The sequence below is a fragment of the Astyanax mexicanus genome, chromosome 22 (genome assembly GCF_023375975.1).
Source record: "Astyanax mexicanus isolate ESR-SI-001 chromosome 22, AstMex3_surface, whole genome shotgun sequence".
In the NCBI taxonomy this organism is placed as follows: Eukaryota; Metazoa; Chordata; class Actinopteri; order Characiformes; family Acestrorhamphidae; genus Astyanax; species Astyanax mexicanus.
In genome coordinates this window covers 10370754-10442842 of record NC_064429.1, presented here as the reverse complement: position 1 = coordinate 10442842, position 72089 = coordinate 10370754, and positions in this window count along the sequence as shown.

Sequence of the window (72089 nt, the reverse complement as noted above, 5' to 3'; positions counted from 1 at the left end):
TGAAGCTACATGAAGTTTGGAGGTGTGTAGTGATGAACTCTGAAGCTACATGAAGTTTGGAGGTGTGTAGTGATGAACTCTGAAGCTACGTGAAGTTTAGAGGTGTGTAGTGATTAAATCTGAAGCTACATGAAGTTTGGAGGTGTGTAGTGATGAAATCTGAAGCCACGTGAAGTTTAGAGGTGTGTAGTGATTAAATCTGAAGCTACATGAAGTTTGGAGGTGTGTAGTGATGAAATCTGAATCTACGTGAAGTTTAGAGGTGTGTAGTGATTAAATCTGAAGCTACATGAAGTTTGGAGGTGTGTAGTGATGAAATCTGAAGCTACGTGAAGTTTGGAGGTGTGTAGTGATGAAATCTGAAGCTACATGAAGTTTGGAGGTGTGTAGTGATGAAATCTGAAGCTACATGAAGTTTAGAGGTGTGTAGTGATGAAATCTGAAGCTATGTGAAGTTTAGAGGTGTGTAGTGATGAACTCTGAAGCTACATGAAGTTTGGAGGTGTGTAGTGATGAAATCTGAAGCTACGTGAAGTTTGGAGGTGTGTAGTGATGAAATCTGAAGCTACATGAAGTTTGGAGGTGTGTAGTGATGAAATCTGAAGCTACATGAAGTTTAGAGGTGTGTAGTGATGAAATCTGAAGCTATGTGAAGTTTGGAGGTGTGTAGTGATGAAATCTGAAGCTACATGAAGTTTGGAGGTGAGTAGTGATGAAATCTGAAGCTACATGAAGTTTAGAGGTGTGTAGTGATGAAATCTGAAGCTATGTGAAGTTTAGAGGTGTGTAGTGATGAACTCTGAAGCTACATGAAGTTTAGAGGTGTGTAGTGATGAAATCTGAAGCTATGTGAAGTTTAGAGGTGTGTAGTGATGAAATCTGAAGCTACGTGAAGTTTGGAGGTGTGTAGTGATTAAATCTGAAGCTACGTGAAGTTTGGTAGAAAGTCTGTGGAAAGAATTCAGCAAGCCCACATTACGTGAGAGTAGACAAATAGTTAATAGTTTTATTCAAGGTCAAGAAGACGATGTACAATGTGCAACTGCAGTCTTGCAAATTGTAAAGAAGAGACAAATCACCTGGTGAGATTTAAGGGCATTTTGACATGACGATCCAAGCTATACGCTATCTGCAGAGAATGGAAAACTGAAACACATTCCAAAGTCTTCCAAAGTGTCACTAGCCACAGAGGCATAATCAGATACTTACTTCTGCATCTGATAAGAAGTGCTCAGAGAATAAAGCATGCCAAGAGGCAGTAGACAGCAAAAACTACTCTGAGGACAATGTGGACATTGTGATAAATTTAAAAAGCAAATACATTTTTTTAAATAGAGCTAACAAGACCCTTTGGGTATGAAGGTGATGAAAGTTTAAAAGGAAAACATTCAGAAATGCTGAAAAACATAGGTAAAGATAGGAGCTTTGTGACATTAATTGTAAAAAAAACTGAATGAACACATTTGATGACAGGATTCTGTCAACTTTTATGATTGTTACCTCTTAATTATTTCTCAGTGAGCGTATGTATATCCTTGTATCTCAGAAAGAAAAATTACCAGGAGAAGCAAAATGCATTCAGTGTTATATTTTATTTTAAATAAGGTTGGACCATTTCTGTTGGTGCAAGAAAAGGTATGATCACAGGCAGTTTTGCCAATTAGTGGCAAAAAATGTTTATGTAGTTTATTCTGACAGTGGTTGTGGATTTGTTATTGTCTTTGATATTTGACTGTGTAAACAATAATACAATAACAATAAAAAGTTCAACTGAAATCTGATTTCTTACCATATTACGCTGACCTCTCTGCATGGTGTAATTAATAGAACAGGAGACACAAATGCATGAATTAGGATGAACATACTTACAAAGAATTGCTTAGTTACATATAATTTGCTAAACAGACATTTTGGCTGATCATTTTAACTTGTTTTACTCATCATCCTATGTAAATACCATTACATTGATAGACATACTGTACAGTACAGTACATACAATAAACATACCTTCTAAATATAAAATTGCCCTTTTATTGTGTATGTGTTGTACTGACCTAGAAGACTTACCTTGGTGTGGCACAATATGTTAATCGCATCTTTAGCACAGTTCAACATGCATTCTTGCATTGGTGGGCATACACCAGGATTCTCACAGCAAAGCGCCACTTGGTTGTCTTTACTTTCCTGTTGACGACAGAATATAGTGCAAGAGTAATTGTAAGTGTAATAGTGTAAGCCTGTAGCAGTAGGACAGAAGAAATAAGATATATGAGTAGTATAAAAAAAATAACCTGCTCTCCTCTTCACAGGGACTTCACGTCTGGCTTCTTTGATTAGTTTGTTATTTTTTTATTTAGTTAGCAGTGTTTTTAGAACACTGTAATGACCTGTCATTGAAATCGTGAGAGACCCCACACATAAAAACATTGTTCGCAGATTGTTGTCTCTTAAAGGTGTCATCGTTCATTTTAAAATATCTAGTTGTGGCTCTAGTATAAATAAATGGCATGTGAGACGTTTTTTTGTGAAAAAAAAGAAAGGGCTCTGGAATAACACTTAATTTATAATTTCTGTATATCCCTGCTTAATTTACTGGATAAGTGGTCTCAACAGGATTTCGCCTCTTGCTCATGAATATTCATACAGGCAAACATATCACCTCTGATTGGCTAACAGCACTGCAGCAGAGAATGCCTACCTGCTGCCTCCCCCCACAGTCAAATTTACAGCTCTAAAACTCAAAGGACAAAATGTTTTCAGAGATACAGCCTTAGATATAAAGATACAGCACTGAGTTAACACTTCACTTAACGGCAGATTCTATAGCGCAGAGAGCAGAATCGTTCGACCACACCGAAAGCTTTAATAACGTTTCTTTCAGATAAACTAACGCTACTAAACTCTTACCTCAGACTTGGTGATTCAGTGTTTGGGCAGTTTCACCACGTCGAAGCCCCAGAGTTCACTCTATATCATAAAATCTGACATGAATGGTGCCTGCTTTGACTGGTGTTCTGTCGAGTTGAGCTATCTTGTCAACCCATGCTAGCCTAGTGTATATTTAGTCAAACACCCCACACTACATCATAAGACCGGAAAACAGGTAATTAGTTCTGATACGTACTGTGTATTTAGCATACACCTCACACATAAATATTAAACATGTTCCAGAGCAAGTTGGCCTCAAAATCAGCCTAATTATCCTGCAGTATGTGTCTAATGCAACTTACAGTTTTTAGTTTCTCTGTGAAGAGCTCCTTCAGTTTATTTTCCCATTCAGTCCCATGCCAAACATCTGGGAGCTGGAGATCAAACAAATCTGTCCAATCCTAAAGAGGAAGTCACAACATTCATTATTTATGGTAACTGTAGAACAATGTACCAATTTTAGCTGGATATGAACTTTATATATTATTAAAGCATTAGTGTTTAACATTATCAAAGAGTCATGTAAAAATTAAAGTTATAGACCTTAATCTGCATTTTTGTTCTGCCTGGTATCCAGATGTTTGGGAAACAGTTGCTTCTGATGGCTGCAGTCATATTTTCCTGTATTTGTGGCATGACGTTGCACAGCCTCTTAAAAACCTGCAGGTTAAAGAATTGTTGGTTAATTAACAAATGTGATAATTGCTTATTCTCCATTAATGGTAACATTACACCATTATAATACAGCCCAAAAATATATATAACACAGTCCACAAGGAGGGAGAGCTAATTATTATTTGACTGATTTGCATATTATGAATGGCCGCGTATTAAAAGTACACAGAAACATCATCCATGCCTATAGCTGAACCTGTGAGGGCGCTGGGTTTTTTAAAGGTTAGGACATGTTTATAAACTGGCTGGTATATTTTTTTACATCAGAGGAACACATTTCAGCTATTAATGACATTGGTCATGTGACCTACAGAGAGTGCTGCATTTTTGTCACCAACTTATCACTTAGCGTGATTCACAGGCCGCCTAGTCTTTACAAGGGCAAATGGTTACCAACAAATACTACTAAGTGTAACGCGGGACCAGACGGGAGGCGGACGTAAACGCGGGTAAGACAGACTTTATTAAATAACAAAGAAACAAATAAACAAACAGGGGAATAACGAAAATATCTATATACATAAACAAACAGGAAAAACCAACACAGAGCTAGACTAAACAGAAGATAACAAGACAAGGCTAGGGATATATATACAAAGGATAAATACGTAATTATATACAAAATAAACAAAGAAACAAACAGGAACTAATCGAGACTAGAAATAACGTGACCGAAAACCAAACAAGAAAACAAACTAGAAATAAACAGGAAATAAACGGAGATAAATACAAAACGAAGAACTAGAGAACGTGGAAATAGCTATGGCGAACGTGACAAGACAAACAACGGGGGAAGGTGCAAAGACCGACAGCAAACGAAGATTAACAGGTACTATTTATACTAAACAAGAAACAATGAACACCTGGGGAGACAGGTAACGAGGGGCGGAGCTACAAATTAGACACACATGTGGAAAAGTACTGAGACGGGAGACACAGGGGAGCACAAGTCACGTGGGGAATGCACACAGAGACACGAGACGAGGCCAGGACGCGACACTAAGTAGATGGCACCTCTTGCACAAAGCAAATACTTTGAGGAAAAATGCTTAGCTTACACTCAGCAACAGTAATTTATTTTTATAGAAAGTTTGTGTATACGCTGGGTATCAAAATTCAATATAAAAAGGCACTGTTCGCAATGTCTTGTTACAAGAGAGTACCAAAAGGTCTAAAAATATTTACTCCCTATTTTCAATACTTTGCATAAAATAAGCATGACAGCAAGGTAAAAAACCCTTATGCACAGAAGTGCTGATCGTTCAAATTGTCAGCACATGGTCGCTGTGCTGAAATCTCTCAGACGCTCGCTTTGTCTCTTTCTCTCTCGCTCTGTCTTTTTACCCTGAGACATTATAATACAGTAAAATGACTCTAGTCTGCCAGACCTAAACCACACTACATTATTATAACTGTCCTCTCACAATAATACAGGAAAACACCAGTATTAAAAAATGTATTCATTAATTTTTATGTGATTCACACCACTAATATGGATAAAATACATTTTTGCCAATCTAATGCTGAGATTTCTTAAAAATAAACTCTTAAAAACTAAGAGATGCTAAGTATAATATAAAAAATACTATATAAACTATAAAAGTTTTATAGTTTAAGCAGTTAAGTAATGGTGTTATTATAATGTGCCACAAACAAACATGCTCATTGTTTTTGTTCCAACAAGATCCAGAAAGTTGGAGTCTCTCATTGTGACAGTATGAGAACGAGAATACTCAAGTCGGCTGTTAAATAAATACATTGTGGGAGAATTATTATGGCCTTTTCTATTTTTTGGTTACAATTTACAAAAAGGTATCTAAAAAAAGTAAATGATACTCAGCCCTAATCTTATGGAACCATACTTTTAGGCATACATCTAAAACCAGTCGAGGATTTAATGGCCTATTTTCTACAAAGCACTTGAGGGGAAGTGTGTTAAAAAGGGTTACTCGCACTGAGTTCCCTTGCAATGCATCCCCTCACAGAAATGTCATAATTATTAAGTGTTATAAGTAATGATCAATACTATTTTAACAAAACGTACATGAATATGTGTAATATCCACATGTAGAGGTGTAACGGTAACTATATTCTGAATAGTTTGACAACTTTTAAATTAATCAAGTGGGTCAGATTAGTGTTGGATAATCTGCGGGAAGGTAGCCTTCCAGGAACAGGGTTAGATACTACTACTATTAAAGAGGCACTAAACCCTAATCCTATTTTTACAGCTGAAATGTGGGCCTCTGAAGAAATTAAACATACCAGCCCTGCTTTTTTTTTTTATAAACATTTCCTAGCCTTTTAAAAAATAATTTTAGTGTGGTAATTTCTGCTTCTGCAGCTCCCTCACATATTTAACTGTTCTATAGGAGAGGATGATGTTTCCGTGTACTTTGATACGTAGATACTCACAATATGCAAATTAATCAATCAATAATACCTCACCCCTGGTGACGTCTAACCATCTGTATCTCACTGCTATCAGAGGCACACTCAGCTCTCCCTCCTGCCCCACCCCTAAACCCATACATCACCCAGTGCCCCTCCTAAACGACTAAAATAAGTCAACTAAAATAAGGGGGTTTAGTTACCCTTTAAGTGTTTGATAGAATAGATTTACAGTGGTGTGAAAAGGTTTGGGCACCCCTAATAATGTTGATGATCTTCCTCTATAAATTTACAGTGGTGTGAAAAGGTTTGGGCACCCCTAATAATGTTGATGATCTTCCTCTATAAATCAATGGTTGTTCAGATCAGCAATTTCAGTTAAATATATCATATAGCAGATGAACACAGTGATATTTGAGAAGTGAAAAGTTTTCAGGATTTACAGTGGAATAAAGTGTGGAATTCTTTAAACAAAATTAGGCTGGTGTATAAATCTGAACACCCCAACAGAAAAAAAATCATCAATATTTAGTAGATCCTCCTTTTGCCGAAATAACAGCCTCTAAACGCTTATTACATCTTCCAATGAGAGTCTGGCTTCTGGTTGAAGGTATTTTGGATGATTCTTCTTTATAAAACATCTCCAGTTCAGTCAGGTTTGATGGTTTCTGAGCATGAACAGCTCGCTTTAAATCACACCACAGATTTATAATAATATTCAGGTCTGGGGACTGAGATGATCTGAGATGATCATTCCAGAACGTTGTACTTGTTCCTCTACATGAAGACTTTAGTAGATTTTGAGCAGTGTTTAGTGTTTAGGGTCGTTGTCTTGTTAAAGTATCCAGCCCCGGTGCTTTAACTTCAACTTTACTGATTCTTCAACACTGTTCTAAAGAATCTGCTGATATTGACTGGAATCCATAAGACCCTCAACTTTAACAAGATTCCCAGTACCTGCACTGGTCCCACAGCCCCACAGCATGATGAACCACCACCAGATTTTACTGTGGGGAGCAGTAAAGTTTTTGTGTCAGAATGCTGTTATTTTTCCTCCATGCATACCGTCCTCCAAATAACTAAATTTTAGTTTCATCAGTGTACAGCACCTTATTCCGAAATGAAGCAAATTGTCCAAATGTGCTTTAGCTCCTCAAGCAACTCTGTTTGTGGAGCAGAAAAGTCTTCTTCTGCATTACTGCATTGAATAGTGAACGATGCACAGTGACAGTGTTGTAGGTCTTTGGAGCTGGTCTGTGGTTGCCTATGACTGTCCTCACCATCCAATCCCCTTTTCAATTGGCCACCTTAAAGCCCCACTAGGTAGGATTTCCTTGATTATTGATTTTTTTAAAGAAGTAAAATTACAGCTTGAAACTCACTGCAGTGCTGCATTGAGGTGTAATAGGAGGAATAGCGGTGCTCTTGTCTCTGTGCCAGAGCTCCTCTGAGCTCAAACCAGACTCTGTAAGTTTTCCGAGGCGGCCGCAACCAACACTCGCGAGAACTGCGACCTGCTTTCCGACCTTTAGTTCTAACAGTTCTACAAGGACTACTGATACATTCTTTACAAACTAACATACAGACACTCTGGCAGAAGCTGGAAAGAGACCGAATATTTCTGTGAAAGCCAGAAAATGAGAAAGAGAAACTAATCCGCCTGAAACATTTATTACACTCTACAACTCAAGCCCACAGGCACAAAATCTCAATCCTACCTAGTGGAGCTTTAACCCTTTCTCATAATTGGATTCACCTGTGTTTGTAGGTCTAGTGTCAATGAGCTGTTGTGTTCCAATAATTAGTTTTAAATATATTAAAATCAATAAAACCACAAGGATGCCCAAATTTATGCACCTGCCTAATTTTGTTCAAATAATTATTGCACACTTTCTGTAAATCCTATAAACTTTATTCCTGTCTTCATCTGCTAAAAGTAAATTGCTGATCTGAACAACCAATATTATATTTATATATATTTATATATTAAAATCATTAAAATGATCAAGGGTGCCCAAAGTTTTTATACCATTGTATTTTGTTGCTAGCAATCTAGGTATTTCTTCTCTTTGGCTTTAACTTTTCTGATAATGAACATGTGTTTAAAAGTTACAATGCACCAGAAAAATTAACCAGTATTAGTAAATCAGGAACTTTTGTTTAATAGAATTATGTAAATTAAAATGAATATAAACCTTGTATGAGTTTGACCCAAATTGTGTCATATGTATATTGCATTTTCTTTACCACATTGTCCATTAGACAGTCCAGATGTCCAGTGAAGGAATATAAAAGTCGCAATGATGAGTAAGCATTCTCTGGGTGCTTTGTCCAGGTATCATCAATTTGTGTAGACTTCTGTAGTATTTCTAGTGTCGCCTTCACCCATGACAATATTTCCTTTTTCACAGCCTGGGAAGTTGCACTTTCTTCACATCTTAAAAAGAAAAATGTGCATTGAGAAACATAAATATTTAAATTGGCAATACTGAAATATATAAAAGCACAGTATAAAGACACATTACCTTGTGTTTAACCAGTTCTTGATTTCTAAGGCCACAAATGAGACAGCTACTCGCAGGTCCTGCAAAATAATAAAAAAAAAGACAAGCAGTCCTTTGCAGTTAGGACTAAAGAGACAATGCTATTATATTATTGATTTAATCAAATTGCCATATATCGGATTTTTCGCACTATAAGGCGCACTGTATTATAGCGCACTATATTAAGGTGCATTATCAATAAATGTCTATTTTCTGGTCAATTTTCATACATAAGTTGCACCAATTATAACACACATTAACCGAAAAAAGGCAGATAAGTCTTAATCTGCAAGCCAAATAATGCCTGCTCTTTAAAAAAATGAAAAATTATTTTAATAAGAACAACAATAACGTTAATCTAACACTCCAGCTAGAGCTTAGATTAGGCAAAAAATCCAGCCTGACTCTGCCCGCCCTTATAAACTGTAATTACGAGCGTGGACCTGATTTAAAATCCATATTTTTAGTAAGTAACATTACAGCAATAAGACAGAGCTTTTAAATAAATTCACAAACAGTTGGAAAGAATGAAATCTGTTTTAATGATGTTAATAAACAATACAGAACGGAAAAAAAGCTTATTTTCTTTTACAAAACTGTGACAGCGCTAGTAATCAGCTGATAGTCACAGTTTCACCGCAGCGAGGGACGAGGACGTGAATCACTTATCTAACCAGCCTTTACTGATTTCTGCCCTCAATAACCAATAGCCTTTCATAATCTTCAGTAGCCTTCAACAGTCTAACCACTAAACCGGGTAGTTATAATGCTGAGGTGAGCAGTGGGCTAAATTACCTGTTTATAATGTAATCCGAGCAGTGACTGCGTGATGGCTGCTCTAAGCTGCTGTTAGGTTGTGAGCTCACTGGTTGAGTTGAAAGATGAAGTGTAGAGAGCTGTATTATCCGGTTAGTGGGGTTAAAACCTTTATTTCCTACACAGATGAACTTAAGAAAACTGAAAAACGGTCCAGACTGGCTGAGCTCTGTAGCCCGTGGCTGTAGCTCTGTGACTGATTGAAGACAGCAGGGCTCCTGCTGCTGCTGCAGCTCCGGCTAATGGTTGGATGAGGAACTGCAGCTTTCTGTAAGCGAGCAGTTTCACCGGTAATCCCCTCACAGCTCTGATAAACTGCTTAACCCTAAACTCCTGAATCAGATCGACTAAAATAAAAAAAATATCGGCCGATCGTCGATACCATATTTTGGCTGAAAATTGGCAGATGCCGATACACTGCCGATCGATTGTCCCATCTCTACATATTACATATTAAATTACAAATAATGTGTTTATAAATACTGTGATTTATCAGAGACTCACAACTGTTGTCCCCATCAATGGTTTATTTCTCTGCTACATTGTTAATTCTTGATATGTTTTAATTAATGAATAATGCGATTAATCGTAACAACATTCTGTAATTAACTGCGATTAATCACATTTGTTTTTCTTCAGATGTACATTTTAGTGGATATTTAAATGTAAATAAAAGAATGAATTTAAGAAATGAAAAATGCAATTATATGTTATATTATATGTTATATTAGTGGTGTCAATTAAAATAACAGTATACAGGTGCTGGCCAGTAAATTAGAACATCATCAAAAAGTTTAATTATTTCAGTAATTCCATTCAAAAAGTGAAACTTGTATACTGTATACTTCCACACAAACTGATATATTTCAAGTGTTTATTCATTTTAGTTTTGATTATTATAACTAAAAGGTAATGAAAACACCAAATTCAGTATCTCAGAAAATTAGAATATTTTGAAATGGTTCAATATAGAAGACATCTGGTGCCACACTAATCAGCTGATTAACTCAAAACACCTACAAAGGACTTTAAATGGTCTCTCAGTCTTGTTCTGAAGGCTACACAATCATGGGGAAGACTTCTGACTTGACAGTTGTCCAAAAGACGACCATTGAGGGCCGGACACAAAAGTTAATTTCTAAAGAGGCTGGCTGTTCGCAGAGCTCTGTGTCCAAGCTATCTGACACGACTCAGAACTTAATATTTGTCTTTATTAATCGTCACAGGTATTTCCACCACAAACTGGCGTCACGAGACAGGATCCCAGAGTGATCGACGGACGGAGAAAGGTCCCTCTCATCGAGGACGCTCTCCGGTGAGACCGGACCCAAAACGAGGAAGACCCACAGACAAAGGGACAGTACCGTGGGGGTGAAGGGGGGCAGATCTCCATCCGCCGATCTGACGGGATTTAATAAGAACCTTGGTGGTAAGTGACAAAATCAGTTTTTGAGAAAACTGTAATATTAAATTCCCTCCACCGGTCCTCAAGCAGCTCCTTCTTGAGAATAAAATAGTACCTATATGGCAGTTAGCGGCCCTTTAAAGGGGTGGCAGTTAGCGGTATAGTATATGTGGCAGTTTTAACGGCATATAACTCGTGGCAGTTAACGGCGTCTAAAGACGCGGCAGTTAGCGGCGTGTGTACAAAACCCACCTGGTTGATAAGGTCTCTAAGTACAGACGTGTATTAGAGTAAAATAGGTCCGGACCGCTAGAAGGACTGCAAGAATAAGAGGAGGGTGAGAATAATTTTTGGGAACTAAATTTCTGAGTCAAAGTCAAGTGAGAGAACAACAAAATGGGATCCCACTTAGCTAAAGAACTAAAATATAACCCAAAAATACACACTGCTCCATTATTTCATGAGATGAGTAGAAATTATGGCACAGAGAGTGTAATGTATGTTCCAATTTGGATTAGATACTTTGGATTTCCAGTAAATGGCAGTCTTGGTGTTAGATATTTAGGGAGATTCAAGCAGAGGATACAGCAGCCGCCCATGGGGTGTCCACGGGCAGTAACTAATCATTGGAAAAAGCATAAGGAAAATATGTTAAGGGCAGCAGGGTTTTGGATAGAGGAGGCAGAAAAACGGGAGAAAGAAAGGGAGGGGGGTGCAATTAAACCCATGTCTCAGTGTCTCTCAGCAGTGCTCGATCCTGACCTGGACGCCGCCTGTCCCCGACGCCGAGATACCCCTCGCTGCAGAACCACAAGTCCAGGGGGTGGGGCTGGATCTGATCCAACTCTTCCTACGTCGTGTTTTCATTGGTCTGAAGCAGATCGGACTCTTCCCCATCTGGTTTTACTCACTCGCCTTTCGGAGTCCTAACCCTACCCCTAACCCTAACCCTAACCCTAACCTAAAAGAAGATATGGGTGGTCAGGAGGTCAGGCTCCACCCCTTGGATCAGATCCAGCCCCACCCCCTGGACTTGTGGTTCTGCAACGAGGGGTACTTGCCGACGCCCACCACCTAACAACAATCAAGTGGGCGCTCCAGCAGCTGAAGCACCACCACCACCAGCAGCTGAGATACCACCACCACCGCCACCACCACCAGCGTATGCAGGCCCATTTCAACCCGGTCCATATGCAGAACTGAGGGAGAGGCTGGATGAGATGATAGCCAACACAAGTTTGGGGACCAACGCCCCAGCAAGTTCCCCGGTGTCAAGCAACACAAGGCAAAAGAGGCCAGGAGGGGGGCAAACCAATCTCCCTCCTGCAAAGCCCCAGAACACAGGGCGTTTGGACCAGGCAAATGATCTGATTTTTGTAGGACCGATGGTTGAAGTAGCAGGGCATGAAGGGCCAATGCTAGTTCACAGATACTGGACTGAAAGGGACATTTTGGAAGTTTCTACTGGATTACCAGACCCACAACAAGTTGGAGGAAGGAAATTCGGAAATGAATTTGAGAACTTTTGTATTTCGTGCCGACCCACAGCCAATGAGATAAAGCGCATCCTGATGAGAAAACTTGGATCAAGTTACTGCAAGATTGACAGAGGCTGGCCGCAGCAGGACATCAGACTGGGTGATGTTCAGTGGAATCGAGATCCTGCAGCAAACCCAGATGTGAATTTGGAGTACAGGAACATGATAAGAGACTTAAAAGAGCGTCTTGTTGCAGCTTTTCCCCTTCACGTCAACATGGGAAAAATCGCTGAATGCAAACAGGAAGACGGAGAGACTGTGCAGGATTATATGGTTCGTCTAACCAGAGTCCACACTGATCATAGTGGACTTGACGCTCCTGCAGCCAGAGCAGAAAATGCTGATGCGGTTTCTTCCTGGGAAGCACACTTGCGCAATAGCTTCCTACTGGGACTGAAGCCAGAATTGGCCAATTCCATCAAACAACACTGTATTGGATATTATCGACAACCTCTCAGCGTTATTGAAGATCATGCCAGACACTATGAGATTCTCTTCAAAAATCAAGAAAAGAAAAAGGAGAAGAAAAAGTCTGAAACGATGGATCAAGCTATGTTAACGATGGTACAGCAGGTAACGGAGCTAACTGCAAGCTCCCAGAGGGGAAAAGGAAAAGCACGAGGAAAAGGAAGAGGTAGAGGGAGAGGTGGACGAGGTGGACGAAGTGGATTTGCTGGTAACGGGCCTGTATTCCGACCACCAGCTCCTCAACAACAGCAACAAAACAGTCAGGAGGACGAAACTGAAGTGGATTGGACAAACAGGTGTTACGCCTGCAGAAGGGAAGGACACTTTGCTAGAGACTGTCCTGGAGAAGTTGACAGCAGTGCGTCAAACAAGTGACGGGCGGCGGAGAGGCAGGACGGCACAGACGAGTCCACTGAGTCATCGGACAGGGAAGTAGATCTTTCTTTCTCTTACCTTAGTTTAGTGCAGCAATTAACCAATAATCCAACAGCAATGCCAATGTTAAATGTTGAAGTATGTGGAAAGACATTGAAATTAGCGGTGCTGGTTATTCTGTAATTAGGGCTGAGGATTTGAAATGTGAAACACAACCAGGAAAACATACAGCATTAATTGGGGTAGGAGGGCAAATAGTTAAAGAAAAGGTGTCTGTGCCTCTCCAATGTTCTTTAAATGATCGATCCTTCTCTCACTGCTTTTTGATCCCCTCAACGTGCCCAGTAAACTTGTTGGCTAGAGATTTGATGTGTAAATTAGGTTGTAACTTGATTAGCTCACCAACTGGTTTATCTATAGAATTTGAACAACCATGCATGGTCCAATTTGCACCTGGGGCTCCAGGATATGCATATATGTGGCGTTGTGTAGAAGAACAGAGTGAAACAATGAAACATTTTCTGTCAGAAACAAAGAAACTGGTGACAAAGCCTTTAGAGTGGAAGCAAACTGATTTGCATTGTACATCCCATATTAGCAGTGGGCCAGACCATGAATACGAACAGTTGTTTTACCACCAGACTTCAGAACCACTGTCTACAACATTTTTAATTTGGGACAGTGAAAAGGCAGCAGCTATGGTCTCTTTAACTAAACAGCAGGACACTTTGTTCACAGTAGAAAATTCCTCCCCTCACATCTCCCTGGCCAGAGTTAACCATACCGTGCCATGGAAAAATATTGGTCCATGGGCTTTACGGGTGGCCAGGGCTAAAGATTGGGTGAATATAGAACACCCCAATGTGCAGCACAGCGCCTCCACCCACACGTGGAGATGCCCTTATCAGTATCGTTTGAAAACAGAGCCTACAGTGGAGCTGTTTGGCAGCGCGCCACTGGTGCAGGCGGTTTCGCTCACAGAGGAAGAGGAACTGGAGCTCAGCTCTCTCCCTCCTCAGCTGTGGGCCAGCAGTAAGTATGATGTAGGGTTAATTAAATGCTGTGAGCCTGTGTCCATTACACCTAAGTCTTCATATAGGCCTAGACAAGCTCAATATCCTTTGAAACCTGAAGCAGTTGAAGGCATTAGGCCCGTGTTTCAAGCTCTTCTTGAAAAAGGGGTCATATTGCCATGCGCAGACTCACCAGTTAGAACTCCAATCTTTCCTGTTAAGAAGCCCGGCCGGGATGAGTGGAGATTTGTACAGGATCTGCAAGCAGTAAATGCAGCAGTCCAAGCACGAGCCCCTGAGGTTCCAAATCCCCACACTATTTTGTCTCAGATACCAACGGAACACACCCACTACAGTGTAGTGGATCTGGCTAATGCATTTTTCAGTGTTCCAATTCATCCAGACAGCAGATTCTGGTTTGCATTCTCCTTTGAAGGGAAAGCATATACTTTTACGAGGTTGTGTCAGGGTTATTGTGAGTCACCTACTATCTATAATGCTGCACTGAGAGATAGCCTGGCAAGCTTAGTTCTACCGCAAGGGGTCACTCTGGCGCAGTACATGGATGATCTTCTCATCTCTGCCCCCTCGCGGCAGCTTTGTAAACAAGCCACATTACAGTTGCTGAAACACTTGGCTGAGCAAGGCCACAAGGCCAGCAAAGCAAAATTACAGTACTGTAAGACTGAGGTTACTTTTGTGGGCCATGTCATAAGGGCAGGAGAGAGACGCATGGCAACTGACAGAATTGAGGCAATTTGGCAAATTCCTAAGCCCACAACAAAGAAACAACTGCTTTCCTTTTTAGGAATGTGTTCATACTGCCGCACTTTCATTTCCTCCTATGCAGAGCAGGAGGGTCCTCTTAGGGATATTATTCCTACAAAAGGGGTTAGCACTGCAAAACTGCAGTGGACACAAGAGGCAGAAGAAGCATTTATACAGCTTAAGGTGGCTTTGCAAAATATGCCAGCATTGGGCATACCTGATCCAACTAAACCTTTTGTTCAGATGGTAGATGCAAAAGGCATCTATATGACTTCAGTGCTTACTCAAAAACATGGAGATAAGCTTCGCCCTGTTGCATACTTCTCTTGTAAGCTGGACTCAGTGGCTCAGGGCCTGCTCACCTGCCTTAGAGCAGTGGCAGCAGCAGAAAAGGCACTAATAGCTTCAAGAGACATAGTGGCTTATGCTCCACTTACATTAAAGGTACCACATGCAGTGCACAACATTCTCCAAGATCAGGGAGTTGCACATCTATCAGCCCAGAGATGGCTGAGATATCACACTGCTTTACTTGACATGCCTAATGTTACAGTACAACGTTGTAGCACGCTCAATCCTGCTTCCCTCCTCCCAACTCCAGAGGATGGGGAGCCACACAACTGTCAGCTGTTGCTGCAGCACGCGTGCACACCACGAATAGATTTGCAAGAAGAGCCATTGCATAATGCGCAAATGGAGCTCTTTGTTGATGGCTCAGCAAGCAGAGATAAGACAGGAACGAACAGAGTAGCATACGCTGTAGTGTCAGCCACAGAGGTCTTGGACACTGGCGTTTTGCCCAGCTCTTACTCAGCACAGGCAGCTGAGCTAGTAGCCCTTACAAAAGCATGCGAATTGGCAAAAGGTCAATCATTGAATGCGTACACTGACAGCCGGTACGCATGGGGCGTGGCAAATGATTTTGGTTTCATGTGGAAGCAGCGTAATTTCCTGACAAGTTCAGGAACAAAGATCAAACACCATGAGCTGATTAACAACTTGCTTTCTGCTCTTTTGCTTCCCTCACAGATCGCAGTAATCAAGTGTGCCGCACACACATCCACAGGAGATCCAGTGAGCAAGAGAAATGCGTTTGCAGACAGCGTCGCTAAGCACACAGCTCATAATGCAAACATCACAGCTGCACAAATTTCTACACCAGAGCAGGAGAAACCTTCCTTAATTGACATTCAGTCAATGGCAACACCATTAGAGAAAAATTGTGGGCTAAAACTGATTGTTATAAAGACAATGGCATTTGGAGACAGAAATCCACCAACAGGCAGCTCCTGCCCAAACAATATGCTAAGGTTTTGATCAAAATTGTCCATGGGAGGAGTCACATGGCCAAGGGAGGGATAGTAGAGCAGATTTCCAGGTATTGGTATGCACCTGGACTCCATACACTTGCCCAAAATTTTTGTTCTTCATGTCTCATCTGTGCTCAACACACACACAGACATGCTGCACCACTCACACAGCAGCCAGCAGGTCATCCACCTGCCACAGAACCATTTCAACACTGGCAGATAGACTTTGTAGAGCTAACTCCAGCTGAAGGGAAAAAGTTTCTCCTGGTCTGTGTTTGCATGTTCAGTAAATGGATTGAAGCTTTCCCAACAGGTAAACAGGATGGAGAAGCAGTGGCTAAAGCATTTCTCAGAGAACTGATCCCAAGATTTGGTCTGCCAAAAAGGGTTTCTAGCGACAATGGCACACCATTTGTACACACAGGGCTCAAAAGTTTGACCAAATATTTGGGTATTGACATGCACAAGCATTGTAGTTACCACCCCGCCTCAGCAGGGGCAGTAGAGAGAGCAAACGGCACCATCAAAAATGGATTGGCAAAAATTACACAGCAAACAGGTCTAAATTGGGTCAAATGTCTCCCTCTGGTCCTGTGGCAAAGCAGAACCAGGGTGCAAGCAAAAACAGGCCTAAGTGCATTTGAGATTGTTTTTGGCAGACCTCCCAATGTAGGAGTGGGGCCCCCCCCCCACTGGAGGATCAACTGTTAGACCACACACTTGTTGAATACTGTATCTCATTGCATGATTCTCTTTTGTCTGCATCTCGACAGGTAAAAGCTGTGCTACCTCAACAAGCTGACCAACCCTTCCATAACCACAAGCCAGGAGACTGGGTGCTGATCAAGGATCTGCGGAGATGAAGGTGGAACCAGCAAAGGTGGACTGGACCTCATCTTGTGCTCCTGACGACCCACACGGCGCCGAAGATTGAAGGACGTGGAACCTGGGTTCACACACACTGCAAGAAGGCCCCCACCAAACCTGAAGAAGAGGAAGCTCTGGTTGATCAGTGAGTGGGTGTCTTAAGGTCTCACGGCTGGTGGGACGAGTGCGATTGGGTGTGCCCGCACTCTGAGCACTAAAGTGTCTACATAGGCTAGGGGCACCCACCCTGATAAACCAGTATCACCATGCTGTGGCTGTTAATGGTGGTGACCCTCCTACCTGGGTCCCATCAGTCCCTTCAGGACCGAGTGGAACAACAGTGCTTTGGAAACAAAGCATGCATGGCCACAGTAGCAGCAGCTGACGAGGTGTCTCCCAACAGAGAATGTATTGTCTGCCACAAGCTTGCTGTCCCCTGGATACCAACTCCTTTAAACAATATGACTGCTGCTACATTGCTGAAGGATCCAGCAGACTGCGCTCTAGACATGCAGATGGCATTTATGCTAAATGTATCAGCCCATTTCGCAGCCACGAAACAAAGCCCTCCATTCAATGGAAATGTGACTGCTATGTTTCAGATGATGCCCCAATGTAACATGACCCACCCCGGACCAAGATATGAGCCAAAATTTGCAAACATGTCTTTCACCATGGTGCCCCCTCTCAATGCATCCACCTGCATGTGCTCATCTGGAATAAGAGGAGGGCCTCGTTTAGGGTACACTGACTGTAAAGTTAACATCACCTTCTATGATAGCTTAGGCGTCAACTGTTCAATATCGGATGGCACTCACACCGTGAGACCCAACTCCACAGAATGTCACATCATGTCAGGGGCCCGAACTTCGGGACCTGTGAGCTGGGTGTGTGGCCAAACTGCCTACACCAACCTACCACAAAAGAAGAGCCGGAACGGGACTTGGGTCCACTCATTCCCTTGGAATGGGTGTTGCACTCCAGCTATGGTAGTCCCACACATGGCAGTTCTCCCTAAGAACTCTTTGACTAAGAAACGACGTGCCGTGGGTTCGAAATACCACGGGTATGTCCTGGCTGACCCTTGGACAACACCTGGAGCATCAGTCGGATGGTCCCTTTTCCTAGGAGGTGGAACAACTGCTACTTTGAATAAGATCAATGGACTTGCATGGCAAATGTTGGTTATGGCTAATAGTAGCACCGAAGCTTTTTTTCTAATAAATGCAGAGATGAGGGCCATACGTCAGGCTGTACTGCAGAATAGAATGGCTCTTGATCTTTTGCTGTCCCATGAAGGGGGAGTGTGTCAGGTTTTGAACACCTCTTGTTGTTTTTCAATTCCAGACTATTATGAGAACATCACTGACCTGGTAAGTCACATGAAACAAGCAATCTGTGAACCTCCACCAGTGAATGAGCCATGGCTAGCATGGCTGGAGTCTTTCTTTGGGCCATGGGGACGTTGGCTACTGCCTATGGTCCTCCCTATTATTTGTTTGGGACTCCTTATCCTATGTATCGTACCATGTGTTATGAATTGTATCTCAAAAATGATTACTCGCGCATTCAGTCACTACATGATGTTTCAGGTAATTCCAGGTGACGAAGACCCTGTTACAGGGCTATCCCTAATGCTTACTGAGGAACCTCGGTATGAGAATCCGAGCAATGTGTATGAAATTGCGTGAGTTGATTCCTAGAATCAAAAGGGAGGAGTGACGTGGGAAATTTCATTATCACTATGTTATTACGATTATAACCACCTTGTTATGACAAATGTAATCATTTTATGCATGTTCATTTCACTAGATGTGATCATTTGTATGCATGGTTATTTTATTAGAGGTGCATTTTATTAGATGTGCTTAATCACACTTAAATTCACAGTGGTAATTCACTTCATATTAGCTCGTTTTGCAGAGTTACTCTTTAGGTCATTCCGACATTTGTGTACGTGCTAGCTAGCAGAGAAATCTTGTCTGATAACCATTTTGGGTAAACACTAGGATGTGAACGTGAAGAGGTTATGCTGACATTTCTGACGAGAAACAACCCTAGCAACAACTGTCTGGGAATAGAAGGGAGTTTCTGTCTTGGGATAGAAGGGAGATTTGAAGGATGCCGTTGCAAGCGGAAACCCTATGTCCTTATATGGTTTACGGTTCCGGATACAGCGGAGCGGGGATAAATAATGGCTCTGAGAGACTGTTACTCTCAGAGCACTTTCAGAGCGTGATGATTTCATGACTGATTGTACTCTCAATAATTTGCATTAATAAAAACTTGTTACTCATCTGACACGACTCAGAACTTAATATTTGTCTTTATTAATCGTCACAGGTATTTCCACCACACCAGTCTTACGAATGTCCGTGTGACATCACAGTCAGCACTACCCGCCACCTTGTTTTTGCGACTGACATAAATGGCCAACTTGGCCTGTCCAAGGATAAAATTAATAAGCTGACACTTGGACTTAAAACTTTTGACATATTTAAAACCAAGGATAAAAGTCTGGAGTGTAAAAGTGATGTTAAAAGACATAAAAACAGTCTTCAAAACATCAAATAAAGGAAACAGCCTAAAACAATGCATAAAAGCACGAAAAACAGTTTCTTTCTGGGAGCAGAAAGGACACTGTGGTAAAATCTCAGGGTTTAAAACAGAAATAAAAGCGTTAACTGAGATAATACCATGTAAAATTCTCCACTGAAGATCAGCAACTTTCTTAGCTAACCGTGGTTTGTACAGTGCTCTCCACTGAGGCTTTACATCCTCACTCAAATTAAAAACATCATACCATGGAGTGTCAGCTCTACTGTGCAGTCTTTTTTTGTTCAGTACCTTTACGCAGGCTCTGTACAGCAGTTTACCTGATGCTGTACTCAAGTTCATGCAGGATTCCCCCGTACACTCCAGGAGGGGGCCCTCACAGTCCTCCAGGTCCGGCGTGATGGTGACCTCAGGAAACGGGTCATCCTCCGCAGGGCTGACCACCCCCGCACTGTAGTCCCTCACCTGCTCCCGCTCCTCCGGAGAGAGTGCCGACCTCCAGCCCTGGAGAAGACGAGCCACCAGCCGCAGGGATCTCATCCCCAACCTCGCCGCCATGTTCTCTGCATCTGCGAGATCAGGACCTGCAGCATCCACCACATTACGGAGGGTAGTGACCCCGGAGGACAACAGGACTCTGGTCAGTGCAGGGGCGACAGTCCCCGCCAAGTCCAAACATGTGCCACAGAGCAAAGGTTCCTCCAAAAGCCAGTGCAAGGATAATCCAGTCTGTAATTGTCTTTTAAAAAAGTTCCATATCCTTAAAAGTCCACGATAAAAAACAGGCAGTGCAGCAAAGTTCAAAGTTTTAAAACCTTTTCTGTCCATTTTTACGCTCAAGACCAAAGAAGCACTTAGAAGGAGCATCCATTTCAGTTATGCACTGAAAACGCGAGCGGACCAGCGCCCCCTGTACTGTTATACCCAGTAGGTCAGCCAAAGAGGCTTTTTTGCGTTTAAGAGTGCTAATATGCTCTTGATTTCCTGTGGTCTCTTGTAATCCCTGGAGTTCCACTATTTCAATCTCTAGAGCTTTAAGAGATCTGGTTATGTCCCTCATGACATTGAGAGTGTACTGTTGACAGAATATTTTAATCTGTATTTTGGCTATGTCCCACCATTGCTGGAGTGAGGCAAAAGATGTTTTCTGTGATCTAAAACTATCCCAAAAAAGGTAAAAGACTCTCTAAAATTAGAATCTTCTAAAAGCGTTGTGTTAAAATGCCAGTACGCACTTTGTGGCTTAACATTACACCTACTGATTTTACACACAACCATAGAGTGGTCAGAAAAACCAACAGGCGAAATAAAACATTGTGTAAAAGCAGACAACTGATGACTGACTAAAACCATAAAAACGATCTAGCCTAGCCAACGAAAGTGCATTATCCCGACAGTGGGCCCATGTATATTGTCTCTGTGTACCATTGTGGTTTCTCCAGATATCAGTTAATTCATTAGCCTCTATCATCTCACACAAGCGCTTAAGGGAAGCAGCATGTGGTTCCGCGTGGTTCCTGTCCATGCTGTCCACTGTGCAATTAAAATCCCCACCCAATATTAAAAAATTAGTGGGATCACAGTTTGCCAATACAGTACTCAATGTGTCTAAAAACAACATTCTGTCAGCTGCTGCAGTTGGAGCATAAACACAAATAAAAACAAAAACACAGTTTTTAAAACAGGCTCTCACTTTCAAAAGTCTCCCATTTAAAATTTCCTCAACATTATAAGAAAGGGGTGTAAAATTGGGTGAAAAAACAACAGCTACTCCACCAGAAAGAGAAGTATTGTGCCCAAGAATAGTTATTCCCCTCCACTCTTTAGCCCACTCAGCAGCATTACTATAATCACTATGTGTTTCTTGCAGAAAAACAACGTCAACCCTTTTCTGTTTAACTAACTCATAAAGCCTAGCCCTCTTTTCAATGTCCCTTCCACCATTAATATTTAAAGTAGCGATTTTAAAACCACTCATTAAAAGGTAAAAAGGGTAAAAAAACACTGATTAAAAAGGCCAAACCAAACAGAAAAAGGTTAAAACATTTAAAAATCATCATCATTAAGAGCTTTAAGATTGGTCAGTATCTTCTTTAAACGAAAAACCTCCAGCAGAGTAAAAGCCCCCTCCCTCTTTAAAAGCTTGACATCATGTACAAACTGTACAGTGTCTGAAAAGTGGTCCTCCACCCGAACACCCCACTGCCCTTTAGTTACCCGCAGGAACCTCTTTACTTCTTTAGCAGTGTACACTACAGGTATTCTCTCATCTTGAGAGCACACTGACCAGTCAGACATATAGCCTTCCAACTCCTGACTAACTTCTGACTCCACCTCCTCCACCACCTTCACCTATTTTTTAGCCTGTTTTGCCCCCTTTTCATTTGCCTTGCATTTTCTTTTATTAGTTTAAACTTTAAAAACAGCTTCATCCTCCATTAAAACCTCAGCCTCAAGCTCATGTACTGCTGCTGGAGCTGGAGTCAGCCCAGAACAGCTGGCCTGTACCTCAGACTCCTGCTGCTGAGCCTCACCTGGTTCCCCCACAGCCTGCTCCTCCATAACCTGCTCTACCACAGTCTGCTCCACCACAGCCTGCTCCTTCACAGCCTTCTCCCCCTCAACCTGCTCCTCCATAACCTGCTCCACCACAGCCTGCTCCTCCCCAACCTGCTCCTCCACAGCAGGCTCAGCTGAGGAGTGCTCACACTCAGCCGCCCTGCCCTCATCAGCCACCTCAGTCACAGCCCCAGCCCCGACCTGCTCACACTCTCCGGGCACTGGCTTGGCAGCCGGCACCTCCACGGCGGGCCCAGCAACAGCCGCAGGGGGAACGACCACCGCGGGCTCAGCCGTGTCCGGCCCCGGCGCCTCGGCGCCACCAGCCCTGCCCCCATTCACCTTCTCAGGGCAGGCACGGACGAGATGTCCAGTCTGCCCACACCTGAAACACTTAATCTCAGTGTCGGATGAAGCATAATGGTGTAGTCAAACCCATCTACTTTCAGTTTTAAAACCAGGTCTAACACATCAGCTCCATCCTTTAAAACCATAAAAACCTGCCTTCTAAAAGACACCAGATGTTTGATCAGTGTAGATTTACAGCCCAAGTTTAACTTCTTTATTTCAGAACAAACTCTCCCAAAGCAGGAGAGTCCCTGCCTGATCAGCTCATCTTTAATAAAAGGGGGGACGTTGGACAGGATGATCTTTTTAGATGGGGAACTCAGGGGCAACACAGATGTTAATAAACCGTTCAGAATGATTCCACCCTGAACCAGAACCAGCACTTGATCAACTGTTTTAACAAACAAAACAATCGCGTTGTTCATCCACGAGGCGGAGACGATGTTTCCATAACCTACAGCGGATCCCACAGAAAGACACGCGTCTTCTATACTCGCGAGGGACACAATCCGCACCCCATGCCGGCGCGTTAAACTCTCGCACAGCCGAGAGTCGCCCGGAGCTGCCATGCCCAAGCTAAACACACACACACACACACACAGACAGACACACACACACACACACACACACACACACACAGTGGACTCCCCGCGGGGCAGCGCCCCACGCGCACACACACTCACTCTCTCACACTAGCACTCAAACACACACACACACACACTAACTAAACGCTTCAAAAACAAAACTGAAACCAACAAACGCACAGAAAAGTTTGGCTAAACGCCAACTGCTCCTCGCACCGCACTCCCACCTTCCGCTCACTCGCGCATGCACACGGAGAGAGAGAGAGAGAGAGAGAAAAAAAAGTAAGAAATAGAGAAAGAGAGAGAGAGAGAGAGAGAAAGTAAGAAATAGAGAGAGAGAGAAAGTAAGAAATAGAGAGAGAGAGAGAGAAAAAGTAAGAAATAGAGAGAAAGAGTAAGAAATAGAGAAAGAGTGAGAAATAGAGAGAGAAAGAGTAAGAAATAGAGAGAGAGAGAGAAAAAGTAAGAAATAGAGAGAAAGAGTAAGAAATAGAGAGATAGAGAGAGAGAGAAAGTAAGAAATAGAGAGAAAGAGAGAAAGAGTAAGAAATAGAGAGAGAGAGACTTTTGACTTTTGATGGTCCTTTATTTAAACCATTCGAGTCACGCTGTCATCTTAAAATGATAAATAAAAAAAAAAAGTTTAAAAGAACTCAAGAGCGAAACAAAGCTCCTCCTCCTCCACTCAGCACACTGCTTCATCCCAGCACCACACGTATTTAAAAGCTTCTAAATCATGCATACATTTGTAATAACTAAAATCAATTAAAATTCTGGATTGAACCAGTCTTACGAAAGTCCGTGTAACATCACAGTCAGCACTACCCGCCACCTTGTTTTTGTGGCTGACATAAATAGCCAACTTAGCCTGTCCAAGGATAAAATTTATGGGCTGACATTTGGACTTATTACTCTTGACGTATTTAAAACCAAGGATAAAAGTCTGGAGCGTAAAAGTGATGTTAAAAGACATAAAAACAGTCTTCAAAACATCAAATAAAGGAAGCAGCCTAAATAAGCCTTTCTGGGAGCAGAAAGGACACTGTGGTAAAATATCAGGGTTTAAAACTGAAATAAAAGCATTAACTGAGATAATACCATGTAAAATTTTCCACTGCAGATCAGCGACTTTCTTAGCTAACGGTGGTTTGTACAGTGCTCTCCACTCAGGCTTTACATCCTCACTCAAATTAAAAACATCATACCATGGAGTGTCAGCTCTACTGTGCAGTCTTTTTTTGTTCAGTACCTTTACGCAGCCTCTGTACAGCAGTTTACCTGATGCTGTACTCAAGTTCATGCAGGATTCCCCCGTACACTCCAGGAGGGGGCCCTCTCAGTCCTCCAGGTCCGGCGTGATGGTGACCTCAGGAAACGGGTCATCCTCCGCAGGGCTGACCACCCCCGCATTGTAGTCCCTCACCTGCTCCCGCTCCTCCGGAGAGAGTGCCGACCTCCAGCCCTGGAGAAGACGAGCCACCAGCCACAGGGATCTCATCCCCAACCTCGCCGCCATGTTCTCTGCATCTGCGAGATCAGGACCTGCAGCATCCACCACATTACGGAGGGTAGTGACCCCGGAGGACAACAGGACTCTGGTCAGTGCAGGGGTGACAGTCCCCGTCAAGTCCAAACGTGTGCCACAGAGCAAAGGTTCCTCCAAAAGCCAGTGCAAGGATAAACCATAATAATGTCTTTTAAAAAAGTTCCAAATCTTAAAAAGTCCACGATAAAAATCAGGCAGTGCAGCAATGTTCAAAGTTTTAAAATCCATTAAAAACAATGTCCTGTATAATCCCATATCTCCTGCTGTTGTCAAAATCCTGCATGAGACATCTCTCCAAACCAGTTTTGCAGGACCAGCAAGGAGTCTTTGAATGAACTGGAGTCAGAAGGCAGCTGTCCTGCTGGCCAGGTGGACAAGGCCCTGCCCTCCGTTCTCCTTTGGCAGATATAAAAGTCCTTGTGGAACCCAGTGCAGGCGATCCCAGAAAAAATCCACTAGCACAGCCTGGAGGTTCGCCAGGAGATTCGGAGGGGGGTCCACACATGCCAGTTTGTGCCAGAGTGAGGATGCAGCAAGGTTATTAATGACAAGTACCCGGCCACGATAAGACATTTTGGGGGATTAACCATTTCCATTTTCTGAGACGACCTTTTACTCTTTCAACTACACCATCCCAGTTCTTCTCAGTATAGGTGCTGTCCCCCAAATATACACACAGGTACTTAAAACCACCCCTCCTCCACATCAGCCCATCAGGAAGTACAGGTTCCCCACCATCCCACTGCCCAACTAAAACTGCTTCACTTTTAAGCCAGTTAATTTTTGCAGAGGATAAAACCTTAAAATCAGTTAAAATATCAGTTAAAACGTCTATATCGTTTTGGGTACTTGTTAAAACTGCCAGATCATCAGCGTAAGCAGAGAGACATACAGGAGTGGTACAACCAGGTACAGTCAAGCCAGAAATGCAGGCTCTTAGCTTGACTAACAGTGGTTCTATTGCTAGAGAATACAACATACCAGAGAGAGCAAATCCTTGTCTGATACCCCTGTGTACTTTAAAAGGAGCACATAAACCACCGTTAACTTTTAGTACACTCTCAATTTCACTGTACAGAACCTTGATCATGGCTATGAAACCAGGGTTGAACCCAAGGTTCTCCAGAACTTTCCATAGATAGCCATGTTCAACCCGGTCAAAAGCCTTTTCCTGGTCCAAAAATAAAAGACCAGTCTTTAAGCCCAAAAGTCTGGAGACTTCCAAAACATCCCGAATTAAGTACACATTGTCAAAGATAGACCTACCAGGCACAGTAAGTCTGGTCAATGTGGATTACCTGCTCCATCACCTTCCCCAGTCTTGAGGCCAATGCTTTTGAGAGCAGCTTGCAGTCCGTGCACAACAGAGATACAGGTCGCCAGTTTTTCAGGTTGGTCAGGTCTCCTTTCTTGGGCAGCAAGGTAAGGACAGCTCTCCTGCAGCTTAACAGAAGACTCCCGTCATTAATGCTGCTCTTGAGAACCTCCAGCACATCTTGCCCCAACACTGACCAGAATGCTTTATAAAATTCGACAGGTAGGCCAACAATGCCAGGTGCCCTGCCATTCTCCATACCCTGAGAGCCCCGTGTATCTCTTCCAGAGATAGTTCGGCATCGAGCACCTCGGCCGACTGTTGCTCGAGTCTGGCCATGTTCTGCAGGAACCTGTCCTCCACTTCCAGTGACTCTGACCACTCGCTCTCGTACAGCTTTGAGAAAAAGGTGACTGTCTGCTGGCGAATTTCAGAAGGCTCAGATACAAGATCCCCTGATTATGTTGGCACAGCATGCATAAACCTTTTCTGTCCATTTTTACGCTCTAGACCAAAGAAGAACTTAGAAGGAGCGTCCATTTCAGTTATGCACTGAAAACACGAGCGGACCAGCACCCCCTGTACTGTTATACCCAGTAGGTCAGCCAAAGAGGCTTTTTTGCGTTTAAGAGCGCCAATATGCTCTTGATTTCCTGTGGTCTCTTGTAATCCTTGAAGTTCCCCTATTTCAATCTCTAGAGCTTTAAGAGATCTGGTTATGTCTCTTGTGACATTGAGAGTGTACTGTTGACAGAATATTTTAATCTGTATTTTGGGAATATCCCACCAATGCTGAAGAGAGTTAAAAGATGTTTTTTGTGATCTAAAAACATCCCAAAAAAAGGTAAAAGACTCTTTAAAACTAGAATCTTCTAAAAGCGCTGTATTAAATTGCCAGTACGCACTTCGTGGCTTCACCTTACACCTACTGATGGTACACACAACCATAGAATGGTCAGAAAAACCAACAGGTGAAATAAAACACTGTGTAAAAGCAGACAACTGATGACTAAAACTATAAAAACGATCTAGCCTAGCCAACGAAAGTGCATTATCCCGACAGTGGGCCCATGTATATTGTCTCTGTGTACCATTGTGGTTTCTCCAGATGTCACTTAGATCATGGGCCTCTAGCATCTCACACAAGCGCTTACGGGAAGCAGCATGTGGTTCCGTGTGGTTCCTGTCCATGCTGTCCGCTGTGCAATTAAAATCCCCACCCAATATTAAAAAATCAGTGGGATCACAGTTTGCCAATACATCACTTAATGTGTCTAAAAACAATGTTCTGTCAGCTGCTGCAGTTGGAGCATAAACACAAATAAAAACAAAAACACAGTTTTCAAAAAGGCTCTCACTTTTAAAAGTCTCCCATTTAAAACTTCCTCTACAGTGTAAGAAACAGTGGTAAAATTGGGTGAAAAAACAACAGCTACTCCACCAGAAAGAGATGTGTTATGTCCCAGAATAGTTACTCCCCTCCACTCCTTAGCCCACTCAGCAGCATTACTATAATCACTATGTGTTTCCTGAAGAAAAACGTCAACCCTTTTCTGTTTAACCAACTCATAAAGCCTAGCCCTCTTTTCAATGTCCCTTCCACCATTAATATTTAAAGTAGCTATTTTAAAACCACTCATTAAAAGGTAAAAAGGGTAAAAAACACTGATTAAAAAGGCCAAACCAAACAGAGAAAGGTTAAAACATTTAAAAATCATCATCATTAAGAGCTTTAAGATTGGCCAGTATCTTCTTTAAACGAAAGACCTCCAGCCGAGTAAAAGCCCTCCCTTTTTAAAAGCTTTACATCATGAACAAACTGTACAGTGTCTGAAAAGTGGTCCTCCACCCGAACACCCCACTGCCCTTTAGTTACCCGCAGGAACCTCTTTACTTCTTAAGCAGTGTACACTATAGGTGTTCTCTCATCTTGAGAGCACACTGACCAGCCTGAATCAGACATATAGCCGTCCAACTCCTGACTAACTTCTGACTCCACCTCCTCCACCACCTTCACCTCTTTTTTCGCCTGTTTTGCCCCCTTTTCATTTGTCTTACATTTACTTTTATTAGTTGGAACTTTAAAAACAGCTTCATCCTCCATTAAAACCTCAGCCTCAAGCTCATGTACTGCTGCTGGAGCTGGAGTCAGCCCAGAACAGCTGGCCTGTACCTCAGACTCCTGCTGCTGAGCCTCACCTGGTTCCCCCACAGCCTGCTCCTCCATAACCTGCTCTACCACAGTCTGCTCCACCACAGCCTGCTCCTTCACAGCCTGTTCCTCCCCAACCTGCTCCACCACAGTCTGCTCCTCCCCAACCTGCTCCTCCACAGGCTGCTCCTCCACAGCAGGCTCAGCTGAGGAGTGCTCACACTCAGCCGCCCTGCCCTCATCAGTCACCTCAGTATCAGACTCGGCCCCGACCTGCTCACACTCTCCGGGCACCGCCTCGGCAGCCGGCACCTCCACGGCGGGCCCAGCAACAGCCGCAGGGGGAACGACCACCACGGGCTCAGCCGCGTCCGGCCCCGGTGTCTCAGTGCCCCCAACCCTGCCCCCATTCACCTTCTCAGGGCAGGCACGGATGAGATGCCCAGTCTGCCCACACCTGAAACACTTCATCTCAGTGTCGGATGAAGCATAAACGGTGTAATCAAACCCATCTACTTTCAGTTTTAAAACCAGGTCTAACACATCAGCTCCATCCTTTACAACCATAAAAACCTGCCTTCTAAAAGACACCAGATGTTTCATCAGTGGAGAATTACAGCCCAAGTTTAACTTCTTTATTTCAGAACAAACTCTCCCAAAGCGGGAGAGCTCCTGCCTGATCAGCTCATCTTTAATAAAAGGGGGGACGTTGGACAGGATGATCTTTTAGATGGGGAACTCAGGGGCAACACAGGTGTTAATAAACCATTCACAATTACTCCACTCTGAACCAGAGCCAGCGCTTGATCAACCGTTTTCACAAATAAAACAATCGCGTTTTTCATCCGCGAGGCGGAGACAATGTTTCCTTGGCCAACAGCGGAGCCCAAGCAAAGACACACGTCTTCTATACTCACGCAGGACACAATCCGCACCCCATGCCGGCGCGTTAAACTCTCGCACAGCCGAGAGTCGCCCGGAGCTGCCATGCCCAAGCTAAACACACACACACACACACACACACACACACAGTAGACTCCCCGGGGGACAGCGCCCCCCGTGCACACACACATTCACTCTTACACTAGCACTCAAACACACACACACACTAACTAAACGCTTCAAAAACAAAACTGAAACCAACAAACTCACAGAAAAGTTTGGCTAAACGCCAACTGCTCCTCGCACCGCACTCCCACCTTCCGCTCACTCGCGCATGCACACGGAGAGACTTTTTTTTTACTTTTAACAACACTTTATTATAACTAAATCATGTTATACCATGTAAATGTCATTTTTGGCTATCTCAGCCATTAAAATCATCATTAAAATCAGGACATTATGTCACAAAAGATAGATAAATAAATAACATGACTTTTTTCTTTTTTTTACTGAAATTGAGGTGCAAAGCAGAGCTCATCCTCATCAACTGAGCACACTGCATCCCCACAGCACTACACTGCACTAAAAGTCATAAAATCAGACATACATTTATAATAATTAAAATCAATTAAAACCCTGGATCTGACAAGTCTAGAGAGGATTGTTACTGCGTCGGTGTCAGCTGCTTGAGCCACTTTGTTCCTGCGACTAATGTAGACCGCCAACTTAGCCTGACCAAGGATAAAATTCATCAGCTGACACCTGAACCTCTCTCTCCGCACATATTTAAAACCCAGGATAAAAATTTGAGGGGTAAAAACCACGTTAAAACAGAGTGTAATACCTTAGAAAGGGGACGTAGCCTAAAACAGTGCATAAAAGTGTGAAACACTGTTTCCCTCTGAGAACAGAAGGGACAATTTTGAGTGACTTCAGGGTTTAAAATAGAAATAAAAGAATTCACAGAGACAATACCGTGTAAAATCCTCCACTGGAGGTCATCCACTCTCTTAGTTAACGGTGGTTTATATAGCGCTCTCCATTCTGGGTGAACCTTATCACTGAGACCCAGAGCATCACACCACGGTGTATCTGCTCTGGTCTCCAGTCTTTTTCTGTTAAAAACTTTCATACAGGTTTTGTACAGTTTTTTACCAGACACGGAACTGAGATCCATGACCGGCTCCTCTGTGCTGTCCAGGAGCGGTCCCTGACAGCCCTGATAGTCCGGAGTGATCCTGGGAAAGGGGTCATCTCCATCAGGACTTAGTTCTTTTGTGCCATAGTCCGTCAGCAGAACCCGCTCCTCAGAGGACAGCGCTGACCTCCAGCACTGCAGGATCTGGGCCACGACTCGGAAGGACCTCACCCTCAGACGCACCGCCAGGTTCTCCACTCTGTCCAACCCGGGCCCTGCAACCTCCACCAGCTGACGAAGCATCAGGACATTTGTGGAGACCAACGTCCTGACCAGAGAGGGTGAGGTCTGGCTCGTCACATCTAGTCGTGACCCATAGACCATAGACCAAATTCTAAAAAGTCCACGATAAAACAAAGGTAATCCATTAAAATCCAGTGCTTTGGTGTCCATTAAAAACAAAGATCTGTCCAGTCCCATTCCACCCACAGTCTTTAAAATCCTGCACGCCACTGCTCTCCATACCAAGTCCTGTGGGCCGGTGAGCAATTTCTGGATGAACTGAAGGCGAAAGGCAGCAGTCCTGCTGGCCAGGTGGACCAGCCCTTGTCCTCCTTCCTCCTTGGGCAGGAAGAGAACTGCCTGTGGAAGCCAGTGCAGTCTGTCCCAAAAAAAAGTCCATGAGTAAAGCCTGAATGCCAGCAAGTAGGTTCGGTGGGGGATCCACACACGCCAACTTATGCCATAAAAATGAAGCAGCAAGGTTATTTACAATTAAAACCCGACCCCGATAAGACAGCTGAGGGACTAACCAGTTCCATCTATTGAAACAACCCTTCACTTTCTCAATAGTTCCCTCCCAGTTTTGCTTTTCATATTCGCTGTCTCCTAAGTACACTCCCAGATATTTAAAACCTCCTGTCCTCCATGACAACCCAGGCAGTGCGGGTCCCCCACCAGGCCATTCGCCCACTAAAACAGCAGTGCTTTTCGTCCAGTTCACCTTAGCAGAGGATAAAATCTTAAAATAATTTAAAACATCCACTAAAACATCAATGTCACTCTGTGAGGTTATCAGGACAGTCAGATCATCCGCATAAGCAGAAAGGCGTAGAGGTGTGCTACAGTTCGGGATGATGAATCCGGAGAGCCTCTGCCGCAGCTGGCAGAGCAGAGGCTCGATAGACAGGCTGTATAACATTCCCGAAAGAGCACACCCCTGCCTGATACCTCTGTAAACATTAAAAGGAGAGCATAAACCACCATTAACTTTTAGTACACTTTCTATTTCACTGTACAAAACTTTGATCATAGCTATGAAACCAGGGTTGAACCCAAAGTTCTCCAGAACTTTCCACAAATACTCGTGTTCAACCCGGTCAAAAGCTTTTTCCTGGTCCAAAAATACGAGACCAGTCTTTAAGCCCAATAGTCTGGAGACGGCCAAAACATCCTGAATTAAATGAACATTATCAAAAATAGACCTGCCAGGCACACAGTACGTCTGGTCAAGGTGAACCACCTGCTCCATCACCTTCCCCAGTCTCGAGGCTAATGCTTTTGAGAGTAGCTTGCAGTCTGTACACAACAATGACACAGGGCGCCAGTTCTTCAGCCAAGTCAGATCCCCCTTCTTTGGCAGTAGGGTCAGGACAGCTCTCCTGCAGCTCAGAGGGAGCTTCCCATCCTGAACGCTGGCCTGAAGCACCTCCTGCACGTCCTGACCCAAGACTGACCAAAACGCCTTGTAGAACTCCACCGGGAGGCCATCAATGCCCAGAGCCCGGCTGTTCTCCATGCCCTGGAGGGCTTCGTACAGCTCACCCACGGTGAGCTCAGCGTCCAGTGCCCTGGCAGACTGTGGCGTAATTTTTGCCTGAAGGGGGAAGAACCTCTCCTCTACACCCTGTGCATTGGCCTGCTCACTCTCATACAGCTTTGAGAAAAAGCTGACTGTCTGCTGGCGAATTTCAGAAGGCTCAGAAACGAGATCCCCTGATTCAGTTTGCACAGCATGCATAAAACTTTTCTGTCCATTTTTACACTCGAGACCAAAGAAGAACTTTGAAGGAGCATCCATCTCCGTTACATTACGGAAACGAGAACGGACCAGCGCCCCCTCTGCTGTAATGCCTAGCAGATCAGCTAACGCAGCCTTTTTTCTTTTAAGAGCTGTAATACGCTCTTGATTTCCTGTGGGTTCTGTATAACCTTGAAGCTCCACGATCTCAATCTCCAGAGCTTTCAGAGATCTGGTAATGTCTCTAGTGACATTGACAGTGTACTGCTGACAAAACACTTTAATGTGTACTTTTGCTACATCCCACCAACTCTGTAATGAGTTAAAAGATGCTTTCTGTGACTTTAAAACATCCCAAAAAAAGTAAAAGACTCTTAAAAATTTGCATCATCTAAAAGTGAGGTATTAAAATGCCAATACACACTCCGAGGTTTAATATTACTTTTTTTAAAAGTACATTGAACCATACAGTGGTCTGTAAAACCAACAGGAATAATACAACAATGCGTAAAAACATATAAATGATGCTTAAAACCATAAAATCTATCAAGCCTGGCCAGGGAGAGAGCATTATTTTTAGAATGTGCATATGTATATTGCTTTTGTTGGCCATTTAAATTTCTCCATATATCACACAAATCGTGCATCTCCATAAGTTCACACAGCCGCCTGCAGGATGCAGTGTGTTGCTCCAGGTGGTTCCTGTCCAGGCTATCAGCTGTACAGTTAAAATCCCCACGCAAGACTAAAAAATCTGTAAAATCACAGTCAGAGAGTACAGAGCTGAGCCTGTCTAAAAACAACATCCTCTCCACTCCTAGAGTGGGAGCGTACACACAAATAAAAACAAAGGTCTCATTCTCAAAACAGGCTTTTACTTTTAGCAGCCTCCGAGGTAAAATCTCATCTACTGTGTAAGAGTAGGGGATAAAACTGGACACAAATAAAATACCAACTCCACTGCTAAAAGAGGAATAATTACTTAAAATGGCCAAGCCATCCCACTCTTTAGCCCATTCTATATTCATTTCATCATCACTGTGCGTCTCTTGGATGAAAAAAACATCAGCACGCTTTTGTTTGGCCAACTCATAAAACATTGCTCTTTTTAAAGGGTCTCGTGCACCATTCAGGTTTAAAGAAGCAATCTTAATGCCACCCATTAAAATAATAAAATGACATAAAACAGTGATGGCCAGGGCCAGTCTGAAACAGGGACTAAAAAACTTTAAAAACAGCATCATTACAAGCTTTGCAGGCTGGTCAGTATCTTGTTTAATCTGTACACTTCTGTGGTGGTAAAAGCCTTCTCTCTTTTTAAAAGTTTAACATCGTGGATGAACTGGTCTGTGTCTGTAAAATGATCCTCCACCCGCACACCTCTCTGCCCTTTAGACTCTGTTAAAAACTTCTTAATTTCAACAGCAGTATAAACAACAGGAATTCTCTCATCCTGAGAGCACACAGACCACCCAGAATCAGAAACAGAGCCATCATTTTCACCTTCATCATCACCCTCACTCCCCTTCACCTCCTCATCTGTACCACTGACCTCAGTCTTTGCCTGCTTCTTCCCTTTTTCTTTTCCTGACTTTTTTCTTTTAGTTGGCACTTAAAAAACAGGTTCATCCACCATCTCCACATCATTTAAACCACAACTTCAGCAGAGGCAGGTTTATCGCAGTCACTCACCTCTGCTGTCTGCCCCTCAGTGCCCCCCGCCGAGCTGCACGCCTCCTCCACGGGCGACTCCTCCACAGCTGGAGGAGATGATGAAGGTGCCTCCGCGGCGCGTGCAGCTCCCCCGGTCTCCTCCGTTTCAGACTCGAACCCGCTCACCTCACCCTGTTCCGACCCCGGGGCAGTCGGCGCATCTCCCGCGCCCGAGCCCGCAGCCGCCGCAGTGGGGACGGCCACGGCGGGCTCTGCAGCAGCAGGACCCAGCCGCTCTCGCTCAGCACCCGCGGGAACATCTGAGCTCTTCTACAGGCAGGCTCGCACCAGATGACCCGCTTGTCCGCACCAAAAACACTTTATATCAGTGTCAGTAGACACGTACACGGTGTAATCAAACTCGTCCACTTTTAGTTTCAGAACCAGGTCCAGATCCTCCCCATCCTTCAAATTCATTAAAACCACTCTTCTAAAGGACACAAGGTGCTTTAAAAGAGTCCGAGACTAAGTCTTTTCACGGATGAGACCAGCTTCCCATAGCAGGAAAGCTCACGGATGAGTAGCTCGTCCTTAATGAATGGGGGAACATTCGACAGTATTACCTTTCTCGCAGGGGTACTGAGGGGCAACACCGGGAAGAGCTGACCGTGTATAATTACTCCCTTACTGATTAGGTCGTTCGCTCTTTCCACGGTGTTTAAAAACATTACCATGGAGTTGTTCATGCGGGAGGCGGAGAGCACGTTTTCGTATCCCACGAGCTCTCCGACAGCAAGGCAACATGTCTCAATACTCGCCTTACAGGCGAACTTTACTCCATTCTGCCTGGAGAGCTGCTCAAACGGCGAGCTCCTCGGAGCGGCAGAGCTCCTCCGAGCAGCCGCAGACCAGGCCATACCACGCTCACACCACACACACACTCACACCCGCGCTCAGCAGCGCGCACACACACCACACCGCTACACCACACACACACGCAGATAAACTCACTCACACACTCAATCAAACCGAAAACGAAAGTAAACAACAACAAAAAAAAGTTTGGCAAAACGCCAAGCGCTCACACACACCCTCCGTCTCCTTCCAACACTCACGCTCACGCATGCGCAGAGAGAGAGAGAGAGAGAGAGAGAAAGAGTGAGAAATAGAGAGAGAGAAAGAGTAAGAAATAGAGAGAGAGAGAGAGAAAAAGTAAGAAATAGAGAGAGAAAGAGTAAGAGAGAGATAGAGAGAGTTCTATGACAGTCATGTTTGTGTGAGCTCCCAGATTTTCTTGTTGTTTTCTGGTTTTAAATAAGAGAAATCATAAAATAATATGAAGAAACTCTACATAAGGGATCAGTAAGTACGGATCTACAAAAAACAAGACTAAAAACAACAGAATCTGCAACAATTTAAAGGATTTCTTCATATAACTATAAGAGAGGACACATCCAGGCAGAACAGCTAACAGCAGAACTGAAGTCAGAGGAAACAGAGGAAAACTCATCTCCTACAGCAGCATTTACAATCAACAGCAGCACATCTGTGAGTGACATGTTTTGTTCACACAGTGGAGGAAAAATTCACTTAAATTTACCTGTTTTTAAGTGATTTTTAATAACAAAGCATAAGATAAGCTAAAGGCTAAAGCTAAATTGTCAGCTGACTTTTGAAAATAAACATTCTGTGAGAGACACTTATATGAGCATTCGGAATGAGCCAATCAGAAGAAGCGCTGCTCCCCCCCTGCTGTCCTGAAGAGCGTGTGGCCTCACTCTGCAGTTCTGTACAGATCTGTAACTTCACATACCCTTCTGAGATAAAGAATGACACCGCCCGAAAGCAGTTCAAACAGAAACTCCTGAAAGAGAAGCCGGAAACTCTGTTTGTAGATCTGTACAAGACCGGTCAGGTCAGTAACCTCATCTTCTACTTTGATCATCCCAGCTCGTGGCACAAGGCTCTGATCTCCCACTACACCTCTGTGAAGAAGGAGGGCATCTGTAATGGGTGGAAGCTGAACATCAAAGACCCCAATGACACAGAGACTGTGATGACCACTGTCAACATTTATAAGAACGGAACACTTATGATTCAGGGGAACCTCAGTGAGTTTCAGAAGAATTTTAATGGCCTTAAGGAGACTGCAGAGACAGAAAGACCCTGTGACACTCTGCAGGAAGAAGACTCCCACACACAGTGCCACAACACTGAACACTCACAAACAGGACAACACAGCAGAACCCTCAGATCAGGAACAGAGAGATTCTGAGCAAGACCAACACCCTTCACTCCACACCTCCATTACACTCATAAAGGAGCACTTTACACGACTAGAAGTGGAGCTGGTACACCTTTGGGAGATGGTTCTCAAACAACAGCAAGACAAAGAGCTGGAAAAGGACAGGGAGACCTACAGATCAGAGCTGGCTGAACTTAAAGAACAGGTGAAAGGACTACAAAACAACAGAGAGGAGGACAGGGACAAACACAAGAAGGAGATGGCTGCTCTAAGAGAGGAGCTGAGACAAAGAGATAGCATAGTGCAGGGTCTGGAAGAACTGCTCCTTTCCCTACATCAGCAACAGAATACTACAGCAGCAGAGATCTCCACCCAGGAGAACCTGTATGCCCAACATCAAGCTTCCACCTCCACAAGCCCACATCCACCTCCTCCCTCAACCTCCAACAACCTCCATCATCCTCCACCTTTAACCCCCACCGACTCACAGCAGCCTCCTCTTAACCAGCAGACACACCTGGAGCCAAGTGGTCAGGACACAAACATCAGTGAAAGAAGAACTACACAACATCTGGACATTGTACTTTTGATGGATTCCAATGGGAAGTTTATTGATGAGAAAAAGCTTTTCCCTAAACACACAGTGGCTAAAATTTGGTGTCCCAATACAAAAAGAGCACTGGAGCTACTGACAGAGGCAAAACTGGGCTCCCCAAAGCACATCATAATCCATACAGGAACAAATGACCTGAGGGCTCAGCAAGAGAGAGTGGCATTATCCCTGAGAGCAGTTATAGACAAGGACCTGCAACACCTTCCCTAACACAAAAATCATTGTCTCCACCCTGCTGCCTCGCAAGGACTTCCACCCACATACAATCCAGAACATTAACGCCATCATCTCCAGAGAGTGTGAGCTACGACCAAACACACACCTCACTCACCACCCGACACTAGACACAACCTGCCTCTTTGACCAAGTCCATTTATTTAAAGAGGTAATTCCTGTGTTTGCCAAGACATTAAAGGACGTCACACTGGCCCGGAACATCACCACCCCCCAACGCAACACTGGACGAGGAAAACAGTCCACACGGCTTTCAAGACCATCAACACGACCTGCAGAAGGACCACCTTTCCATCTGAGACCTCAGCAACATGGCCCTCATTATCCACTGCTACCAGAGAGGATGAGGAGTCACCATGAATACCCTGGTCCCCCGTCAGCACCCTTACCTACTACAGGTACACAGACTATTAAATTTAATCTCTGTATGGTAACTTAGATACACAAATGTAAAAAAAGAAAAAGAAAAAAAAATGTATTAGTGAGTACATGTTTTTGCATACTTATGTGTGTGTGTATGTGTATGTATGTATGTGTGTATGTGTATGTATATGTATATGTATGTATGTGTGTGTGTATGTATGTATGTATGTATGTATGTATGTATGTGTGTATATATATATGTATGTGTATATGTATATGTGTGTGTATATATATATATATATATATATATATATATATATATATATATATATATATATATATATAATATTTATGTACTCAGTTTCATAATTTACCTATATACTTATTTATTTCCAATTTGTTCTCTTACTTTGAAACCCAGAACCAACATATTATTTTTTTCACACGGATTGGCATCTTTTAGTATCTCTTCATGGAATGTGCAGGGTTTAAACTCATCTGTTTTTGGTGTAAAGAGCAAAAATCCTGATTTTTTGAGGGAAATAAGAGATGTGGATATATTAATTTTGCAGGAGACATGGTGTAGAGGAGATGAGCCCACTGGTTGTCCCCCAGGTTACAGGGAGTTAGTGGTTCCCTCTACTAAATTAAAAGGTATAACTCAGGGAAGAGACTCAGGAGGGATGCTTATTTGGTTTAAACCTGAACTAATCAATTCGATTCAAAAGGTCAAACAAGGAGAAAATCATCTCTGGATAAAAATTAATAAGCAGTTAACCTCAACCCCCCAAAATATACTTCTTTGTGCCATTTATATCCCCCCAGCAGAATCACCATACTTTAGTGTTGAAACCTTTCCAGATTTGGAGAAAGAGATCAGCCACTTCCAATCCCAAGGACACATCATCATCTGTGGAGACCTAAATGCTAGAACAGGATATCAGCCAGACTTTATCAGCCCTCACGGTGATCACTTTATAACAGGGACTAATATAAACTTCCCAGCCTCTTCCCCTAGAGAAAACTGTGACACATCTGTAAACGCTCACTGCAGGAACCTGCTGCAGCTCTGTAGAAGCCTGGGTCTGTACATCATAAACGGACGGCTGCGAGGGGACTCCTTCGGTCAGTTCACCCACAGCTCGACTCTGGGCAGCAGTACTGTAGATTACGCTATAACCGATCTGGACCCGGCCTTCCTGAGAGCCTTTACAGTCAAGCCACTAACACCCCTTTCAGATCACAGCCAAATTACCCTATACCTGAACAGAACCATTTCACATGACCACAGGAAACCCCCAAACAAACTGATCAAACTCAGACTTCCTGTCAGGTGGGATCAGGACAGTACAGATAAATATCTGTTGAAGTGGCTGTGGAAAACCTAAATATAATCTTTGATCATGCAGCTCAAATATAAAATCTGTCCATCAAGAAACACAAATCCAGAATAGTCCAATCAAATCAATGGTTTTATCATGACTGCAAGATCAAGAGAAATGAAGTACGAAAATTATCCAATCAAAAACACAAGGAACCACATAATCAGGAATTACGCATTAAATACTGTGAGATACTGAGAGAATACAAACATACACTCAAAGCTAAAAAGTACAAACACACACAACATCAAATACACAACCTAGAGAATTCAATCAATTCCAATTCATTCTGGCACAACTGGAAATCCCTAAATAAAAACAAACAAGATGATATAACAATTAATGACGGAGACATTTGGAGAAACCATTTTAAATCATTGTACAGTCGTCCATCATTAAATACAGTGCAAAAGAAAGTATCAAACAAACTAGAAACACTCCACACAATAATCAAGGACTATCAAAACCCACTAGATTTCCCCATCACACAATCAGAGTTAGAGGAAAAACTCTGAGACCTCCAGCCCAGAAAAGCCTGCGGTACAGATGGCATCTTAAACGAAATGCTTATAAACACAGATCCTAAATTTAAATTGGCCATTCTTAAACTCTTCAATCTTATTCTAAATACAGGACATTTCCCTTCTGTCTGGAACCAAGGTCTCATAACCCTCACTGACCATAACATCCTTAGCAGAACTCATTTTTACCAAACCACCGAACGTCCGACCACATTTTCACCCTCCACACGCTCATCGATAAATATGTAAACCAGAACAAAGACACAATCTTCGCATGTTTTGTAGATTTTCAAAAAGCGTTTGATTCCATTTGGCACACAGGGTTATTCTTTAAACTTATAGAAAGTGGTGTGGGAGGGAAAGTTTATGACGTTATTAAATCAATGTATTCTCACAGTAATTGTGCAGTGAAAATTGGAACACAAAGGACAGAGTCAAGAGGAGTACGACAGGGCTGCAGCCTCAGCCCCACGCTCTTTAATATTTACATTAATGAACTGGCTGAAACATTGGAGCAGAGTGACTCAATACCCAGCCTCACTTTGGGGAATGCCAAAATCAAGTGCCTTCTATATGCAGATGACCTCGTCTTGCTGTCACCCACTAGAGAGGGTCTGCAAGAAAGCTTAAAAGTTCTGGAGAATTTCATTCAAAATTGGGCTCTAAAAGTCAATCATCAAAAAACGAAAATAATGACCTTATTAAAGATCTAAAAACCAACGGAATCACACTTTTACAATTAACAACACCAACATCCAACACACTAAATCATACACCTATCTGGGGATAACCATCAGCTCCACAGGAAGTTTTGGCTTGGCTGTGAAGGAACTCAGAGAGAAGACAAGGAGAGCTCTGTTTGCAATCAGAAAATCAATAAACTTTGAAATACCCATTACAATCTGGATCAAACTTTTTAAATCTGTTATAGAGCCAATAGCCCTGTATGGCAGTGAGGTGTGGGGACCCGTGACACAAAACGACTTCACCAGTTGGGACAAACATCCGGTTGAAATTCTGCACGCAGAATTTTGTAAGAGCATCCTGCATGTGCAGAGAAAGACCCCCAATAACGGCTGCAGGGCTGAGCTAGGTCAGTACCCCCTCCTCATCACCATACAGAAACGAGCTCTAAAATTCTGGAAGCACATAAAATCCAGTGACCCCCAGTCACTGCACTACCAAGCACTGTCCGAACAGGAGCTCAACATCCAGCGGAGTCCCCTCAGCCAGCTGGTCCTCAACCTCAGTGACCTAAAACCCAACAACATTACTGATAACAGATATCCTCACCACACACTCACTCAGACCATCAGACCCAAACAAATCACAACCCAACAACAACAACACTACCTCACACACTGGACCCACACTACACAACAACAATTCAAACTGCAATGCTACACAGCCCTCAATCGTGATTACACCCTGGCCCCATACCTCACAGTTCTCAGAGAGAGGTCGCTGAGGAAGATCCTCACCAGGTACAGACTCAGTGAGCACAGTCTGGCTGTAGAAACTGGGCATCACAGACAGAGCTGGGCTCCCAGAGAGGCCAGGCTGTGCTCTCACTGTGATCTCGCAGTGGTGGAGACAGAGCTGCATTTCCTCACAGAGTGTTCTAGATATGAGTCTGTGAGAACCCGGTTCTACCAGAGAACGAGCAGAGTCTGCCCTGAGTTCCAGCTCTGCTCAGACTCTGAGAAGCTCCAGTATATACTGGGAGAGAAGAGAGATCTGATCACTCAGGCAGCTCGATATGTTACAGACTGTCACAACCTGAGGGACAACCAGTGTGGACAAAACCACACAATATAAATTATTATAACTCATTTAAAATATTACTGATTCATTGATATTATTACACATTTATAAAGTCTCCAAACTCTTATTTCCTTCTATTTGAATGATCATTAATAATAATTATAAGTGTTAATCCTGTAAATAATCATTTCTGTTGGTGTAATTGTATATATGTAATCTTTCTTTTAATTATTTATTATTAATTATTATTGTTTGTTTTCTGTTTTATGCTTTGGCAATAGTGTTGACTTTTACATTCATGCCAATAAAGCACTGTTGAATTGAATTGAAAGAGTAAGAAATAGAGAGAGAGAGACAGAGAAAAAGTAAGAAATAGAGAGAGAGAGAGAGAGAGAGAGAGAAAGTAAGAAATAGAGAGAGAGAGAGAGAGAGAAAGAGTGAGAAATAGAGAGAGAGAAAGAGTAAGAAATAGAGAGAGAGAGAGAGAGAGAGAGAGAAAAAGTAAGAAATAGAGAGAGAGAGAGAGTGAGAAATAGAGACATTAAACCCCTTTATAAAAAAACACCAGTTAATCAGGCACCATTAAATCCATTTCATATACCTTATGAAAAAATTAAGAAAAAAAACAGGTGCATATAAGACAAACATTTCCAAACAATCACCATAGAAAAGACAAAACACCAAACTCCAGTGCTACACACCCCCCATCAATACACCACTTCTTCTCAAACTCAGATACATTCAGGGTATTCTACAGATCATACAGACACTCCATTCGTACCCGAGACTCCACCAGAGCTTTAAACAGTCTTAATACATTCATGTTCTTGCCTTCTGACATGAGTCTGAAGGTCTTCCAGATGGCCAGCTTGGCCTGACCCAACAAGAAATTAACAAACACACATTTAGCACTGCGAGCTTTTGTGTAGTGACAGCCAAACATGAACATAGTTTTGGTGAGCAGCATACCCACCCCCCTGAGGACCCCACCCAGGAGATCTAACAGTGGTGTGAGTCTGGAACAGTCAGAGAAAGCATGGAAAACAGTATCAGGACTCTGACAGTATAAACACTGATGTGATACTGCTGCATTAAATTTGGCTACGTGTGCATTGGTGGGAATTACACTATGTAAGATTCTCTATTGGAGGTCTCCTGAGCGTTTAGGCAGATGGGCCTTGTACAGGAGCCTCCATGAAGGCCTCAAATCATCAGGCACTGAAAGATATGCTCTCCACTTAGTGTCTACCCTCCCCTGCAGTTCTGTATAAAAGTCAGATTTGATACAGCTCAGGTACAAAGCCCTCTTGTCAGCGCTCTGTAGAGACATATTCTGTAACCCCTCAGCAGTTAGGAGACTGTTTGTACCAATGTCTGTACCCACAAAAACATTTGGTGTGATGCTGAGCTTTGGAAAGCTCACACAGCTGGACCCACCAGATAAAACACAATTTATAAAGTCCTTAAAAGGAAGAGAGAAGGAGGCTCTTATTGAAGTTAGTAGAGAATCTACCACACGATCAGACCTCAACCCCACCATGGTTTTAATATCATTGGCAGATCGCAATTGCCCCAAAGCCAAATCCACAATGTCTTGTACCTTTGTCACCCCTGCTCTAGTAAAAGCAGCCACAATAGAGTCAGAACAGTACACCTGGACGTCAAATAATGGATTTGAGAATAAAGGTTCATCTAACCCAAAATGAGCCTCATTTTCCCTTTCTACATTAAACATACCCCACACTTTCAACACAGAGCCATAAAAACCTGGTACAGTTATTTTCCTCACATCAATGTGTTTCATTAAAAACAGCTGCTTATCAAAACCTAGACCCCCAAATTTTCTGAGCAGCGCCTGTCTAAACATATTTAAAACCCAGGATAAAAATCTGAGTAAGAAATAGAGAGAGAGAGAGAGAGAGAGAGAGAGAGAGAGAGAGAGGGAAAATAAGAAATAGAGAGAGAGAGAGAAAGTAAGAAATAGAGAGAGAGAAAGAGTAAGAAATAGAGAGAGAGAGAAAATAAGAAATAGAGAGAGAGAAAGAGTGAGAAAAAGAGAGAGACTTTTGACTTTTAACTACTCTTTATTCTAAATCAAGTGTCAAAAAAAAAACATCATCCAATTGGATTCAACTCATAAAAAGTCATGAGATAGATAAATAAATACAGCATTTTAAGAACAAATAGAACCAGCAGCATTAATCATTAAAAACAAGAACACAGTAAAATCACACAATCAGAGTAAAATAATCAGAGCAACTCTGGTGCAAAAAAGAGCTCGCCCTCCTCCACTGAGCATACAGCCTCCTCACAACACCACACCAGCTGAAACTTCTCCAGGTCATTCATGCTTTTATAAAAGTTAAAATCAATCTTTACCCGTGCTCTGACTAGCCGTGTGAAAATGGGCATCGCATCATAGTCTGTGTCTTGTTCTGTTTTGTTTTTTCTGCTGATGTAAAGCGCGAGTTTTGCCTGTCCAAGAATAAAATTAATCAACTGACACTTATACCTGTGAGTCCGGGTATACTTAAAACCAAGGATAAAAATCTGAGGTGTAAAATGATCATTAAAATTCATAAAAACAGTCTGTAAAAGTCCAAAAAGAGGACAGAGTCTAAAACAATGCATAAAAGCATGAAACACCGTTTCTCTTAGTGGACAGAAGGGACATGTGTGTGAAACCTCAGGGTTTAAAACAGAGATAAAAGAGAGAGAGAAAGAGTAAGAAATAGAGAGAGAGAGAAAAAGTAAGAAATAGAGAGAGAAAGAGTAAGAAATAGAGAGAGAGAGACAGAGAAAAAGTAAGAAATAGAGAGAGAGAGAGAGAAAAAAAAGTAAGAAATAGAGAGAGAAAGAGTGAGAAATAGAGAGAGAGAAAGAGTAAGAAATAGAGAGAGAGAGAGAGAAAAAGTAAGAAATAGAGAGAGAGAGAAAGAGTGAGAAATAGAGAGAGAGAGAGAGAGATATTAAGAAATAGAGAGAGAGAGGGAGAGTGAGAGTGAGAGAGAAAGAGGTCGAAGCTGGAAGTCTGAATTGAAGTGTTACTGCTGTACACTCTAAGAGCGCACTGTTCAATCATTCAGCCAGACAACAGATCAGTGCATTGGGTGGGGCAGATTACGGCGGAAGTAGGGTGAGGAAAACGGGTGGAAAACAAACCTCACACCGAGCGTGAGTGAGAATGAGGGGGAGAAAACGTAAACAAGGATCACCGAGGAAGTGCGGCTACCTCTTATAAAACGAGTTGAAGGAGTAACTGAACAAAAGAGCTTCCAAAGAAAACAAAACTGAACTGTGGTGCTTGTGGATTTAAACGCTGCTCCACCAGAGGTAAACAAACCGCGTGCCTCGCGGTGAGAAACACACACAGACACACACACACACACACACAGAGACTCGAGAGGGGCGGCAGAAAAGAGCACACCGCTCTGCTCCACCAGACTAGAGAAAGGGAGATGGCGGCTGTGGAGCTCACTGCTCTACACAGCTACACCAAACTTGAAAGGAAAAAGGGATAGAGATAAAGAGCCGGGGCTCGCTCGGAAAACCGACATAGATTCGCTCTCACGAGCTTCAAAGATCCAGCGCCGAGTGGCTAGTTGGCGTTGCTTATAAGCTGTTGAAAGCAGGTGTTGATAATTAGCCAATTAGCCCTCGGCGCTGGCCTGGCGCACCCTCCGATGCCCTGGAGGACACTGCGACCAGGCACCAGCCCTTACAGGACCCCCCCCGAGGGGCGGCACCCGACGGCCCCAAACCCGCCGCACGGTCCCGCCGAAAAGCCCTAACCAGTTCCGGGTCCAGGATGTGTCTAGCGGGCACCCAGGACCGCTCCTCCGGACCGTACCCCTCCCAGTCCACCAGGTACTGGAGGCCCCCGCGTACCCTTCGGGAGTCCAGGAGCTGACAGACGGTGTAGGTGGGGGCACCACCAATGGTGCGGGGACCCGGGGGAGTGGCCGGACCCGAAGAACAGAGGTAGGGCCTAAGGCAGGACACGTGGAAGGTCGGGTGGACTCTTCTAAGGGCGGGTGGCAGGGCAAGCCGGTATGATACCGGCCACGGGGCCAGTTTACGTGGGGTACCCCGCAACGGGAGGTCCTTGGCCGATAGCCAGACCCGTTGGCCAACCCTATATGAGGGGGCAGGCCGCCGCCTCCTGTCTGCATGGCGTTTCTGGGTCGCCCTGGCAGACAAGAGGGCAGCCCGCGCCTTCCTCCAGGCTCTGTGGCAACGTCTAACCATCTGGTCGGCCGAGAACACCCCGTAATAGTCTCCTGTCCGGGGAAAGCAGGCGGAGCATACCCAAACTGGCACTCAAAAGGCGACATTCCCAAAGATGAGTGCCAGAGTGTGTTGTGGGCATACTCCGCCCACTTCAGTTGGTCGGACCAGGTAGAGGGTGCAGAGGAAGCCAGACAGTGGAGGGTCCTTTCCAGATCCTGGTTGACCCTCTCTGTCTGACCGTTGGACTGGGGGTGAAACCCAGAAGAGAGGCTGACCTCTGCCCCTAACAAACGACAGAAGGCACCCCAGAACCGGCTGGTGAAGTGAGCCCCCGGTCTGAGACTATGTCCGATGGTGGCCCGTGGATTTGGACCACCTGGTCGAGCAGCACCTCTGCTGTTCCCTGCGCGGATGGCAACTTGGGAAGTGCCACAAAGCGTCCTGACTTGGAAAACCTGTTCACGATGACTAGTATCACGGTGTTGCCTCGAGATGGGGGCAACCCCATGATAAAGTCAACGGACAGGTGAGACCAAGGACGTAAGGGAACAGGCAGAGAGTGCAACAGACCCGTGGGCTTGGTTCTGGGGTCCTTACAGCGGGCGCAAACCTCACAAGCGGCCACATGGGAACGCACATCTCTCTCCATATGAGGCCACCAGAACCAGCGCCGCAGGTACTCTAGCATACATGTGGCCCCTGGATGCGCTGTCTGGGGAGAGGCGTGACCCCAGTCGAGTACCCGCCTCCTGAGGGAGGAGGGTACGAAGTCTCGGCCTGGGGGACCGTTCCCCGGGTCAGGATCGGTCTCTTGGGCCCGTCGAACAGCATCCAACAGAGCCCAACGGAGGGGTGCCAGGATCCTGGCCGGGGGAATCACGGTGGCTGGTTCCACTAGAAGAGGGAGGGGCTCCCATTGGCGAGAGAGGCCGTCCGGTTTGACGTTCTTGGACCCAGGACGGTAAGACAAGATGAAGTCAAACCGGGTGAAGAACAACCCCCACCTGGCCTGGCGTGGATTCAGACGTCTGGCCTGCTGGATATAAGCCAGATTCTTATGGTCTGTCCAGACCAGAAAGGGGTGTTCAGCCCCCTCAAGCCAATGCCTCCACTCTTCCAGGGCAAGCTTGACGGCCAGAAGCTCCGGATCTCCTCCGTCGTACCTCTGCTCGGCAGGGGTAAGACGATGAGAGTAGTAGGCGCATGGATGAAGTCTGCCTCCAGGCCCCGATCTCTGCTCCTACGCCTACTTCAGAGGCATCCACCTCCACGACAAACGGAAGTCCTGGATCAGGCAGCTGGAGAACTGGGGCCCTGGTCAACAGGCGCCTGAGGGCGTCAAACGCCTCCTCGGCCTCTGTGGACCAGCTGAACCTCCCCGAAGTCTTCCTCGTCAGGGCGGTCAGCGGGGCGGCCACAGAGCTAAAGTTCTTCACGAACCTTCGGAAGAAATTAGCAAAGCCCAGGAAGCGCTGGACCAGGCGCACCGAGGTGGGCTGGTGCCAGCTCTTCACTGCCTTGATCTTGGTGGGATCCATGCGCAGTGTGTTGTGCGACACAACAAAACCCAAAAAGGAGATGGTCTGCGCATGGAACTGGGACTTCTCAAGCTTGACGTAGAGGTGGTTCTCCCGGAGCAGCTGAAGCACCCGTCGGACATGGCTGACGTGTTCGTCAACAGACCGGCTATATATGAGTATATCGTCTAGGTAGACGAACACGTAGCAGTCCAAGGCTTCCCGAAGAACCTCATTTATGTACCCCTGGAAGACGGCCGGGGCGTTCATCAACCCGAATGGCATGACCAGGTATTCATAGTGCCCGGACGGAGTGATGAACGCCGTCTTCCACTCGTCACCCGCCCTGACCCTGACCAGGTTGTAGGCACTGCGCAGGTCCAGCTTGGTGAAGATTGTGGCCTGCTGCAGTGCCTCAAAGGCAGATGACATGATGGGCAAGGGGTAGCGGTTCTTCACAGTGATCTTGTTGAGGCCTCTGTAGTCAATACAGGGCCTCAACCCACCGTCTTTTTTGCCCACAAAAAAGAAGCCGGCGCTGGCCGGGGAGGTAGATGGCCGGATAAAACCTAGGGCTAGGGCCTCCTGGATGTAGCCCTCCATTGCTTGCCGTTCAGGGCCAGAGAGGGAGAACAGCCTCCCCCTGGGGGGGCTAGTCCCAGGGAGAAGGTCAATAGCAATGTCGCAGGGGCGGTGGGGGGACAGTACCTGGGCTTGCCTTTTGCTGAAGACCTCCTGAAGGTCTCGATATTCCCTGGGTACTTGAGAGTGATCGGGACCTTCGGGGTTGAGGTCCACACCTTTAGAGGCTCTGGGGGACCGAAGACAGGAAGCTTGACAGGCTGGCCCCCACCGTATGACCGAACAGGTCAGCCAGTCAATATGGGGGTTGTGCCGCTGGAGCCAGGGAAACCCCAACACCAGCTGCAAGTCGGGAGCATTTATGATGTATAGTGCAATTTGCTCTGAATGAGCCCTGACTGGCAGCGTGAGGGGCCATGTTTGGTGGGACACCACCCCTGGCTCCAGGGACCGCCCATCAATGGCTGATATGTGTAGGAGTTCATGTAGGCGGACAAGGGGCAAACCAAGTTCTCTGGCCCTGGCTGCGTCCATGAAATTCCCTGCCGCTCCAGAGTCTAGGAAGGCTGGTAGACGAACCTCCACAGACCCCCACGCTAGTGTTGTGTTCAGGTACACCCCTTGGGTTCGAGGGGGCCCTGGTCGATCTGCTAGGGGCCCCTCTTCCCCTAACAGATGCTGACTTTTGGCTGCCAAGTCAGGACAGGTAACGCGCTAATGCCCCACAAGCCCACAGTAGATGCAACGCCCCTCCCACATGCGGGCCTCGCGTTCCTGCCTTGGCAGCTGGGTGTGCCCTAACTGAACAGATCGGACCCCATGGTCAGGTTGTGTCTTGGAGGCCAAGGAAGGCCCCCCAGCGGAGGGCTGATCACGAGGACCTCGAACATGTCCTGTACACCCCCTTCTTCGCCTCTCCCTGAGGCGATGGTCTATCCTCTGGGTCAGCTCAATCAGGTCATCAAGTGAGGCAGGACAGTCGTGGTGAGCAAGCTCATCCTTAAGGTCCTCACTGAGACCATGATGGAACGCGCTGACCAGAGCGCTAGAGTTCCACCCACTCTCAGCCGAAAGCGTGCGAAACTCAATGGCATAATCAGAGACGGACCTTCCATGTTGATGTAGGTTCAGGAGGCAGGTCCCTGCCTCCTCTCCTCGAGCTGGAACGTAAAACGACCGTGAGAGGGCAGCTGCAAACAGCGTGGCCGTGGCGCAAACAGCTGGTTGGTTCTCCCAAACCGGGGTAGCCCACGCTAGCGCCCTCCCAGAAAGAAGAGAGATGATATATGCCACTTTTGCACGCTCCGACTGAAAGTGGGATGGCTGCAGCTCAAACGCGAGGGAGCACTGCAGGAGAAACTCCCTGCAGCCTCCCGTTGCCCACCATAACGCACAGGGGTGGGCAGCGAGGGCTCAACTCCACCTGGAGTCACAAGCTCCTCTACATGGGGAGGGGCAGACCCTAGGGGAGCTGGCTGTATGGGTTGCAGCAGGTTTTGTGACAGTATCATAGTCAGACCCCGCAGCTGGGCTAAGATCTGCTGTAGGGTCTGCTCATGCTTCCCTATTGACACCCCCTGGTTCCCCAAGGGCAATATTTACCTGCTCGAGATCCAACTATTCTGCTTGATCCATGTTTGGGCTGGATCTTTCTGTAATGGGTTGGAGTGCTACAGATAGGTGGCACTCCAGCCCAGAGAGTTGTAGAACCCAGTGGCAGAACAGTAGATCTCAAAGCAGGTAAACCCCAGAAATAAGGGAAATAATAATAATAATAATAATAATAATAATAATAATAATAATAAAAATATATAATCGTTAATATATATATTAATAGGATATATAATTTTATATAATAATATATATATATATATATATATATATATATATATATATATATATATATATATATATATATATGAGTTCTTATTAAACCCCGCTCCACGCGGGGATCGAACCCAGGCTGTCGCGGCCGCAGCCCAATGCTCTAACCGCTGAACCAGCGAGCGGATTGGGACGCGGCCGCTTTAATCGCCTTATAAGGCTCCGCCGAAAGGGGCGGAGCAACGAAAACAGGCGGAGGAGGAAAACGGGTGGAAAACAAACCTCACACCGAGCGTGAGTGAGAATGAGGGGGAGAAAACGTAAACAAGGATCACCGAGGAAGTGCGGCTACCTCTTATAAAACGAGGTGAAGGAGTAACTGAACAAAAGAGCTTCCAAAGAAAACAAAACTGAACTGAGGTGCTTGTGGATTTAAACGCTGCTCCACCAGAGAGGGGAGGAACAGCGCGGGAGAGGGAAGGTAAACAAACCGCGTGCCTCGCGGTGAGAAACACACACAGACACACACACACAAAGACTCGAGAGGGGCGGCAGAAAAGAGCACACCGCTCTGCTCCACCAGAGTAGAGAGAGGGAGATGGCGGCTGTGGAGCTCAGTGCTCTACACAGCTACACCAAACTTGAAAGGAAAAAGGGATAGAGATAGAGAGCCGGGGCTCGCTCGGAAAACCGACATAGATTCGCTCTCACGAGCTTCAAAGATCCAGCGCCGAGTGGCTAGTTGCCGTTGCTTATAAGCTGTTGAAAGCAGGTGTTGATAATTAGCCAATAAGCCCTCGGCGCTGGCCTGGCGCACCCTCCGATGCCCTGGAGGACACTGCGACCAGGCACCAGCCCTTACAATAAGCTTCATTATCCCTTTTTTCCTACAACCTTGTATAGCAAAGAATCACAGTTTCACTGTACATTTGCCTTTGTTTTAGATAGAATTAATGCAATAAAGAACATCATTCCTGCAAAATGTGTATTTATTAAACATGTTTGTATTAAAAAAAAACACTGCACGATAAGACAAATAGTTCAAAATAAAATAACTTTAAATATAATGACTTTAAATTGCTAAAATACTGCACATATTAAAGTAAGAACCATATAAAACCTATTAACTGCAACATGTGTTCTTTTTTAAATAATTTCTAAACAGTCATGAGAAATATATTCTTCCAGTAGCTCTCCTATTGGTTGACATTGTTCTCATCCCTATTTGCGTGAGCCAAGTCTCAAGACTGAAGACTACTATTAAACACGATTGATTTTATCAGAGCGCAGGACGCGAACCTGACAAACTAAAACTTTCAGTCCTAATCACCTTACACTGAACCATCGAGATGACGCAACTGTGACTCGAAAAACTCTACACAACAGTAGAAAACAATAAAGTAATATTACTTAAAAATGTAAAAGTAAATAAGCTGCGTCTGGGCAACGAAACCAAACAAAGAAATAATAAGAAACAAAGAAATGAACAAAAACAACAATTTAACAGCCACTAAAGTGGTACCCATATCAAAACAGCAGCTTAACAGCCAGCATGACCACAATAGAAGAGAAGGAGCAGCGGCAGTGTGATGGTTTTAGCGAAATAACTACAATATGAATACTCAACATACCACATAAAATCAGTGCACATTAAGTAAATCAAAAGTCAAATAAGTCAAACTTTATTAAATTAATTTACAATACTGTGAACAATAACTCATTCACAATACCTCATTCACAATAACAGCAATAACTCATTCACAATAACTCATTCACAATAACAGCAATAACTCATTCACAATAACTCATTCACAATAACAGCAATAACACATTCACAATAACAGCAATAACTCATTCACAATAACTCATTCACAATAACTCATTCACAATAACAGCAATAACACATTCACAATAACAGCAATAACTCATTCACAATAACTCCTTCACAATAACTGAGCAATAATATTCACAACAACTCATTCACAATAACTGAGCAATAACTCATTCACAATAACTCATTCACAATAACTAATGCACAATAACTCATTCACAATAACTCATTCACAATAACTTATTCACAATAACTGATCAATAACTCCTTCACAATAACTGATCAATAACTCATTCACAATAACTGATCAATAACTCATTCACAATAACTTATTCACAATAACTGATCAATAACTCATTCACAATAACTCATTCATAATAACTGATCAATAACTCATTCACAATAACTCATTCACAGTAACTCATTCACAATAACTCATTCACAATAACTGTGAACAATAATTTAAAAGGTTCTCTGCCCAAGCCCTACCCAGTGCCGACCCGAACTTGGGTCAGGTCGGGCTAAAAAAATTGGCTGTGATGTAGGTGTCTGTTTTTTTTATGTTATTTTTATTTCATTTAAAATTATGGCATGATAATCACAATATAGCAAAGCAACAAAACAACCTGTTTTTAAAAAAGTTGCACAAGTGCGCAGTGTACACTCCACGTGTCCGTATTACACACTTGACTTGCAGCGCTATGCAGTTCATAGCCTTATTACTGTTTTTTGTGTTTTCGCACTTAGACTATGAGCTCAATATAAAAAAATGCTTGTTTAGAATTTATTTTCTATTCTTAAAACATGTTAAATTATATAAGGTTATAGGAAAGTCATTCAGGCATCTTTTCATCTTTATTCAGGCATTGTTTATGTTTTAATCTTTGTTAAATTCTGTAAAAAAAAAAACATTTTTCTCAAATAATAGGTCTTCTTGTCACATCTGGTGCTGATACCGCTTCTGTCTCACTTGCACTTAGCTCTTCCTGCACTCAGTAGTCACTGAACTACAATACCCAGAACGCAAAGAAGTGATTTCAATAAAAAATGATTTAAATAAATTGGTACTGGAATACTCACATAAAATGTGTAGTCTTTCAGCCATTGGGACAGCTGTGTTAGGAATTGTTGGGGAGTGATGCTCAGATTGGTTAAGGTTTTAAAGTCACCATCTTTGATGGAGAACATTTCTAAAACACTGGAGGCAAAAGCCTCATGTTTCTTTATCTCCTCAGAGTATGTCTTGGTCATTTCATTGAGATCCCTAAAAAAAAACATGTTTAGGTTAGTGACTGACTTTAACACCATTTACACTACACTACATTAAGAAAAAAGCAGCAAACAAAAAGATGACAACACATCTACATTAAGAAAACCCAGCAAACAAAAAGAGGACAACACATCTACATTAAGAAAACCCAGCAAACAAAAAGAGGACAACACATCTACATTAAGAAAACCCAGCAAACAAAAAGAGGACAACACATCTACATTAAGAAAACACAGCAAACAAAAAGAGGACAACACACCTACATTAAGAAAACACAGCAAACAAAAAGAGGACAACACATCTACATTAAGAAAACACAGCAAACAAAAAGAGGACAACACATCTACATTAAGAAAACACAGCAAACAAAAAGAGGACAACACATCTACATTAAGAAAACACAGCAAACAAAAAGAGGACAACACATCTACATTAAGAAAACACAGCAAACAAAAAGAGGACAACACATCTACATTAAAAAAACACAGCAAACAAAAAGAGGACAACACATCTACATTAAGAAAGCCCAGCAAACAAAAAGATGACAGCGCAACTACATAAAAAATCAGCAAACAAAAAGAGGACAACACATCTACATTAAGAAAACACAGCAAACAAAAAGATGACAATGCAACTACATAAAAAAACAGCAAACAAAAAAATGACAACTACATGCCTACCTTCTACTACCAGATCAGGAGAATATCTCACTATCTTTAATAAACTCCTGAAGACAGAGCTCTTCAAAGAGCTCTTACTCTCCTAACACCCCTAACTAACTACCTTCTACTACCAGATCAGGAGAATCTCTCACTATCTTTAATAAACTCCTGAAGACAAAGCTCTTCAAAGAGCACTTACTCTCCTAACACCTCTAACTAACTACCTTCCACTACCAGATCAGGAGAATCTCTCACTATCTTTAATAAACTCCTGAAGACAGAGCTCTTCAAAGAGCACTTACTCTCCTAACACCCCTAACTAACTACCTTCTACTACCAGATCAGGAGAATCTCTCACTATCTTTAATAAACTCCTGAAGACAAAGCTCTTCAAAGAGCACTTACTCTCATTACCTCTTACAAACTAACTAAACTAAACTACCGCTCTTTTCGCTGTTGGCCATGTTTATTTTGCATGCTGCAAGCACAAGTCCCGTATGTCTCCATGTATTACTCCACAACATACATGCAGTGATGCAATGATGCAGCGCTTACAAACCAAACAGCGCAGCTACAAACAGAGCAGCAATGGAACTATTTTAACAGTATTATTGCTTAAATGTAGCTTAAATGTAGTTCTCTCACAAGTAACGTTAGTTAACTTGCAGCTAACGTTAGCTTGCTCTCCGCTAACCTTAGATCTCTCCAGTAACGTAACTAACTGGCCACTAAAGTTAGTATGTTAGCTAGCTCGCCACTAATGTTAGCTAGCTCTCTGCTAACCTTAGTTCTCTCCCTGGATTAGATGTTTACGGTGGGTCACTGTGCTTTCCCACCGGCATTAAACGTACCATGTCTAATGCAGGCATGGGCTACAGGGGTATAAAGCCCCAGTATTGAACTGTGATGGAGCTCCCTCCAATACTTGGGGACGAGTTTGGAAGTTGCTCTATTGTAATTTATCTATCTAATCTGACTTTATACTAAAAATAAATCTGTCCTCTAAAAAGGCAGGAATGCTGCATTATGAAACACAAAATTTTGCATAACACAACAACAGGCAAAATGTGGCATACACTTATAGGTAACATTTTAAATAAAAAAATAGTTTAGTATTAATACATATAAAATTATAATATTTTATTCATTAATTCGCACACTGTAATTAAAACAATAAACCAGAACTAATTAATGCATGACGTTTTTATTTTTTATTACTATTATTAATGAAAAGTCACTGATAAAGGTTTTTTTTTATTTGATGTCTGACTGTTCTATTTTTAATTAAAAGATTTTGCTTGTGTGATTTATATATCCTGGTTGCAGAAGGGGTACCCACTATACTCACTGCATGCCACTGATATATATATATATATATATATATATATATATATATATATATATATGAATAAAAATGTTAGTAATTAGTAATTACCAAAAGCAATGCAAACAGTTCATAAACATGTTACACTACTAAGAACTTGTAAAACAGATGTTGAGCATTAATACATTTTAAGATAAATCATAGTTGCACCAAATGACATTTTCAAGGTTACAGGGCTGGAACAAATGCAGAAGTTACTCTTGCTTTTCCTGAAATACTCATGTTAAAAACAGCATTCTAAACAGTGACTCATTATTTATAATTGTACATAATGTTATTATATATTATTGACTTTTATTTACTTAGCTTTATAGACTAATTTTACCTTTGTGCTTTTGTCCAGAAGATAGGTTTTTGGCCAAATCTCAGTGACTGGACTGGTTCTGCTGGAGATATGGAATAAAACAGTGCCATAATCCACATGGATTCCTTTGCTGATTGAAGGCTACAGGCCTGGTTGAAGATGTATGCTACAGCACTGGAAAGAGTCCTGGAGAAGTTTAAAGATTAAGTGAAACCTTTGGAAGTGATTGATCGTCATCTGTAAAATCTATTCATCAAATTCATCAATGAATTTCTGCATAAGAACATAAAGCTACAAAGGTATGCTTTGCTTGTGAGATTTTTCATTACCTGGAAATACATTTTGTATTTGTGATGAGATTTTTATTAAAAGAAAAAAATTGTGAATAAACTTGTTCAATGACAGTTCTGTAAAATCTAACCCAATTTATTATAAAACTTTTTTGTATGGAATTGAGTGTTTTTTAACAATAGCAGGTAATTTGGAGCGACCACTCACCATGTGTTGCGACCCACAATAGTGGTAAATACAATATATTTTAATATTATCTAATTTCTCTGATTGATCGTCATTTGTTTCATCAAATTCATCAATGAATTTTTGCATATGAACATTAGTCATGCTAAAATATAATTAAATAAATTAAATAAAAATGTTATTTACCTTTTCACTGGATCATCCAGGGTCCTGAGAACACCTTGCAACTTATGATTTTGTTTGATAATCTCAGCAAGTTTTTTAATTGATGGTTTTTCAAGTGCTCCAGACAGATGTTGGGCACAAATTGCAGCTGCAAAAACACTTTTCAAAGATGCATGATCACTCAGATGCTCAATGGCTTTTTTGAGTGCACTGTTCAGTTCCTTACGGTTGGATTGCTGAAAGAAAAATATGAAAATGTTACAGAAAAGGGAGGTGTTGAGTCTAAGTGCAGAGCAAAATGAAGGTTTTATTTTAATTGTATATACATTTACTATATTTATAGTTATTTGTTTATTTGATTAACTACTTATAAATATTTTTTTATTGTCATTTCTTTTAATGGTTACTTGGAAAAGAAAATGCTTGTGGAATTGATTCTCCACAGAAGAGTAGAAAATGGGTGGGAAAAAGTGTCTCAAAAGAGGTGTAGAAAAAAGTGCACGAAGCAAATAAAGACAAAATATAGTTTTCTCAACAAGAAACCAAAGTTAAAACCTAACACAACTTAAAACAGGCTGAGCACAGCTCAGTCCTCTCTCTTTTTCACTTTTTTTTTAACTCAAATAATTTAAATTACACAGGAGGTTTCTTATAAACTCTACTTTAGCTTTAGTTCTTTTTCTTTTTTTTTCTTTTACTCATTGGTTTGACTGGGGTTTGTATAGAGTACTGCACATGTGTGGCTGGATGCCAAAAATCACTGCAGGGGATTCTGGAAATTGGAGTTTCAGGACCCAACTTTACAGATTTCCCCCCTCCGTTGCCCAGTTCCCCTGCTGGTAGCCAGTGCCACACTACCCATCACAGAAAATCCAATAATGCATATTAATATCTACAGTATAATGATAATGATGGCCAGTTTGCTTCAGTCATAGTGTAACCTAATTTAAGACTATATTAAAGGTAAATGTTTTAAACTAGCCCATTTATCTATTTGGAGTCCCCAGGGACCAAATCACAAAAACAACTGTTTTTTTATTATTTATTTCACATTTAGTTTAGTCACCATGACAACTTGAGTTTAGTACTTTAAACAGTATTACAAAATCATACCAACAAAACATTTAAACAATTTTTTTCTGTAATGCTAAATAACTTTAGAATAACCCTGATGCTCTCTTCCAACATATTTACTCTTCCAATATTTAACAGTGTGTTGCATTGCTTTATCAGTTTGATATTGGATGACGTTCCCCTAACTGTAATATAATAAATCATTCAGCATAACACTGGTACAGTAATTTTAGCTAAACTTAAATCATTAGTACTTACCAAGCACTGCTGTCTGTTCTCATTGTGTATCATTCGTGTTTGTAAACATTCGAAGAAAGCTGAGACTATATTTTGCAGTTCAGGTAATTCCTCATCGCTGCAGTACATCAGGTGAATTACAGTTAGCTGAATGAATTCGGGGCGAATTTTGTCCAGCTCTGCGGACAGGCCTCTGCCCCACTTCACCCACTTTATTATAGAAAATGGTAGACAAACATCATCAAATTGATGGAACACTGTAAAGAAGATCAGATTGTCATTTTTTATTACTCACATTGCTAAATAAAAAAGAAAATATGAAGCTGTACATTCTACCACACCTGGGGTCCTATCATACACACTTCACAACACACATCACGATGCTCTTGCAATCTTATACCCCGTCAACAGTCTATTTTCACACCTTGCACCTGCATGGTTTAACATAGTGTTGGAGTTTAGGAATAAGTCTATGCAGACGGGCGTGGTGGTCTGGAAGTGAGGTGTGGTTAGGTAAATTTCTTTTTTTTTTTTTATAATTCTCTTTATTGCAGATTTTTACAAACACCATCAAAAGCAGAAAAACTTAAATAATGATGCACACAAAGTGAAGATGATGCCAATACAGCAACAAAATAGACTAGCAGTAATAATAACAACAATAGTAATAATAATAATAATAATAAATAAAAAAATATATATAAAAATAAAAAATAAAAATAAAAATTATTTAAGGGGGAAAATGGGGGGGGGGGGGGTGTTAGGGAGGGAGAAATAGGTAGGTTGTCCACTGGAAGACCACAAGACTTCCAGCTAATAAGAATACTCCGTCTCGCTAGCAAAAGGGCAAAGGCAATGTTATCCAGTTCTCGAGAGCTCCACTGGGTTATATCAGCAGGAATACCAAAAATGGCCAGTAAGTGGCACCCATTCAGCCTCTTATTAAAAACTGAGGAGATAGTTGAGAAAACAAACCCCCAAAATCTCTCCAATTTACGACAAGACCAAAACATGTGGTAAAGTGTGGCGGGGTCAAAGTCGCAGCGAGGGCAAGTAGGCTTTACCTCTGAATAAATTTGTGACAATTTAGCATTGCACATGTGAGCTCGATGGACAACTTTCAGCTGCATAAGATTCAATCTGGCACAAGAGGATGAAGAATTGACTCTGGCCAAAGCTCCAACCCACCATTTGTCATCCAATTCAAAACCCAACACGCTCTCCCACCTGATCTTCGCCACAGAGCCATGGCCTTTATTAAGAGATAGAATTTTATTGTAAAAATACTAGTTAAGTCTTCCCTCCATATGAACAGAAATCTTCCCAGGGAAGAGCTGGTGGTCTATTGGGAAACGGCCTAAACAAGGATTGTGCACAGTGACGAATTTGGAAGAAACGAAAGAAGTCAGTTTTAGAGAGGTTGAATTTAGCTGTTAATGAGGCAAAACTGCTAAAACTCTCCTCATATAGGTCTCTGAAAGTGCAGATACCCAACCTCTCCCATTCTGCAAATCCAGAGTCTAAAATTGCTGGCTTAAAGAGGTGATTGTTACAAATAGGACTCAGAGATGATGCATCTGTAAAGTGAAAGATTCTGCGAAACTGGATCCAAATCTTAAGAGTAGATATTACTACTGGATTGTAAGAGTAATGAGAGGGGTATAGAGGAAGGGAGGAATAAACCAGAGCCCGAATTGAAGATGAATGACAAGAACGGGCTTCCATGATACCCCATCCAGTGTCTGGGGATTTGATCCAAAGGGCCACTTTTTGCATGTTGGTTGCGAAATAGTAATACATAAAATTAGGCAGCGCCAGACCACCAGAGGGGCGGGGGCACTGAAGAGTGCACTTTTTAATCCGAGGAACCTTACCACCCCATATAAACTGTGTGATAGCCTTGTCAATAGACGCAAAAATGATTTGAATAGGAAAAGTGGTAAGCATTGAAATAAAAACAGAGATTTTGGGAGAGTGTTCATCTTGATACATTGTACCCTGCCTGCTAAAGATAAGGGGAAGGCTGTTCCATCTTCGAAAATCATTTTAGTAACTAAGGGAGAAAAATTAGCTTCCTGAATAGATGACATTTTGCGTGTAATAACAATTCCCAAATATTTAAATCCATCAGATGAAAGCTTAAATGGAATTTCTGTCTGTGCTATTTTGGAGGAGGCAGCATTAATTGGATAAAATTCACTTTTGGACAAGTTCAATTTGTAGCCAGAAAAAGAGCCATATTCTTCTAAAATGGAATTAATAATCAGTATAGCTTAAATGGGATGACTTAAATAAATAAGTAAATCATCTGCGTATAGGGAAACTTTATTTTCCAAATCTTATAATTCCTTGTATGCTGGGAGCAGATTTAAGAGCGACTGAGAGAGGTTCTATAGCCATGGCAAAGAGCAGGGGGCAACCTTGGCGAGTACCTCTGTATAGAGAAAAATAGTTAGAGTATGTAGAATTTGTGTGCACCCGAGCTGATGGAGCCTTATATAATAGTTTGATCCAAGAAATAAGAGTATCCCCTTCTCTGCGTCCAGCAAAATAACAGCTTTAGGGGCCTGTGAATCATCAGATGTATAAAGTATAAAGTAAGTAAAGATGTATTTAATAATTTGCGGATATTAGAAAATGGGTATCTTCCTTTAATAAACCCTGTTTGGTCTTCTGATATGATGGAAGGAAGTATCGCCTCAAGACGTTTGGCCAGGATTTTTGCTAAGATTTTATGCCCGTTACAGAGTAAGCTAATAGGACGATATGAACTACACAGAGAAGGGTCCTTATCTTTCTTTATAATGAGTGAAATATTGGAATGGGTCAGGGAATGAGGTAAGCAACCCTTACTCAGAGAATCGTTAAAAACCTCCAGCAGGAGGGGAGATAGTTGACTGTTAAACTTCTTAAAAAACTGTATACCAAACCCATCTGGTCCTGGGGATTTACCGCTACTTAAAGATCCAACAGCTTCTGTAAGTTTTTCTAGTGTAAGGGGGCTGTCCAACTCCTTAGCCAGGGTGGAATCCAAAGCTGGAAGTTTTAATTTATCCAAAAATGTAAGCATAGCTGTGTAGTTGTTTGAGCCTTCAGAAGTATACAATGAGGAATAATAATTCTTAAAAACGTTGCTAACCTCTTACTAAGTTTCCCTGGGTGTCTCTAATTTGATGTATAAGCCTAGAGGCCGTCTTCTGTCTTCTCAAATGGTGTGCAAGTAGTCGACCATTTTTCTCTCCATATTCATAATAGAACCCTTGTGAATGTAAGATAAAGGCTTCAGCTTGATTAATAGAACATTTTTGTTTTTTGGATTTCTTAACATAAGAAGAATAGGAAATAATTTTACCACGAATAAAAGCTTTTAATGCTTCCCACAAAACCGAATTGGAAATAGAATCTGTTTTATTAGTATCTAAAAAAAATTTAGACTCTTAAATTTTTTTACATAAGTTTTCGTCTGAAAACAGCACAGGGATAAAACGCCACTGAGGGCGATCTCTTTGGTATAAAGCAAAGGAAAGATCCATCTGCAAGGGTGCGTGGTCTGAAATGATTATAGCTAAATATTCAATTTTAGTAACATAAGGCATAAATTCTCGATTTACAAAAAAATAATCAATCCGAGAAAAAGAGGAATGAACTTGGGAAAAAAAAGAAAAAGCTCTCGAGGATGGATGAACTCCCGCCACGGGTCAACACAACCGTTTTCTTCTATAAAGAGGGATAACGATGAGGCCATTTTTGCCATAGTAGTTGAAGAAGGGCTAGACCTGTCCAGAGTGGGGATCAAAAAAAAAAGAGAAAAAAAAAAAGAAAAAAGAGAACCCACTATGAGTGTACTCCCAGTGCACACTCTTTGGGTAAACTAGCCCATAACGTGTTAGGCACATATACTCCTGAACAGAACAAACACTTCCCCACACAACCACAAAGGGGGTACAGACTGCCCTATTACAAGAGCAGATAGGAAAGCCATACTCAACAATAACAAAATTGTCAGAAGAAAAGAGCATATCCCTAAAAGATGTCCGCTCTGATTCACTCGCCTTGCGCAAAAAACTCTCTTTGTATAGAGCACTCAGAACAACATATAACACTATACATTTGTTAACTATCCATCGTTTGTATCTCTTACTTAAGGCAAGATGCGCGTACAGAAATAAAACCTAGATAAACTATGCAGAGTCACATTACCTCAGACACTGCGAAAGTAGCTCAGCGGCTGTTATAGTCTTTCAGAAAAGCATGTGCCGCCTCCGGGGAATCAAACAACTTGAAGCCGTCCTTAGTAACTACCCGAAGATGGGCAGGGTACAACAGGCTGAATCGAATCCCCTCCTTGTACAGCGCGGCATTCACTGTGCGAAAAGAAGTTTGTCCTGGAACGAGTGAAAAAGCATAATGAAGGGTCTCGGCTTGTTCGTGCTTGGACCACCCACCGCCACAGATCGTCCGAGACGGTGCGCTCTTTCCAGGATAGGTTTGTGCCGAAAGTGGTCCGAGCCGAACACCTCCAGTAGCAGTTCGGTCATAAAGTTGGTCGGATCTGTGCCCTCCATGTTTTCAGGAACTCCAATAACTCTCAAATTAGAGCGACGGGAGCGATTCTCAAGGTTGTCGAGCTTTTCCAGCAAAACACAGCTTTACGTAGTTAGAGCACCACATTGTTTCTCTAGCTGGGCTATCCTGTCGCCATGGTCGGAGGCAGCAGCTTCAAGTGCCTTGATGCAACCCGAGTGAGAGTCTAGCTTTTGTATAATCGAATAGGGGTGTGATGAGACACTAATATCAAGAGACGAGACGAGACACGATATTGGGTTCACGAGAACGAGACAAGACGAGATTTAATTTTTTTTTTTTAAGAAAACGTCAAAAATGAAAAATGGCTTGAAAACTAGAGTTTTATTTGACAAAATAATATAACGTAAACTTAACAGACTGGTTTCTCTCACACATTGATTCTATAAGAAATAGAAATAAGAATAAAAAATAAAAATATAGTGCAAACAATAAGTGCAAACCACAACCAGTCATATTAAGCCTAGGGTTTGTGTTTTTTTCTGCTAAATCTCTTGTAATTTAACTATGCATAACCATAACCAGTCATATAAACACTATGCTTGAAGTGCAAACAGAAACAGAACATTTTTTTAAATACAGTACAGAGCTAAGGGATTAGTACAACTGCCTATGAAACGTGTAGGATTTACTTGCAGTATTTACATATGGTTTGTGTCTTGTTGGTCACTCTGTTACCATTTATTGTTTCCACTGGAGCCAAAATGCAGCCAGATATACAACTTAAAAGTAGCAGAAGCATCTTCTATATAAATGCCTGAATTTTCCTCTTCTGCTGAGAGCTGCTCTCACTGCTCAGCCATCATACTCTATCGCTATCGCTACTGGGTTGCCAGATCCCTCTTAAAAAGTCCACACTTAACTGTTTTTTTGCCCCGCGAGACAGGTTTAAGCCTGACGAGAAATATTGTCCGTTTTAATCTCGCGAGATCTCGTGCCACGAGATCTCGTCACACCCCTATAATCGAATCCAGAGAGTCGGAGATGGGCTGCAAGGCGGTAGAAAGTGCTGCGGTGTGCTCAGAGAGCAAGGAACTTTTCAGATTTTCCAGCGCAGGGAGGAACCAGGTTGGTGCATCAGTCAGGTTAGCCATGGTGCTAGCGCTTGGTGAAGCAGGCCTCTCTGGGGGCCCCGGCGTATCCAGAGTAGGGCTGCCCACGGCGGAGGGTCGAGAGCTGGATGTAGCCGTAGCATTAGCATGTCGCCCCGAGCTAGCTCCCGCCATTAGCGACTGCTCCAGAGTTGGTTGAGAGCGAGTGACGGTAGGTACAGCCTTTAAAAGACTTCTTTCTCTCAAATTGCGTGACATCCGCTCGAACTTCTTTTAAATTGTAGTTTTTAGGAATCTACAAGGGATAGAAAGACTTATCTTTGCTGAGACGGCTCTTATTAATGTTAAGGTTGCGGGAGCAGCACCTATGCACGTCTACTCAGAGCGCATCCCAAACCAGAAGTCTTGGTTAGGTAAATTTCTGCCGTGTGTGCTATTTTGGCAGCGGAAAATACAGGTGTTCCACTGACATACAAAAGCGACGTACACACTGCGCACCCTCAGCGTGCGTACATCCCTACTTGTTACACACACACACGCATGTGCTGCAGAGTGAAAATTCAGCTTTTACTTCAACAATAAACAGAATAAAGAATAAAAATAACATTGCTGTTTCCTTAAATTAGCTGCTGGTGTACCTTTACAGCGTGAACTCAGCTGCTGAGATGTGTGAAATTGCAGCTGTTAAGATATGAATGAGCCAAAGTTAGACCGCACCTTGCTCTTAAAGGGAATGATAACTGACACACTGATTGGTTAGGAGAATTAGTACATGCCTTTTGTGCGTTTCAAGGCTCAAAAGGCATATTTCTTTGCGCCCTGACGATACCAAAGACTCGTCCTGAATCTAGCAGCGGAATTGACCAGGTTCTAGTTATGTGTTTTTGACAAACTTAGCATTAGCTCACTAACGTTAGCTTACTAATGTTAAATGAATTTGTAGGTATGTTTAAATAGACATTAACTTTGGCTGTTTTCTCCCTTTAACACAGCATCTTTTTCAGTCCTAGCTCTGCATATCAGAGTGGAGTCTTTTCTTTGACCAAAAAACAGAAGCCATCTAAGCTCCAGAACATACCCACCTTTGTCTGAAGCTGAGAGGTGTCTGTGCAGTTTTCTGTTTGATAATCGATGATTTCCTTTTGTAAGAATTTCACTGTGATATCCGTCCTTAGCATTCAGACAGTACTTGTAGATAAGACTGTAGGCACATTCTCTGCTTATCTTAAGTTCATGTGTAAACATCAGGTTATCTCCTTCAGTCCTAAAAAAAAAAATATATATTTTTGTACAAAATATTATTTCGAAAAAAAAGAAAGATCTTATTATCTATCACTAAGAAAATGTTTATTTAATAATAAAAATAATGTTAAAAGCATACAAAGAAACTAATGGCAAGCAAGGTACCATTTGTTAATTATTCATGTTTCTTTTATTTGCAAATTCTGTAAATAACAGTGAATTTAAAAATTAAACCCTGAAAATCTGAATAATGATTTTAGGAAGGTAATGATTTCAATAACTTGTAATGCACATTTAAGTTTGCAACGCGTTTGAGTTTGCAGCGCATTGTCTGAGTTTGCAGTGTGTTTCTGAGTTTGCAGTGTGTTTCTGAGTTTGCAGTGTGTTCCTGAGTTTGCAGTGTGTTTCTGAGTTCGCAGTGTGTTTCTGAGTTTGCAGTGTGTTCCTGAGTTTGCAGTGTGTTTGAGTTTGCAATGTGTTTCTGAGTTTGCAGTGTGTTCCTGAGTTTGCAGTGTGTTTCTGAGTTCGCAGTGTGTTTCTGAGTTTGCAGTGTGTTCCTGAGTTTGCAGTGTGTTTGAGTTTGCAATGTGTTTCTGAGTTTGCAGTGTGTTCCTGAGTTTGCAGTTTGTTCCTGAGTTTGCAGTGTGTTTCTGAGTTTGCCGTGTGTTCCTGAGTTTGCAGTGTGTTCCTGAGTTTGCAGTGTGTTCCTGAGTTTGCAGTGTTTTTACTGAGTTTGCAGTGTTTCTGAGTTTGCAGTGTGTTTCTGAGTTTGCAATGTGTTCCTGAGTTTGCAGTGTGTTCCTGAGTTTGCAGTGTGTTCCTGAGTTTGCCGTGTGTTCCTGAGTTTGCTGTGTTCCTGAGTTTACCGTGTGTTCCTGAGTTTGCTGTGTTCCTGAGTTTGCCGTGTGTTCCTGAGTTTGCCGTGTGTTCCTGAGTTTGCAGTGTGTTCCTGAGTTTGCAGTGTGTTCCTGAGTTTGCAGTGTGTTCCTGAGTTTGCAGTGTGTTCCTGAGTTTGCAGTGTGTTCCTGAGTTTGCAGTGTGTTCCTGAGTTTGCAGTGTGTTCCTGAGTTTGCCGTGTGTTCCTGAGTTTGCAGTGTGTTCCTGAGTTTGCAGTGTGTTCCTGAGTTTGCAGCCCATTGTCTGAGTTTGCAGCGCATTGTTTGAGTTTGCAATGTGTTCCTGAGTTTGCAGTGTGTTCCTGAGTTTGCAGTGCGTTCCTGAGTTTGCAGTTTGTTCCTGAGTTTGCAGTGTGTTTCTGAGTTTGCAGTGTGTTCCTGAGTTTGCAGTTTGTTCCTGAGTTTGCAGTTTGTTCCTGAGTTTGCAGTGTGTTCCTGAGTTTGCCGTGTGTTCCTGAGTTTGCCGTGTGTTCCTGAGTTTGCAGTGTGTTTCTGAGTTTGCAATGTGTTCCTGAGTTTGCAGTTTGTTCGTGAGTTTGCAGTGTGTTTCTGAGTTTGCCGTGTGTTCCTGAGTTTGCCGTGTGTTCCTGAGTTTGCAGTGTGTTCCTGAGTTTGCCGTGTGTTCCTGAGTTTGCCGTGTGTTCCTGAGTTTGCAGTGTTCCTGAGTTTGCCGTGTGTTCCTGAGTTTGCAATGTGTTCCTGAGTTTGCAGTGTGTTCCTGAGTTTGCCGTGGGTTCCTGAGTTTCCAGTGTGTTCCTGAGTTTGCAGTTTGTTACTGAGTTTGCAGTGTGTTACAGAGTTTGCAGTGTGTTACAGAGTTTGCAGTGTGTTTCTAAATTTGCAGTGTGTTCCTGAGTTTGCAGTGTGTTACTGAGTTTGCAGTGTTTCTGAGTTTGCAGTGTGTTTCTGAGTTTGCAGTGTGTTCCTCAGTTTGCAGTGTGTTCCTGAGTTTGCAGTGCATTGTCTGAGTTTGCAGTGTGTTACTGAGTTTGCAGTGTGTTCCTGAGTTTGTAGTGCATTGTCTGAGTTTGCAGTGTGTTCCTGAGTTTGCAGTGTGTTCCTGAGTTTGCAGTGTGTTCCTGAGTGAGAAACACTTCTCTACCCAGCATGAGTTGGTTAGGGGTGAACCCTGTGGATGAATTAACTGTACTACAGTAAGCAGCAGTAAGCAGGGGAAGGTGTTCATCCCAATTTCGCTGATCCTGGTCAACGTAGCACCTTATCATCTGCAACAGTGTTCTATTGAAGCGTTCTGCTTGACCGTTTAAAGCTGGTCGATATGGTGTTGTTCGAGTGTTTGTGATCTGCAGCAGATGACAATCCTCAGAGAACATAACGCTTTCAAAAATTCTGCCCTGATCTGTGTGGATCTCCAGTGGGTTGTCTCTGCCCCTTGTTCTGGCATGGGGTAAGCCTCAACCCAGTGGGTGAATTGGTCAATGATGATAAGTATGTATCTGTTTCCCGCTTTAGATTCTGGGAAAGGGCCAAGGACATCAAAATGGAGTCTGTCCATAGATGCAACAGCTTGGTAATTTTGTAGCTTAGCTCATTCTGTCGGACTGGCCACCTTTGCATGACTTACATTGTGAACATTTTTTGACAAAGAGGCGTATGTCATTTCCCATGTTTTACCAATGACCAAGGGTGTTTTCCTCCCCCTGATGGCCAGCTTGGGTTGGGTTATGATAGGCCTCAATCACCTCATTTTTGAGTGAAGTGGGTACACAGAGGCAAAGAGTTGGTGTTGTACTAGTGGGAGCATCCCAGCGATAGTAGAGAACGCCATCATGCAGCTCAATCTGTGACCAGCAAAGCCAATACTTCCTAACAGCTGGACCCATTAACATCACCACTTCTCTAGTAGGCAACTGGCCATCCATCATCAACTGGTGTACAGCTGAAAGATCCAGATCAGCAAGCTGTTCCTTTCTGAGACTGCCTCTGTGTAGATGCTGTAGCCAGTTGCTTAAAGGACCAGATGTTGATTCTCCAGCTGCCGAGCTAGACTGTATAACATCCTGTGTACCCGTTACTGCAAGGGGAACTACATCATCTACATCCTCCTCAAATCTTGCCCACTGCTGCATTACTTTCTGGCAAAAAACACACCCTCTGCAAGGCAAACTATCTAGCTCTTTCCCTGCTTGAAAGCAGTCACAGAAGTTTTTGTCTTGTCCCACCCATGACATTGCATCTGCATTGGAATGGCGGATGCCTGCTCGATGCTGGATCACAAAGTTGTACTGGCTGAGTTCCTCAAGCCACAGAGCGAGCTGGCCCTCTGGTTGTTTGAATCTGAAGAGCCAGGCCAGACTACTGTGATCAGTATGGACTACAAAGGTGCGCCCCAGAAGATGGCAGAATTGTCTTGTGAATTTGACGACAGCTCACAACGTTATACAGTGTCTTTGGTAAGTGGGTGTGAGAACAGAGTTGGATGCTCTGTTCTACATCTTCGCCCAGTATAATTACATCATCCAAGTATATGAGTAATTTATGCCACTGTAATCCCCTCAGCACTAGCTCCATGGCTCTTTGAAAAGTGCTAGGAGCGTTACACAGTCCAAAGGGCATTCTTGTGTACTCATATAGGCCATATTTTGTTACATTTCAATCTGCCAGTATCCTGACTGGAGTCATCACATTCTTCATAGTGTGGGTCCTCAACAGGAGCCATGTAACCCTCTTTTTTACTCTCGCCCACATCCGGGTAGGCCTCCACTAGTAGCCCCAAACAGGTTCCCTTCACCTAGAGGTCTTCTCGAAGCAGATATGTTACACAGCCATACAGGAACCCGGTGTTCCATCTTAATCATAATACTTCCTGAGGAGAGTCCGCTGGCCAGACTAACAGGCTTTAAAACTGCATGGACTTCTGGTTGAGGGTGATCTACTACCCCCCACAATAGGTATTCACATTCAGGAGGGACTGTGGTGTCTCTAGCACCACTCTTGTAATTGCATAGTCAGGTCCATTTCTCTCTGTCAAGTAGGCAGGTATAGGCTCCAATGAACACCTTACCAGACGCATGTATAGTGAAGTCAGCAGCCTTGAGGAAATCCAGGCCCAGCAGCAGCGCATCATGAATGGGTGCAACACATATGTCCCACTGTAGTGTTTTGGTCCCAATCTTAAACTCCACCGCCTGTGGCTGTCATCTCCTTCCCTGTTTGTGCATTGCGAAGCGACACTTTTTTTTGGCTTGTACAATTCCTAGCTGGAAGCATTGCGAAGGTTTCTTCTGACATGATTGTAGCTTCTGGCCCTGTGTCGATAACTGCATTCACCTGTATTGCATCCACACTTACTACAATGACTAGACTGGGACCCCTGCTCTCAGCCCAGCCAATGTTTATGATATTTCCTCCCGAGGCATCTTCTGACTTGAGGCAGGACATCTGATGCTCTACAGGGTCGGTCACCTTCAGCTGTGCTGACTTGACTGGCTGCATAGATGGAGAGGGGCTAAGGGAGCATGAACAGTTTCTTCTGAAGTGGCCTTCCTCACCGCACAGGAAGCATGTACCATTGCTTCTCGTGGGACTAGGAGACTGAAGCCTAGACTTGTTTGTACCATAGTAGGGCTGCTTGAGTCTCCGCCTTCATACCCAGTGGCTGTGCAAGTTCTCTCTTGCTGAAAGGATACTGTTGGAGAGGCCTGCGTGGCATTGGAGGAGGGGGATGGCAGGCGACCTAACACAAGCTGTAGTTTGTTAACTTTGTTGTTATGTGTCTGCAACTGATTCTGTGTAACATAAGTTGGAGCTTGAACTCAGCGTGAACTCAGGTACTCTAGCACAAGGTATAGAGTTTTTTTGAATATTAGAAGAAGCATGTGAACTTGTACGTGCTGTGCTATCCTGATGGTAGTTGGTAGGGCTTGCAGCTGTGTGGTTAGCAGAGCGCTCTCTGCTTCGGTGTCTCACCTTGCTGCTCAATTGAAGCTTGTAGCCATTTGAAGCTTGTAGCCATTTTGGGGGCGAGTCTCATTCTGTGGCTCCCAATTCTGAATTCTCTTTTTTTATTGTATTATTTATTTATTATTATTGTTCAACTGTGCTTACAGTGTAGTGTGTAACCATCTTGCTGATGAATATTCAATAGCCTGATGAATACTCAATAGCCTGATAAATATTCAATAACCTGAAGAATATTCAATGATCCACATGAATTAATCAGGCAGGCAAGCTCATGGGCAACACGTGCAGTGAGCATCAGTTTCACTTTCTCCCTCACGTCTATGGCAGGCTGTTTTTCTCTCTCGCCGAGCAGGTTATTTCACTCGCTCTTTGGCTAGCAGGCTATTTCACTCACTCCTCGGCTAGCAGGCTATTTCACTTGCTCCTCGGCTAGAAGGCTATTTCACTCGTTTTTTTGGCTAGCAGGCTATTTCACTCGCTCCTCGGCTAGCAGGCTATTTCACTTGCTCCTCTGCTAGCAGGCTATTTCAGGATATTTACAAGCATAAAAGGTCAGTGCTCTCTCTCAGTGCAGTGGTAGAGGCTGAACCATCCACACCAAGGGATAATGAGCATACAACTAACTAAAAAAATCAATCTTCCCGCACTATATTTACCAACTATAGCCATATAACAATGTGATTGGCTACTGGACATATACAGAACACGTGATGAACTACGCTCTATAACATTAACCTAAGCACTGTCTAGCTAAATAGCTATGTAATTTCACTGTCGTAACAATATTAACATGTTGTGTTCATAGAATTTTTTTTGTGTGGTATTAGTTTAGGCAGACTGTGTTTGTCTATTGTTGTGACTTAGATGAAGATCACAACACATTTAATGACCAATTTATGCAGAAATCCAAGTAATCCCAAAGTGTTCACATACTTTCTCTTGCAACTGTAGATTTGCAGTGCAGCACTGATCTCAAAACACAATTTAGGGAAGCACAAAGAAAAACATGATATTGTTGGACAGTTTCTAAAAGAGCTACCTCCATCCTTCCCAAAGCTGTGCATGTTGTTCACTAGAGTCTTGTCTCTTTGTGAGTACATATTTGTGAAAAGCTCTTCTCAACTGTGAAATTGAATAAATCCAAGAAAAAGATCCAGACTGTTACTGATGCCCATCTCCAATCCATCATCAGAGTGTCAACTGCAAACTCACTTAAAGCAAATGTGGCTCATTTGTGTCAGAGGAAGCACAAGTTTCTGGTAACAAGCACTAAGCAAACATTGAGCAAACACTGAACTAAATGTATCTTAATTTCTGTATGTGTACATAATTATTATATATTACGATTGATTTTCCATTTTCACACTGTTTTTGCGCTTTTTGCCCCGATCCTTTAATCTGACCCCTCATCGAAAACACAGTCTAGTTAGTGGCCCCCAGGTAATTTAAGTGTAAGATCCCTGATTTAAAGTGTTCAACATCATGGCAAATAATGGAATCTATCAATCATTTATGATACTATTGTCAGTCAGCCCAAGTTCATCTCACCTGGCCTACTATAGAGCAGATCAAAGCTAGGTAATCTACTATACTATCATGTTCTGGTCTTGTTCTGTGTCTTTTCTAGCCTGTCTCTGACTTTCAGCCCTCCTGTCTGTTTATTTCCCCTTGTGTTCCTGCATGTGGCTCTGTAGACTAGCCAATACAATACTATATAAATGCACATAATTGCCACAAATTACAGAAATTGCCACTGTAATGTACTGAGGTTTTTTTCCATATTTCACAACACAGTAAGTGTGCATGTGTTAATACTTTTATGTTTTATTTACTACTGCAGATAAAAGAAAACATTAAAGCAAACCCAGATATAACTTACCTGGTGTGTATCATGTCATAGTACCGTTCATCGTTGATAAAGAGACATAATCTGTTGTTATCCACAATGAATTCCTTCCGAATAACAGCAGAAAACTTCACACAAATCATGTTTTCATCCCTAGGTATAGTTCCATAGCAAAAGAGAAAAAAATATGTTAATGAAAGTCAATGTAAAATCTTGGAGAATTCTACTGGTTCTTTCATCATGAAATCTTGACAAGTTATGTAATAAACAAAAATGTTTAAAAAATAATGTTTTTCTGTATAAACAGCCTCATATGTTGCTAGTTTAACCTGCAATCAACATCTCATCTACTGCACAAACATTCTCTAGTGTAAAAGTTTATCAGTTTTTGATATATGTATTACATTGTTACCGTATTTAGAGCATTTATTTGCAGAAAACGAGAAATGGCTGAAATAACAAAAAAGATGAAGAGCTTTCAGACCTCAAATAATGCAAAGAAAACAAGTTCATATTCATTAAGTTTTAAAAGTTCAGAAATCAATATTTGGTGGGATAACCCTGTTTTTTAATTACAGTGATCATGCATCATGGCATGTTCTCCTCCACCAGTCTTACACACTGCTTTTGGATAACTTTATGTCATTCCAAAAAATTCAAGCAGTTCAGTTTGGTTTGATGGCTTGTGATCATCCATCTTCCTCTTGATTATATTCCAGAGGTTTTCAATTTGGTAAAATCAAAGAAACTCGTCATTTTTAGGTGGTCTCATTTTTTTCCAGAGCTGAATTTTATTACTTTTATTAAAGTGGGTTAAAACTTTAGTCTCTGAAGGCAGACAGTATTTGCCGTCATGTATAAAACATTAATATGAGACAAATCCATGTACACCATGTTTTATGCAATTTAAAGTGTTTAAGATCATGGGAAAATATTGGATCTATCAGTCATTTATGATACTATTGTCAGTCAGCACATCTCACCTGGCCTACTATAGAGCAGATCAAAACTAATTTGGCAGAATTAGTCTACCTTACTTCTGACGGACTGGAGCTACACTGTAAAAGAAGAGTAGGTGTTGTGTCTAATTAACTGGCATGAGACATAAACCCTCAGTAGTACTTTCTCTTATATATTGCTTTCTCAGCATCCTTTGATATCAATTTTGATCAATCGTATTTTTCACACTATAAGGCGCACATTCAATTATTTAATTGTCCAGCCCAAAATCATCAGTGTGCCTTATAATCCGGTGCTCCTTATGTATGAATTCTACCAGGTTGGTATTAAGGAGCTGTAAAGTCACTCCACTGAAGTACAGAGTTATACAGGAGTTTCAGTTTAGTTCTCCAGCATTGAGAGTAGCACCTGGAGCAGTATTTGCTTTAGCCGCTAACCGCACTAACTCTTTTGCTGTTCAGAGGGGAGTATTATCGGCCTGTAGTCTGCTGCTAACCCAGCTAGCACTGCTGGAGCAGTACTAGCATTAGCCGCTAACCATGCTAAGTGCTAGCTCTTTTGTCATATAGAGGCAAGTATATTGGCCAGTAGTCTGCAAGTTTATCTTGTTAAAACAAGCTATGCTTGCTAATATTGCCCTGGCTTACCGGAACACTCAGGGTGTAGCGTTGTCGGGCGGCATTTACTAGCACTAACTGCGGCTATTTGGAAATTTAAGCTTACTGCAAATAAACTGAAGCGCCCAAATAAACAGTTTTTAGCAGATAAATTTGTATGGATTAAAATCCCTCGCTCATTTGACTTTAAAAGAATTTTAAGATTATTTTTTTCAGAATTACAGTTTTGTTTACTTAGCTTAGCTTTACTTTAGTTACCACACCACCACCCAGTGGTGAGACCTGCTGAATAAGAAGGAAAACATGGCAATACCCCTACTAGTGTTGCATAATGCACCTTATAATCCAGTGTGCCTTCTATATGAATACACCAGAAAATAGACACTCATTCATAGTGCGCCTTATAACCCGGTGCTCCTTGCAGTATGAAAAATATAGG